Source organism: Lolium perenne, chromosome 5, assembly GCF_019359855.2.
Source record: "Lolium perenne isolate Kyuss_39 chromosome 5, Kyuss_2.0, whole genome shotgun sequence".
Lineage (NCBI taxonomy): Eukaryota > Viridiplantae > Streptophyta > Magnoliopsida > Poales > Poaceae > Lolium > Lolium perenne.
Window position 1 is genome coordinate 254,918,282 of NC_067248.2, and position 72,089 is coordinate 254,990,370.

A 72,089-nucleotide genomic window follows, 5' to 3' on the forward strand; every position below is an offset into this window, starting at 1 on the left:
GAGTCTTATAATGTTTACAATATGTCTTTTATGTGAGTTTTGCTGCACCGGTTCATCCTTGTGTTTGTTTCAAATAACCTTGCTAGCCTAAACCTTGTATCGAGAGGGAATACTTCTCATGCATCCAAAATCCTTGAGCCAACCACTATGCCATTTGTGTCCACCATACCTACCTACTACATGGTATTTCTCCGCCATTCCAAAGTAAATTGCTTGAGTGCTACCTTTAAATTCCATCATTCACCTTTACAATATATAGCTCATGGGACAAATAGCTTAAAAACTATTGTGGTATTGAATATGTACTTATGCACTTTATCTCTTATTAAGTTGCTTGTTGTGCGATGACCATGTTCACTGGGGACGCCATCAACTATTCTTTGTTGAATATCATGTGAGTTGCTATGCATGTTCGTCTTGTCTGAAGTAAGGGAGATCTACCACCTTATGGTTAAGCATGCATATTGTTAGAGAAGAACATTGGGCCGCTAACTAAAGCCATGATCCATGGTGGAAGTTTCAGTTTTGGACAATATCCTCAATCTCATATGAGAAAATTATTAATTGTTGTTACATGCTTATGCATAAAAGAGGAGTCCATTATCTCGTTGTCTATGTTGTCCCGTATGGATGTCTAAGTTGAGAATAATCAATAGCGAGAAATCCAATGCGAGCTTTCTCCTTAGACCTTTGTACAAAGTGCATAGAGGTACCCCTTTGTGACACTTGGTTAAAACATGTGCATTGCGATGATCCGGTAGTCCAAGCTAATTAGGACAAGGTGCGGGCACTATTAGTATACTATGCATGAGGCTTGCAACTTGTAAGATATAATTTACATGATACATATGCTTTATTACTACCGTTGACAAAATTGTTTCATGTTTTCAAAATCAAAGCTCTAGCACAAATATAGCAATCGATGCTTTTCCTCTATGGAGGACCATTCTTTTACTTTCATTGTTGAGTCAGTTCACCTATTTCTCTCCACCTCAAGAAGCAAACACTTGTGTGAACTGTGCATTGATTCCTACATACTTGCATATTGCACTTATTATATTACTCTATGTTGACAATATCCATGAGATATACATGTTACAAGTTGAAAGCAACCGCTGAAACTTAATCTTCCTTTGTGTTGCTTCAATACCTTTACTTTGATTTATTGCTTTATGAGTTAACTCTTATGCAAGACTTATTGATGCTTGTCTTGAAGTACTATTCATGAAAAGTCTTTGCTTTATGAGTCACTTGTTTACTCATGTCATATACATTGTTTTGATCGCTGCATTCATTACATATGCTTTACAAATAGTATGATCAAGGTTATGATGGCATGTCACTCCAGAAATTATCTTTGTTATCGTTTTACCTGCTCGGGACGAGCAGAACTAAGCTTGGGGATGCTGATACGTCTCCAACGTATCGATAATTTCTTGTGTTCCATGCCACATTATTGAAGTTATCTACATGTTTTATGCACACTTTATGGCATATTCGTGCATTTTCTGGAACTAACCTATTAACAAGATGCCGAAGTGCCAGTTGCTGTTTTCTGCTGTTTTTGGTTTCAGAAATCCTAGTAATGAAATATTCTCGGAATTGGACGAAATCAACGCCCAGGGTCCTATTTTGCCACGAAGCTTCCAGAAGACCGAAGAGGAGACGAAGTGGGGCCACGAGGTGGCCAGACTACAGGGCGGCGCGGCCCAAGCCCTGGCCGCGCCGGCCTATAGTGTGGGCCCCTCGTGCCGCCTCTTGACCTGCCCTTCCGCCTACTTAAAGCCTCCGTCGCGAAACCCCCAGTACCGAGAGCGACGATACGGAAAACCTTCCAGAGAAGCCGCCGCCGCCAATCCCATCTCGGGGGATTCAGGAGATCGCCTCCGGCACCCTGCCGGAGAGGGGAATCATCTCCCGGAGGACTCTACGCCGCCATGGTCGCCTCCGGAGTGATGTGTGAGTAGTCTACCCCTGGACTATGGGTCCATAGCAGTAGCTAGATGGTTGTCTTCTCCCCATTGTGCTTAATTGTCGGGTCTTGTGAGCTGCCTAACATGATCAAGATCATCTATCTGTAATTCTATATGTTGCGTTTGTTGGGATCCGATGAATAGAGAATACTTGTTATGTTGATTATCAAAGTTATGTCTATGTGTTGTTTATGATCTTGCATGCTCTCCGTTACTAGTAGATGCTCTGGCCAAGTAGATGCTTGTAACTCCAAGAGGGAGTATTTATGCTCGATAGTGGGTTCATGTCTCCGTGAATCTGGGGAAGTGACAGAAATCTCTAAGATTATGGATGTGCTGTTGCCACTAGGGATAAAACATTGATGCTATGTCCGAGGATGTAGTTATTGATTACATTACGCGCAATACTTAATGCAATTGTCTGTTGTTAGCAACTTAATACTGGAGGGGGTTCGGATGATAACCTGAAGGTGGACTTTTTAGGCATAGATGCATGCTGGATAGCGGTCTATGTACTTTGTCGTAATGCCCAATTAAATCTCACAATACTCATCATAATATGTATGTGCATGGTCATGCCCTCTTTATTTGTCAATTGCCCAACTGTAATTTGTTCACCCAACATGCTGTTTATCTTATGGGAGAGACACCTCTAGTGAACTGTGGACCCCGGTCCAATTCTCTATACTGAAATACAATCTACTGCAATACTGTTCTACTGTTTTCTGCAAACAATCATCATCCACACTATACATCTAATCCTTTGTTACAGCAAGCCGGTGAGATTGACAACCTCACTGTTTCGTTGGGGCAAAGTACTTTGGTTGTGTTGTGCAGGTTCCACGTTGGCGCCGGAATCCCTGGTGTTGCGCCGCACTACATCCCGCCGCCATCAACCTTCAACGTGCTTCTTGGCTCCTACTGGTTCGATAAACCTTGGTTTCATACTGAGGGAAAACTTGCCGCTGTACGCATCACACCTTCCTCTTGGGGTTCCCAACGGACGCGTGCTGTACGCGTATCAATCACCTTCGAGCTCATGTAAACAGTGCGTGCATGCATTGTATCCCTTGTTTGAGTGTCCTGAAATGTTACCAAGAGCAGGCCAGTCATTGATGGTTATGAAAAGCAGCGATCTTAGGTCAAATTCCTCCTGCTTGTGCTCGTCCCACACACGTACACCTGCTAGGGACCACAGCTGTAGAAGTTCTTCGACTAATGGCTTCAGGTACACATCAATGTCGTTCCCGGGTTGGTTCGGGCTTTGTATGAGCACTGGCATCATAATGAACTTCCGCTTCATGCACAACCAAGGAGGAAGGTTATATATACAAAGAGTCACAGGCCAGGTGCTATGGCTGCAGCTCTGCTCTCCAAAAGGATTCATGCCATCTGTACTTAGACCAAACCTTAAGTTCCTTGCATCCTGTGCAAAGTTTGGGAACTCTCTATCGATTTTTCTCCATTGGGAGCCATCAGCAGGGTGCCTCAACATCACGTCTTTCTTACGGTCTTCTTTGTGCCATCGCAACAACCTAGCATGCTCTTTATTTCTGAACAAGCGTTTCAGCCGTGGTATTATAGGAGCATACCACATAACCTTGGCAGGAACCCTCTTCCTGGGGCGCTCGCCCTCAACATCACCAGGGTCATCTCGTCTGATCTTATACCGCAATGCAGTGCACACCGGACATGCATCCAAATTCTCGTACTCACCGCGGTAGAGGATGCAGTCATTAATGCATGCATGTATCTTTTGCACATCTAATCCTAGAGGGCAGACAATCTTCTTCGCTTCGTACGTACTGGCGGGCAATTCGTTAGCCCTTGGAAGCTTCCTCTTAATTATTGTCAGCAACTTTCCAAATCCTGAGCCAGTGACACCGTTCTCTGCCTTCCATTGCAACAATTCCAGTGTGCTGCCTAGCTTTTTATGGCCATCTTCGCAAGTTGGGTATAACAATTTGTTGTGATCTTCTATCATCTTGTCGAAGGCCAACCTTTCGTTTTCAGTTTCACATTCTCTCCTTGCATCAGCAATGGCCCGACCAAGATCATCATCAACAGGCTCATCTGGTGCCTCTTGATCTTCCACTTCATTGTCTTCATTGCCTTCTGCAGTATCATCGTATTCAGGGAAATTGGGATAACCGTCATCATCCTCTTCCTCTTCTTCATTGTCTTCCATCATAACCCATCTTTCTCCGTGCTTGGTCCAACAATAGTAACTGGGCATGAAACCGGATCGCAGAAGGTGGCTGTGAATGAGACTCCAGTGAGCGTAATTTACGGTATTCTTGCAGTCCACACATGGACAATACATGAAGCCACCATGTTTGTTTGCCTCCGCCACGGCCATAAAATTATCCAGGCCCGAAGTGAACTCGTCAAACCGTCGGTCAATGTACATCCATTGTCGATTCATCTGCATGATATAATTAAGCTGATCAAAACCATTACAGAACATCACGATGTATATATACACATGCATTTTATCAATTGCAGATGAAAAGGATAAAGTTGTTAACCTCGATGAAGAAGAAAAAAACAAGTTAAGTGTGGCTTGATTTGTGTAAACTCAAGTAGCAAATCCTCTTAAGCATTTCATCGAACACCTCTTGTGCATGTGAAGAAGAGAGGAGAGCAATACACCCCTCTTGTGAAGAAAGTGAAAAAATGGCCAAGTGTGGCTCACACTTGGGCAGGGGCAAGGTTATATAGCCAGATTGGGGACTTTGTCCCGGTTTGTAATACAAACCGGGTCCAGAGGGTGGGCCTTTGGACCCGGTTTGTATTACAAACCGGGACTAAAGGGTTCCCACGCCTGACACGGCCTGCCACGCCCTGCCGCCGACCCTTTAGTCCCGGTTTTTGGTACAAACCGGGACCAAAGGCCACTAATGGACAGGCTCCAGCGAGTGGGTCGCCCTGGGCCAAACGAACCAGGACCAATGCCCTCCATTGGTCCCGGTTTGGTTCACTGGGACATTTGCTTGGGACCAAAGGCCTCTTCTCCACTAGTGATGGCAAGGTAGTGACGTAGTGTCCTAGCACGTCACGATTTATATATCTCCATGCTAGCACTAATACAAAACCCTAATTTGTGTGCACTCCACCTTAAGTACACGCATGAATATTATTCCACGCACGCCTATAACAATGTGGCACCAAATCAATGAAACCGGTCATACCTGACATGTGCTAATTAGCTACTGCGTTTAGCTGAGCGCTCTCTCTGAACAAAAGGGGGTGGGTTGATCTGAAATTTAACACACGACCACTCAGCACATATATACCTGTGTTTTCAGTGTTGAATCACGTCATCAGATTAATCCAGCCAGTTAACCAGGAAACGACGTCTGAACCATGGTCTTCCTGGAGTACAACCTGATATTATCTCTCCCCTTTGCGTCTGATTGGTGAAGAGTATGCAGCCAAGAGAAGTCGCTTGACCATCCATTTCTCTGAATCGGGCAGGTTATTACACCTAGCTAAAACCGACTGAACTTCATGTCAGAGATGACGGATCATAAATATAATCTTATCTTCAGCTGCGCCTGTCGTCATGATTATCCAAGAGATTGGTGCTAAACCGAGTCAAGAAAGTGTTGGTGTATTTTTGCTAAACAGACGCAAGACGTTGAAGCTGATGTTCCTGTTTTCGTATGTCGTTGTCTGTTAAACTAGAATTTTTTTTGTTTCCGACTGGAGTGCCAAAGAAACGTGCAAGAACAATTTGAAAGCAGAAAAAGGAGAGGTGGGTACGTCCCTGGTCTATCCTATAACCTTCATGTAGTACTCATACAGTGCTACTTCACTAGCAAACTGGTCTCCCATGGGAACGAGCAAGTTTGATCCTTCTAGGTTCTCTGAGCTTAATATTACACACCCTATGCACGATGAGAACATGCATGCCAGTGTCTAGCTTGTTTATTAGTAACATTGACTGATGCATGCAAAAAAGAGAAAGGAGAAAAGCCTTAGACCAACACAAATTGCTCACGGTATCACGTTCAATAAATAATTTCAAATTGCTCATTTATTCCTAAGCAGGAAAACCACTCTCAAACTTCAGTAGTGGGGTGAGCCATGATTCGAGTGGACACCCATAAGGTATGTGAGGACGACATCCACGAAAAAGAGAAGTTAAAGAAGCAATGCTCAAATGGAAGATGATAACACTAGATCAAGGTTCGGTGTATAAGGGGTTCACTACCAGAATCATTTAAAGACCTGTAGAGACCCGGCGGCACCGCACCCAGGTATAGCCGGCTGCTTCCACAATCTGATCGTGGCCCGAGATCATCTGCCACTCTACGAACAACTGAGTGATTGTGTTCTAATCCTAGTCAGATTAGAACTGACATAGGTTGGGTCCTCACCCACCTTTCTTGCCCTAGAAGAGGCACATGAGAATGAACAGTAATGATTTAAGCAAGAGCAGCTTGAGGGACTCGCGCCCATAGTACGCCTTAAGCATAAAGAGTTCGAGGCTGAGGGAGGAGTTTGAATGTACTTAGGTTTTGCACTAGTATGAGAATGGTGCTTGTTCGCCGGACCTCCCATGCATTCACCCTTTCTTTTATTTTATTTGCTTTAAGATAAGTATAAGAGGAGAATTTTTACATGCAAGGCTAGTCTACACTTGTACTTTGTCTCTCATTTTTATACACGGATTTAATTTCTAGTGTTGATTTTGAAAGAGCCATATTTACTGAAATATACATCCGGTTAACAATACATTTAAACATGTGTATTTATATCGATGATATCTTTAAAACAAGCCCAAAAAAATCACAAAAATTCAAAATTCGAACTCCGAAACACATTGAAACATGATTCTAAGCAAGAAAACATAATAAAATTAGCCACAAAAAATTATGTCTTTAAATTGGACTCTAAGACAATTGCCAAATACTATCCGAAACTGACTGAATGTTTCAAAGAAACGTTTCCCCAAGTTTCATGAAGTATTGTCATGCTTCACCAAGTTTTCAAATTTGATTTTCAAAAATTATTAAATATTGGGCTTATTTTCATGCTACATTCGCTAGGAACTCAAATATTAAAAGGGTTCACAAACTAAATTACCGGTTCAAAATATACATGGATTTTAAGTTCTACTGCTGCTGGTGTAGGCCGGTGGGAGGGAATCTGATTCATCATACAATAAAATACAGTAGAAAAGAAGAGAGGGGGTGGGCCGGTGGAGAGTTGGATTTCTCGCACTAGTACGGGCATGCTGTTCAATGGTACCGTTGAGACTTCTTACATTCCGCATGCATAGCAGAAAGTCTGTAACCAGTCAAATACTCGAGAGACGAGAGGAGGGCGGCCAGGTCAAATGTCAACAATATTTGCCCTGTCCTGTTTAAACTCACCTACCGTTTTCCCGCGCAACCGTATTGTCCTATATATATAGAGCGCAGCACGCGACCACCAAATCATACGCAGCACAAGGCCGCAAGAAACAGGGACGTACGAGCTAGCTAGAGCTTATCCTCTGTCTCATCGCTCTCTTGCTGTAAACTCCTCCGATCTCTCGCCGATCAAACTTTGATTAACGAAAGAGCAACTTCTTGTCCGATCCAAGCTTTTGTTATAGAGCAATGGAGGTGAAGGTGTTGAGCTCCAAGCTCGTGAAGCCTGCATTCAATGCCGGCGCTGCACCAGCCACTGAGTACATTCCTCTGTCCATGTTCGACAGGGTGACGTTCAGGATGCAGATGGCCATCATTTACGCCTTTGCCTCGCCGGCGCCCTCAACGGCCGCCATCGAGAAGGGACTGGCAGCAGTCCTCTCTCAGTACCGCGCCTTTTCTGGGCAGCTCGGCGTAAACCCCGACGATGGTACGCCGTCATTCATCCTCAACGACCGCGGTGCGCGTCTAGTGGAGGCGTCTGTGGACGCTGATATGGTGGACATGGCGCCGGCCAAGCCCACGCCGGACCTGCTGAAGCTGCACCCGGACCTGGAGGGGGAGCTCGAGGAGGTGGTGCTGCTGCAGCTCACCCGGTTCCGGTGCGGCTCCCTCGCCGTCGGATTCACCTCGAACCACGTTGTCGCCGACGGCCACGCCACCAGCAACTTCCTCGTCGCCTGGGGCCGGGCCACGAGGGGTCTCCCCATTGGTCCCCCGCCAGTGCACCACCACAAGGACCTCTTCAAGCCCCGGTCGTCGCCTCGCGTGGAGCATGACCACCGCAACAGGGAGTACTACCAGCCGTCTCCCAACGCCGTCGTCGGCCACCACGGCGACGGCGTCGACAACATCGTCATCCACAAGGCTCATTTCACCAAGGACTTCATTGCCGGGCTCCGTGCCAGCGCGTCGGAGGGGCGCGGCCGGCCATTCAGCCGGTTCGAGACCATCCTCGCCCACCTCTGGCGCACCATGACGCGCGCGCGCGACTTGAGCCCCGAAGAAACATCCAAAATTCGGCTGTCCGTGGATGGGCGTCACCGCCTGGGCAAGCCGGCGGAGTACTTCGGCAACATGGTGCTCTGGGCGTTCCCGCGCGCCACCGTAGGTGACCTCCTGAACCTTCCGCTGAAGCACGCCGCGCAGGTGATCCACGACGAGGTCGCCAGGGTAGACGGCTCCTACTTCCAGTCCTTCGTCGACTTCGCAACCTCCGGCGCCGCCGAGAAGGAAGGGCTAGCACCTAGTGCCGTTTGCAAAGACGCCATGTGCCCGGACGTGGAGGTGGACAGCTGGCTGACGTTCCCGTTCTACGAGCTGGACTTCGGCACGGGCAGCCCGAGCTACTTCATGCCGTCCTACTTCCCCACCGAGGGGATGCTCTTCCTCACGCCATCGTACATCGGCGACGGCAGCGTGGATGCCTTCGTACCCTTGTTCGAGCACAATCTCCAGGCCTTCAAAGAATGCTGCTACTCATCAGCGGAGTAGTTGACCAAACCATCGAACTGCATGCGACGCCGGCGCAGTTGTTGGATGTCGGGGTCAGTTTAGGTGATGGGTAGCCGATTATTTAGTTCTGACGCACTTTATGGTGTTGTCAATCAATTGATTTGATTATTTATACTACTTGAGATAATAAAGTTCACTCATTTTTGTTATCTTCCCTTTGGCTGGTTAATTTGTTTGATTGCAAGCATCTTGATCTCGGGTGTTTAATCTGTCAAGTGTTGGTCATCTGTGTAAATCCATATCAATATGAAATGTTCAGTTGGTAGGGATATGTTTTGTCCAAACTGTCCTAAATTGTTAGTACCCTATCATTTGTACGCAATCGAACGGCTAAAGTCGAGTATAGCTTTGTAATCATATTTATCATCTTATAATTATTTGTTATCTACATATGGACTCTCTTCTTCAACGAAAAAGCGTACTTTCCATTAGAAAGTTAAACTTTTCAAAGTTCGATCGTATGTATACGAAACTATACTAACATTTATGCCACCAAAACTATTATCATTAGGTTCAAGATGAAATCTATTTTCAACATATATCTATTTGGTATAATAAATAATATTATATTTATATTTAAACTCAATCGAAGTTTGAAATAATAGGACCTTCCAACAAAGATGTAAGTACACTATTTTGTGAACGGATGGAGGAGTACCTGGGAATTCTTCTTTCTTACTTCATATTTATTTTTATTAAGGATATTTCTTAATTAATTCTTATATCTTTTGTTTCAATATGTGTATATTATCTCACATTTTTCAAGATGTTATAGAATCATGCCATAATTAACGAATTCTGCATGATGATCTTGCAACGGCAACTGCATCTTCATTAACATAGGTAAAACAAGCATTGAAGAAAGCAAAACGAGAGACAAGTGTTTGGTAACTATGTTTTTGATGTTGTTAGTTGCATCTTCGAAATAATTAGAACGATGCACAACCATGATTTTCGAATCTTTGGTTGTAGCATGCTTCTAACTACATTGGCAACCAGACTACACTTACGGTAGAAGTGTCGCCATAGAGTCAGAATTGACATTAGTAGAAAATGGATCTTTCAATTATACTATCACCCAACAATCTCTACTAAGGAAAAGCAAGTACTCCCCCCGGTTCATATTAATTGACTCTAATATGGATGTATCTAGACACATTTCAAAAAAAAATCTAACTTAATTTTTTTTGCTTAAATATCATAAAAGTCCATGATGAATGGCATGTTCTAAAAATCCAGGGAGCACTACAAGAGATTCAACATGTTGCTATGAGCTGAAAGTCTCATGGAATAGCAGTGTATATGTCAAGGAATACCACTTTGTCATGGTTTCACATCGTACCCGGCATTGCAGTATCGACGGAGGGAGAAAGCGTTCTAGATTTTTGACCATTCGTGGCATTCATTTGGTATTTCTAAGGTGGCTGATAATGTCACCTTTCAGTTCAAATATGTCATTCTATAAATTACAAAATGTTTTCACTAATTTGTCGGCAAGTCGACACCTTGCACACTATGTCACAACTAGAAAATGTCACATATTTTGGCACAAACAAAGATGTAGCTAATCAAACAGTATTAAGCTAACCTCGGTGACAATAAATCCAATTTTCAAATTCAAATTACAATAAAATTTGAACTCAACTTTAAATGTCTGAAATTCATTTTGAATTAATATCAAAATCATGACATATACATCATAAATAAATCATATGAAAATGCATCTGATACATACACGGTCAAGTAATTTTGAATACATCATCTGAAAATGCATATAACATAGCACACACAGCATTAAGAATACAGCTTCCATTGTAAAAGGAAAAAAAGGCAGATAATTAACTTTTAAATAAAATCTCTAGACACATTAAACAAAATCTCTAGACATATTAACATCATCAGGTAGTCTTTGGATTCCTCTCATATTCCTGAACTTAGTGTATCTAAAGTTTCTCCACCCTTTCTTTTTTTCAACACCTAGAACACACGTCAAGTGCAAAGAGCACAACATAGAAACTAGTAATTTGCAAAACTTGATACATCGTAGAACATTTTATGAAACAAACGATTCATTAAAATAGATTGGATTAATTTTAATGTGGCATGCTAAATTCTAACTTTTTATGTACTTTTTTGTTTGCTAATTGTTAGTCACACAACATTTTCCTATTTCTAATTATTTAAGTCAACTCCAGGAAACGCCGATGTCTTCACATTGAGATTCGGGTTTGAGAGGAGGGAGTCGAGATTAGATTAGATAGGTAGCTCTATTGACTTAGATATCAGAAAATACGATATTAATTCTTACGGTTTTGCTACTTCTTAGTCAAGTGAGAAATAGCTCATTCTTAATCGACACCAAAACCATTGGATTGGTTCTTGAGTTGAAACAGTTTTTTTAGTTGCCCTTGCGGTTGTAAGTGATTCTACTACATACACATGAGTTATAACTAAAACAATAACTCCAGATCGCTAGATTGATTCGTAATGTGTGATAGTTATAGGTTGTAACATAAGTTGCAACTAAAATTCAACGACTTCACCCGCGGAAAGTTAAGCTAATTGTCATTCTGTTGAGAATTAGTCACTTGTACTTACATGGATGTCATGCATGTCTGGGTCGATAAAATGTATGGCTCCGGGTACTGATCACTTCAATTCTAATTGCTACTGAACACTTGAAAATACCGGTGAGCAAGAAAATTCTCCGCGTATAATTAATCTGTCAAGTGTCGGGCTAACCTCACAAGATGGAATTCGTCTCAAGGATGAGGGCTCCTTACCAAATTTTCTGTTCTGGATGAAGCTCTTGATGGATTTGGCAAGAAAGATGCCAAGACCTGGACCGACGATGAAAAGAGGAAAGACCATAAGGCTTTTTCATTAATTCAGCTTCATCTATCCAATAATATCTTGCAGGAAGTGCTGGCTGAGAAATCCGCAACGGCGCTGTGGTTGAAACTGAAATCGATCTGCATGCCCAAAGATCTAACCAGTAAGATGCACGTGAAGATGAAGTTGTTCTCGCACAAGCTGCAAGAAGGTGCGTCAATGATGAATCACCTATCGATCTTTAGAGAGAGCGTTTCTGATTTGCTGTCCATGGAGGTAAATTATGATGATGAGGATCTCGCTCTTATATTGTTAGTCTCGTTGCCTAATTCTTTTGTGTTATACAGCCGTGATGAACTAACCCTTGCCGAAGGTTATGAGGCCCTTCAGCAAAGGGAAAAGATGAAATCTATGGTGCATGCAGAGGGTTCGTCATCTAAGGCAGAAGCACTGCAGGTTCGAGGCAGGACCTAGAACAGAAACAACAACTACAACAACTACAACAGAGATAAGAGCAAGACCGACAGAGGTCGCTCAAAATCCAAGGGACGAGATGGTAAGTTCTGCAAGTATTGTAAGAAAACTAGCCACAATATTAATGATTGCTGGAAGTTGCAGAACAAAGAGAAAAGAAACGGTACTTACCAACCGAAAAACAAATCTGAGGGTGATGGTAAGGCTGCTGTTGTTTCCAGTGATAATTCTGATGGCGATTGCCTAGTTGTGTTTGCTGGTTGTGTTTCTGGTAATTATGAGTGGATCCTTGATTCTGCATGTTCGTTTCATATTTGCTGTAACAAATACTAGTTCAGTTCTTATGAGTTTGTGCAGAGTGGAGATGTGCATATGCAAGATAACAACCCACGTGAGATCGTGGGCATTGGCTCCGTTCAGATCAAGATGCATGATGGCATGACACACACTCTGACAGATGTGAGACACATAGCTGGCATGGCTAGAAATCTGATCTCTCTCAGTACCCTTGATGTTGATGGGTACAAACACTCCGGTTCTCGCGGAGTTATGAGGTTATCAAGCCTACCGACGACGGGCCTCGCTCCGCTCGTCAGAAGTTAGCCTCCCTTTAGTATATGAATTTGGATCACAATATAATAAGTCATAATGCTTTCCATATGAGAATTGCTTCGATGCCCCCCCCCCCCCCCCCCCACCAAAATTTGAAGGGTAAGTTTTTTCCGGTGCCTTCTTGTTTTAGCCCGCAAAAATCCATATCAATCCCTATATACCCTCATATAAATATACTAGGTGTACTTAATGTTTCTACAGGTCGATGTGGCCAACGAAATATTTTATCCACGAAAGTTTCAGTTTTCAGCATACACCGTTATCTGCGCGTTTGACTACTGAACAATATAGACTCACATGGATCGTACGAGTTACTCTAGGACTTGTATTTATTTATTTTTATTCACTTTTAATTAGTGCGCCTCTAATTACGAAGAAGTATGAAGAGATCTTGGCCATATATGTGATTCAGTTCACCAAAGTTTGAACCAAGGGAGGGACACCGAAGCAAAAGTGTTTCCATATACCGTGAATGTAAACGTACGTATGTGATGTAGTACTCTACTGGGTGTGTTTGCCCACTCTATCTTTCTGTAACCATGACTCATTCTGCGGTACACTCACATGTCACGAGTCACACATGCACACCTAACCATCGACCGATCGATCGATCCTCGTCAATACTAACATCCATCCGCATGCACCAGCCACCGGCTGTCTTGTGGCTCGGATGAGGCTGATCGTGACGCCGGCCGCCCGGCCAATCAATCAATCACGCCTCGTGGCAAACTTACACGTTAACCTACGGCCGGGGTCCCTGCTGGCTCTAGCGTGACACACGTACTCAGGACATAGTAAGGCTGCGTGCACGACTGGGAGCATCATCAGTCACATCCCCATAACCCTTCTCAAAGTACTAGGGCTACTAGAAGGACCTGACATGTCTTGCCGCGTCGTTCTCTAATTTTCTCGTTTAAATTTTCCGTGTCATATGTATACCTTTAGTTGCACGTGTGATATTAGTAGATATATTTGTAGGCTAACCTCACTAAGCGGTCACCACTCCCATGGAGATTTATTACACACCAAACTAAACAGGGAATGTGTATACAGAGCTAAACCATGATAAACAAATGTCTTAGAAGAACAACAACATATATAACAAACACTAACATAAAAAAACAAAGCTAACAATGGACAAACTCTTGAAAAAGCTATATGTAAAGTTCTTGACACATAATTTGCTAAATACCAATAAAATGTATATAAATTTTCTCAAACTTGTTTTCAAAAGCAGTGTGGATTCAACAGGGCATAAAACAAGACCCAAGACCTCCACATGAATTATTTTATCTAGAAGGCAAGTCGAGCTGAGATAACTGAAATCCATGATGTATGTTCAGAAATTTCATAGAGAGACATCTTGTGCAGGGAAAGTCCACATATGTATGCCAGCAGAAAGGAAACATAATAACTCCCACATTTTTATGCTGCTATTTATTTACTGGTGATTATATCTTATATGTCTCAGCTACAACCTACACCTTGTCTATTATCACATCATCTTTTTCGTCTCTCTTATATGCATTAGAATAAAAGAATTGTAAATTTGTATGGTACATGAGGAGAGAAAAAGATAGATTAAGCACAAACGGACAAGCTGATCTTTCAACTACAACCACGACAAGAGTTCAGCATTATCGATGGATGGCTCTCCACTGGTGGTACACCTATAGTTGAATCCTTGCTCGCTCCAATATCTGCACACACGCTGAAACAATGTCCAACAACGTATACAAAACAAATAACAGTGAACTCTGTTAGATGAGAAATCATCTTGCAAAAGGCTGCATCGTTTATTGAATAACTATATTATTTCTCGAACAGACATCCTATTGTGTAACACAAAGCAGCAGAACTCCTAAGTTAAATTTCTCGACACAAAACAAAAAAATCCCAATATAAATTGCACGAAACCCAGGAGACACGCCCACACTTACCAAGTCAGAGTCTGCAAAGACTTCAGATTTGACCCAAACTCTTCAAGTGACATGTTGTATAGAGAAGCAGATTATCATATAAATCAGTGATCTAATGTAACCTTTTATACATTAAAATTACAAATCTGAAGATCTATGCAGCCACAAACAGTGAACAACAATTTTTTGCTACATGGCTTGAATTCTTAGTTTTATTCCTTGTTGTGTCAAAAAGACCCTAAAACATAAGTTATAGGATAACCACTACAATTATAAAAAAATAAGATCAGAGCCAACAAAAATGGTTACCTGTAAGGAATCAAAACTTCACCATGCATGCTTCCTTTAAATCAAACCAACTCAAGCCTTATGTTCACGGAAACACGTGTATTGCAAAACATAGAAATCATGTGATGACTAAAATACATGAACACTTGTACCACTCGTAAGGATATATCCGATTTCACAAAGTAAAGAAATTTTTTTCCTATTTGAAACATCAAGATTATTGTTACCTTTTAAAAGTTGCAGGGTCTAATATTTGTCGATACATGCTTATAGAATATTTTAGTCTTAGGTATGAGCAAAGGTTTTTCCTCTTTCATACAAATATGAAAGCAGGAATATATAATTTAGAATATGTTTACCCATTTAGCCGCATTTAAACTAATTATTTTCTTGTGTAAACATCATACGAAGAATATACCTACTTATTGTACCCAAATTTTCTTGATTCTGCAAAGTACAAACACATCTGGCTCTTGTTCAGTAATCTGAGTATCAGCTGTAATATGCATGCAGGTTGCATGCGTAAACATGGTCTACAACTTTAGGCAACATCTTGCAACACGGTGTGTTGTTCACATTCAATAAGCAATGATACAAATTTTATTGTAGCGGCGGATCCACAGACGAAAAAAGGCAAACAACCATATAATACTGAAAATAAAACACCCCATCTATAGAATTTATCACGGAACAGTTGAGATCATCTGTCAATTCTTTTCTTATACCCAACAACAATTTAGATTGCACCATACTACACAACTCCAGAGGCCTCTTACATGATCTTCTTATGTTTTGTTGTTGCTTTTACTTAGCCTAACCGGTGCACCCCATTCAAAAAACCATCAAATAAAAGAAAAGTTGCTAGCCTGATGAACTCGTTATGTTATAACTGGAGTCTAATACAATAATAATAACCTATTTTCTTACTAACAGAAAAATTAAACTTGTAAACAGCCTGTTGTTTACTGACATTCCCTACAGCAGAATAATAAAACATAACATATTTAATAACCAGGAGGAAACATCGAACATCACAATAGTAACATGTTGACTTATGAACATTATGTAGGAAAATAGAGTATCTGCTATTGTTGCTTGTGGATAGAATGAGTGCAAAGTCATGTATGCTTACTGAGCCCATGAATAAACTAACTTGCTCCTAGGGAGCAAACGCTGCAAACCTGACCTTCTGTAATCACTTGTAGTTTGCAGAAAACACATGCATAAATAAAAAGGCAAACTATACAAACCTAAGAAAACAGTGCATCATATTTAGCAGCCATGATTGATTTACAAAGGTGGAGGCCTGCGTGTAGATATCTACTAACTCAATTAGTGTCATGCTTGTACAGGGCTGTGGGAAAATTTAATGGATTGGATTAGGATACAATATAAGAGCTTAAGTTGTTGTCACCAAACAAATACTGACCTAGTATGATTTTCCTTCTTAGTTCGTTGTCAATAATTGTTCATGTCACTTTTTTCACCATTGCCGACTTCTTCACTTGGAATGGGGCTGACGGAGCATGGTTTCCATGTAGAGATGATCAATTGTGCAGAATAGCATGATTGGGCTTTTGTATGATGCTGCTAATAGAGTCCTATCATAGTTAATACATATCCACATTTTAGTTTCAGTTCAGTTTGCAATGGTCAATATGCGTTTGAACAGAGCCACCAAATTTTCTGTTAGGACAATGAATGATCTGACTTGCCCGTGCTCTATGACATATCAGATACATAAATTTGTGGCAATGTTAGGGAGCAAAGATGCAGTACCAGTTGATGGTATAATTTCTACTTCCATGTCCATGTAATGGAAAACTGAGTCAATGTGCTAACATAAAATTTGCTATGAAGTACAAATTTATGGAACTTTTTTATCGATTAGTCAAACCAGGAGAAAATTCCATAGATCAAACATCGTTTTTTCTTACCTGGGGAAGATTAACTGCTCCTTGCATATGAACCAAATCTTGCATGCCGATCAGGCCTCTCCATTATTGGCTGCTGTCCAGCACGTATGACTGTCCAATTTTCTGAAAACAAAAACAAAAATATATACTTATGTATACTGATGCGCTTAGAGCTTCCAACAGAAATATTGAGCATGTCTAGACATATCCCAGGCACACCCTGACGCCCAACAATCCCTGAGCCTGAGAGCACCATCTGCGCCAAGCGGCTTGTTGGATCAAAGAAGTCGACTGGAAACCGTACAACTCCACGTTTCTAGAACAGGCTCCTGTCCCTGGAGAGAAGCCCCAATAGGATTTGGCAACCTCGGATCCTAACCCATCCGCCACACAATTCATGCTCCTACGATCACCGGCATCACCGCATCGAAGTAGTCCAGTAGCCACCCCTCCACCTACCCCCTGCACAGCGAGACCAAGTGGTCAGGTTAAATCGAGCCAGCCCAATCCCCAAAAAAATTCGCCAAATTCTGAATGGCGTGCGCCAGCATACTTGGGGGAAGGGGATAAGTCTGAGGCGGCGATGATGGTGGGGCAGACGGGGTCGGAGGTGGAGGCACGCTTGCGGTCGGGGTCGGAGTAGAAGCCGGGAAGCCGGAGGGTGAAGGCGGTGTCCTTGAAGCCGAGGCCCGGAGGCGGCAGAGGACTCCGTGGAGATCTGCTCGTCTCCACCAACACGGGCAGCAACTGCGGGTGAACAGGGTTGCGTTGGGATGGGAATAGGCGGATGAGAAGCTGGACGCAGTGCGACCTCATGGTGAGGCGCGGGTGAAGAAGGTCGGCGTTTGGGCGGGGACACGCGGAGAAGCCAGGCTGGGATCATCAGAACAAACGGGCCAGCGAGAAGAAACAACCGCCACGGAGAAGACGGGCGGCCACCGCGACGCCATCCAAGCCCGCACGCAACGCCGCAGCTCAGACACCACCGCAACGCCACCCAAACCAGGACGCACCGCCGCATATCTCATGGCCCCGCAACCAAAAGAACACACAAGGAAGAGGAAGACCGAAGCCGAGTCAAAAGAATCTCGAACCGACTCCACGAGTACTCTCCTCGCTAACACGTTGCACATGCGACCGCCGACCCTGAAACGCAGTGACACGAAGCAGTGCGAGGTGGGGTCCGTGAAAAGGACGCGCAGCTCAACCAGGGACGCGCCCAACCCTGGGAGCTTAGTGCTCTTTAGGGATTGGGACTTCAGATTTTTAAAAAAATGTTCAGTTTTGATTCTAAAGTTGGTTCGACGTGGTCTAAAAATCTGTTCAGCATCTTCAGGCCAACCCTAACCTATTAGGCACCGTCTAGAGTTGCACATACCTCTTATGTTACTGACAAACGTATGCCATCACCTAGCGATTCAACCCATTTTCCCCTGCCACATTGCTTCTCTCCAATTTGAGGCTTCTTCCACCCCTGCTAAAACTCCATTGCCGCTACCCACCCCTTCCCGCTCCTCCCTCTTGACATCGATAGTTCAACGGCGCCTACACCAAACCATAGCCATCGACCATCGGAATGCATGGCTGCCCCTCTCGTTGCTCCTCTCACCGGCGCTGTTGAATCATGGGGACCTCGCACCTAGCTATGCTTGCACGCAAGTTGTTTGCTCGTTTGCCTCGGTAGGTTTCATTTTTGGATTTTGTTGTTCTCGCTGACATTTGGTCGACTGAATAATCCGTTGTTTCATTCATAAGCTATGGAAAGCAAGGACGAGTTGATGATGCATCATTTTTGGAACATGAAGCCAATGTCGCCGCCCATGAAGATGAGTACTTAAGGATCTTTGCTTGTCTTCTACAATTGCTTGCGGATGAGCCGAATCATATCAGCATGCCATGCTCTATGCCGACTATTTTGCCAACCACCCAACACATAGTTGAAAGGAGTTTCCACACCGACTTTGGATGAACGAGGAGATGTTCAAGAGTAGATGTGGGAGATGATGCGTGTTGTGTGATCATGTTGTACATGATCATCGAGAGTGAGCATGGAAATCCTACATCAAGGGATGATCATCCGTATGACAATGAGGGACTAGGGGTCAATGTGTTTCTCACGAGCTGCAAAATAATCAGGTAGAGCACATGTGGGCAATCAAAGGATGCCACCACCTGAGACTCACTCTAGTTGAACTATATTTTTTAGAATTATATGATTTTTTTATTTCTAGTATAATTATTCTATAACCTTTTTACTTTTCTATGTGTTGAAACTTAGCAAAACAATTTGAAATTTGGTTTAATATGATTTCTTCGGGCCATATCCACCTTTTGGGCTTGTATATTGAGCGTGTGGCTGACAAAGCCAGCCCATACACTCGACCGTTAGTGCCGGTGCTCTCCATACGGACAATTCGGCACTAGACGTTGTATGGGACGTCGGACTGAAGATATTTAATGAACTTAATATCTTGTAATATATTTGCAGGCTGCAAAATATCTCCACTACTAATAAAAGAGCAAACATAAACTTTCTTACGTACACCCCGCTAATTGTCCACAGACCAAACATCACCGCATAATCAGGCCCACATCTCTCAAACTGACATACATGCCCGGTGTGCACTTACGAATTAACAATGACGGACCATGCTTCACCAATCACCAACATAGCAAAATAGGAATCCCACGCAAAATAGGAATCCCACGTCCACATCCCTCTAATCACGCAGTTTCATTCCAAAACTTAAAAATTAATTACCGCGGATCTCCTGTCCAGAACAGCAACCGCCTCCTGCCTTGCCTAGCCACCGCGCCATACGCTGCCGAGCAGCCCGCCGCCTGCCTTGCCTGGCCACCGCGCCATACGCTGCCGAGCAGCCCGCCGCCTGCCTTGCCTGGCCACCGCGCCATAAGCTTCACAGCAGCCCGCCGCCTGCCTTGCCTGGCCACCGCGCCATAGGCTGACCACCAGCCCGTCGTCTCCCTGCACGGCAACCTCGCAGTCCTGCACAGCCCGTCTTCTCCCTCCACGGCGAACTTGAATACCTGCACAGCTCCGTCCACTCCATGCAAGGTGACCTCGCAAACCTTCATCGCTCCTCCTTCATCTCCCCACTGACGACAAATTGGATTGGATTCTCAACTAGGTGACCTCGCAAACCTGCATCGCTCCTCCTACATCTCCCCACTGACGAAATTTGGATTGGATTCTCAAGTACCTGACAGTCCCATCTAATCATTCAGGTATGAAACGCCCTCAAAATTTGATTCGTGCTACAAGCCATAACTGTGTTTGGGAGTACTATCACTATGCATAAACAATAACCAATCATCACGAACCTTCTGATGGATGTCTTCAACCCCACCCATGTCCTCACTCTCCATTCCCTGGTACGGATCTGGATACAACAACATTCTGGATTGTCATGCCTAACATCAACCTTTAAGACCTATAAGTTCAGAAAAAAATGATTTCAATTGTAAATTGCAAAAGAAAAATACTCATGCTTCAGCCTATGAAAATGATTAATCTCGGCATTGTTTGCATCATAAATTTAAATTGTTTCGGATACATACAAATATATAATTGGACGGGTTTGTAATTCTTCTAATGGCAAACCCTCTTCTAATATAGTACATTGGATTACTTACAGACATCCACGGTATGCCATCTTCCAATCGAGCGGAGGATCGCACTCCATTTCAGGATATAAGCAACACCCACTCCTTGGGTAACTATCAGCACCATATTGCACTGTATTGTTTCTTTTACGATAATAATGAACACTACGAGGTGCTAACTTTCTCTATGTATCTATACAGACCCTAAAGAATTGAAGAGGCGGAGGGATAGAGAATATTATGCCCGCAATAAAGATGAAATTCAGAAAAGACGTCGTCAAGCCCGTCAAAATAAGCAGGCTTCAACATCACTTCTTAATGACATGCAAAATGTGGAGCATACACCCCTGCCCATGTCCCCAAGTAATGATGACATGATACTACATGCTTACATGTCGTATAATTTGTGGTTACATCATACTTTTATGATTTCCATGGTGATTAAATATGACACATGTTCATACAGTTCAATCTCATGATGTTACGATGTCTGCCGCTCCCACTGGGAAGTGTACTACAATTGAGGACATCAGCAACACCCACTGCTCAAGTAATTGTCAAAAATACTGCCTATTAGACAGGTAAATGATGTGACACTTATTTGTAACTACAACATATCATATATGCAGGCCCTACAGAACTGAAGAGGCAACTAGAGAGGCTCAGGTATTCACAGAATAGGGACAATATATTAAAGAGACACCGTCAAATAAAAATTGATGTGGGTAAAGTTGATGTGGGTAAAGCCGACAGCAATGGCCATGAAGATGATACACACACACCTGTGTCCATAACCATTGGTAATGACATTCAACAATTAGACAGCATACATCCCTAATTTATTAAGATACTAATATGTTTTCTGCAAAATAGGAATCCCACGTCCACATCCCTCTAATCACGCAGTTTCATTCCAAAACTTAAAAATTAATTACCGCGGATCTCCTGTCCAGAACAGCAACCGCCTCCTGCCTTGCCTAGCCACCGCGCCATACGCTGCCGAGCAGCCCGCCGCCTGCCTTGCCTGGCCACCGCGCCATACGCTGCCGAGCAGCCCGCCGCCTGCCTTGCCTGGCCACCGCGCCATAAGCTTCACAGCAGCCCGCCGCCTGCCTTGCCTGGCCACCGCGCCATAGGCTGACCACCAGCCCGTCGTCTCCCTGCACGGCAACCTCGCAGTCCTGCACAGCCCGTCTTCTCCCTCCACGGCGAACTTGAATACCTGCACAGCTCCGTCCACTCCATGCAAGGTGACCTCGCAAACCTTCATCGCTCCTCCTTCATCTCCCCACTGACGACAAATTGGATTGGATTCTCAACTAGGTGACCTCGCAAACCTGCATCGCTCCTCCTACATCTCCCCACTGACGAAATTTGGATTGGATTCTCAAGTACCTGACAGTCCCATCTAATCATTCAGGTATGAAACGCCCTCAAAATTTGATTCGTGCTACAAGCCATAACTGTGTTTGGGAGTACTATCACTATGCATAAACAATAACCAATCATCACGAACCTTCTGATGGATGTCTTCAACCCCACCCATGTCCTCACTCTCCATTCCCTGGTACGGATCTGGATACAACAACATTCTGGATTGTCATGCCTAACATCAACCTTTAAGACCTATAAGTTCAGAAAAAAATGATTTCAATTGTAAATTGCAAAAGAAAAATACTCATGCTTCAGCCTATGAAAATGATTAATCTCGGCATTGTTTGCATCATAAATTTAAATTGTTTCAGATACATACAAATATATAATTGGACGGGTTTGTAATTCTTCTAATGGCAAACCCTCTTCTAATATAGTACATTGGATTACTTACAGACATCCACGGTATGCCATCTTCCAATCGAGCGGAGGATCGCACTCCATTTCAGGATATAAGCAACACCCACTCCTTGGGTAACTATCAGCACCATATTGCACTGTATTGTTTCTTTTACGATAATAATGAACACTACGAGGTGCTAACTTTCTCTATGTATCTATACAGACCCTAAAGAATTGAAGAGGCGGAGGGATAGAGAATATTATGCCCGCAATAAAGATGAAATTCAGAAAAGACGTCGTCAAGCCCGTCAAAATAAGCAGGCTTCAACATCACTTCTTAATGACATGCAAAATGTGGAGCATACACCCCTGCCCATGTCCCCAAGTAATGATGACATGATACTACATGCTTACATGTCGTATAATTTGTGGTTACATCATACTTTTATGATTTCCATGGTGATTAAATATGACACATGTTCATACAGTTCAATCTCATGATGTTACGATGTCTGCCGCTCCCACTGGGAAGTGTACTACAATTGAGGACATCAGCAACACCCACTGCTCAAGTAATTGTCAAAAATACTGCCTATTAGACAGGTAAATGATGTGACACTTATTTGTAACTACAACATATCATATATGCAGGCCCTACAGAACTGAAGAGGCAACTAGAGAGGCTCAGGTATTCACAGAATAGGGACAATATATTAAAGAGACACCGTCAAATAAAAATTGATGTGGGTAAAGTTGATGTGGGTAAAGCCGACAGCAATGGCCATGAAGATGATACACACACACCTGTGTCCATAACCATTGGTAATGACATTCAACAATTAGACAGCATACATCCCTAATTTATTAAGATACTAATATGTTTTCTCATATATGCAGACCCTAAAGAGATAAGGAGGCAAAGGGACAAAGAGCGGTATGCACAAAATAGGGATGAAATATAAAAACGGCAACGCCAATCCCGTGAACAGAAAAAAGCTGTTGCTTCCCTCCTCAACAACGATGGCACTGCTACACACACGCCAGCTACAGCACAATCGGCTGTCACCCAACTACAAAAAGTAGCACGTGCAGGTTATGAAGCATGTCATAATTTTTTTATTGTTTTTTCCTAACTTGCATATTGATGCAATAATATGTACTGAAATGGTATCTGCAATGTTGTTGCAGATATATCAATTATGCCAAATTCATGTCAATCACATGGAGGCATCTCTTGTGACAAGGAGAATAATCTAGCATACGATGATGAATCCAATTGGTTGCACAGGAATGATGCGTATCAGGTGCAACATATTGCTGGACGAAAGAGAGCTGTTGCTATGCCTCATGTCCGTACTACAAGGCAAACAATTTCCAACATCACAAAGGATGATGCCCAAGGTATTGCCATTCAGCGTTCGTACATACGTGCTCTAAATAATAATATAACTATAATCAGCTTTCCTCTGGATCTTACATAGGCAATACAGGGCCCCTCACACAGCTGTCAGGGATTGAGATACCCATAGTCGGTACAGTTGACAACCTACCTAACCCAGAAAGCACAAATGAAGATGCTGGTTAGTCCATATGTTTTATTTATAATGCTAAATAATGGAGGGAGGCGTTTTGGCTCCCGGGAGCATTTGCTCCCGGTTTTTCCGAAAAATTAAAACAAATCGAAAACTTGTCAAAAAATTCCGGAAAACATCATGCATGTACCTGACCATGGCACGCACCACCGTGTAAAAGTTCGTTGCAAAATGTCATTGTATGCGCCCTGGACAAAAATGACAAATTTCTGACATGAAATGAGATCCAAAAATATGAATCTCAGATCTGGAAATTTGTCATTTTTGCCCAGGACGCATACGATGACATTTCGCAGCGACATTTCACAAGGTGGTGCGTGCCATGGTCAGGTACGTGCATGATTTTTTTCAGAATTTTTTGAAAAGTTTTGAAAAACAAAATTTGCTCCCCAAAAATCCGGGAGCAAATGCTCCCGGGAGCCAAGATGAATTTCCGTAAATAATGGAGGTTCTTTACCGTAATTCTCTTTCGTACATTCATTCAGGCATAGAGCTTCTAAGTGGCTCCAATCAACCTCATATTATACCATCTAATGATGACAACCGAGAGATTGAAACAGACCCAGATGCTGGTCAAACCACTCAAACTGTGCCAACTACTATTGGCAGCCCTGTGTCTACTAAAACACGTATAGTAGGCAACGACCAAATGATGATCCATATGGAATATTTGAGCCCATTGTTCATGAAACCAATTTATACGGTACATTTATATTCTTTCGTTCACACTTCAACTTCTTCTCCAAACCAATTATGTTTGACCAATTTATTACCTTCTAGATTGCTTTGGGACGGTGCAACGTGGAGAACCAACAGACCATCATGAGCCTGACGAAGAAGCTAGAATGTTTACTGAAAAAGGTATTTCATTGCTGTATTTTCCACTTTAGCACACTCAAATGCACATTCTAGAATGAGCCTGATTTATACAAAAAAAAACTTTTGTGCTAGATGTTCCTTTTGAATCGTATCAAAAGGAAAGTCATCCTTCACGAGCAATACCGAAAGCAAATACTGAGGAATTCATATACCGGAACCTACCTGAAAAGCATCATGTCCTAAGAAAGGTACCGGACTGCCAACATTGTGGAGCATTACGGTTTCCGTATGAGGGGCCTGCATTTTGCTGCAGAAAGGGAAGAGTATCAATTGTTACTCCAGAGGTTCCAGAAGAGTTGAAACGATTATTCACAAGTCAAGAGGACGATGATGCTAAATATTTTCGAGAAAATATTCGGTATTTCAACTCGCACTTCTCATTCACAAGTCTAGGAGTCACCCTTGATCGTCGAGTCAGCACGGCTGCAAGAACTGTCGTATATACATTTCGGGTATCTCAAGGGTTGTACCATGCTCTTGATAATCTGGTGGCAGCTGATAATGGCCCTCGACATTTGCAGCTCTATATTTATGATACAGATGAAAACTTGGTTCACAGGGTTAAGAGGTCTCCAGATCTTAATATAGATGTTATACGAACGATTTTGGAAATACTAGAGCGGAACCCTTATGCACAGGTTTTCAAGAGCCTTGGGTCTGTTCCGAATCTAGATGAATATAGGATCTCAATAAACACAGATATCAAACTGGATCAACGAAGGTACAATGCCCCAACGACTTCTCAGGTGGCAGCAATATGGGTTGCTTTGACAGGAGTGTTGTCGTGCATGGAAAAGGAGACCGTCCCTTGTATATTAGAGCATACTATGGGTGTTACGACCCATTGTCATATCCTCTATTCTTCCCACGTGGGGAGACTGGTTGGAATCGTTGGATGCCATTTGTTGCGCCACCTGATAACACGACCCAACATTCAACAGTTGAACAACTAAAACAAGTCTTTGAGTTACCTACAGGTATGATGTTCATTATTAATTTCCGTACTTACACTTATGAATGATATGGATGAAAGCTTATGTTTTCTTCCGTCTAGGAGATGATGACTTGATTAGACAAGAACAATTTGTGAATTTTGCACCACATGAAGACAATGACACTGATTTACCTTCAGGTATTGGCCACCATTTCTTATTTTAATATTATATTCTTATGTGTCTAATGTTAGAATACTAATGCTGTCAAGCAATATTTAGATGATAACACGATGCAAGAAACAGTGTGTAACGACGCACCGCATGAAGACCATGCCACTAATTTACCTGAAGGTTTGATCATAATTGCTAGCTTTAAATGAGAAGTGTGTCCGAAACAATTTACAAATATATCTGTTTACAATTTTTTAGATGACGAGGATAACCCAGATGAGGATTTTGGTGATAATGAGGAAAATGCAACAAAACCCAGGAAATTTGTTAGTGCGAGGGAATACTACTGCTTCAAACTGCAGGTCAGGAAGAAGCTTTTTAACATAATCTTGTTCGGGGGGCGCCTTTTCCAACAGTGGGCTGTTGACATGTATATAAAAATCGAGACTATGAGGCTTGACTGGTACTCAAAGCCGGCAAATCAGAAGGTTTTACGCGCTGACCTCTACCAGGTAACATGCTTGTGTTTATTATGATGCATAATATAGATGTTGTATGCTTTTCTATAACCTTAAATACTTTCATTATAGGGTCTTGTTGACACCGTCGTTGCTGGTGAGTCACGCGGTGATCGGATTGGCAAGAGAATTGTGCTTCCACGTACATTTCCTGGCGGGGACCGTGATATGCAGCGAAGGTTCCTAGATGCGATGGCAATAGTTCAGCGGTGGGGTAAACCGGACTATTTTATCACGATGACTTGCAATCCGTATTGGGAGGAGATAACCGAGAAATTGTTTCCTGGACAATTGCCACAAGACCGTCCAGACCTTGTGGCAAGAGTATTCAAAGCGAAACAGCGAGATTTGATGAACTTGCTGACTAAGGGTAAGCACGTCGGAGAAGTCGCAGCTTATGTACATGTCACTGAGTTTCAGAAACGAGGCCTCCCGCATGAACATATACTTCTAATCATGAAAGCAAAAAACAAGTTAGCGACCCCACATGACTATGATCGGGTGATATCTGCAGAGATACCCGACAAAGAGAAATACCCTGTTCTGCATGATTTGGTCATCAAACACATGCTGCACGGACCCTGTGGTGAGTTGAAGAAAAGCTATCCTTGCATGATTGACGGCCAATGCCGGTTTCATTATCCAAGAGAATTTTGCGCTGCCACACAGCAAGGGAAAGACTCATATCCCATCTATAGAAGAAGGGACAACGGGCGTGGAGTCAGGATTAGAGGAGCAGATTTGGATAACAGATGGGTCGTCCCTTACAACCCCTTTCTGCTTATGCGATACAACTGCCACATTAATGTCGAAGCATGCTCGAGTATCAAGGCAGTCAAGTACTTGTTCAAGTACATCTACAAAGGTCATGACAAAGCATCCTTTGCATGCGAGCAGGATATCATCAATAGTGGTGGAATCATCAATGAAATCCGACAATATAGAGATGCACGCTTTGTATCTCCTCCAGATGCAATGTACCGGATTTATGGTTATAAATTATTTGGTGTAAGTCCATCAGTGCTGCAACTCCAACTTCATTTGCCAAACATGAATCCAGTCGCATTTAATGCCTATGAAAATCTGGAAGATGTTGTTGCTCGACCATCTTCTTCCAAGTCCATGCTTACCGAGTACTTTGAGATGAACCGAAAGTTTCCGGCAGCACGGAAATGGTTGTACAGAGAGTTTCCAGAACATTACAGATGGATTGCTGGAAATAAGAAATGGCAGAATAGAAGAAATAAGAGATCGCAAATTGGAAGACTTGTGTATGCACACCCTGCTGAAGGAGATAGGTACTACTTGCGTGTGCTCCTAAGTCATGTCCGAGGAGCCACTTCATTTGACGGTTTAAAAACTGTAAATGGCAAGCTATGCAATTCCTTTAGGCAGGCATGTGAGCACTTAGGCCTAATTGAGCACGATAGGACCATTGATGATTGCATGACGGAGGCAGCCACATTTCAGATGCCTTGTGCCCTAAGAAGGTTGTTTGCGACTATACTTGTATTCTGCGAGGCAACAAAAATCCGACAGATGTGGGACAAACATCTAGCATCAATGTCCGAGGATTACCGTCTTAATCAATCAAATGAGGCAGCAATAGAGCAAATGGTCCTTAGAGATATCAGGGATATGTTACAATCCATGGGAAAGGATATTACAAGCTTTGGACTTCCAGATCTGGTTGATACCAATGGTTCCTATGACGCGGAGTATAGAGAGGTAGTAGAGGAGAGGCAATTAACCGCAGACAACGAACATCTAAATCTACTTCACAGTTTGAACAGTGAACAACTGATTGGTTTCAATGATATAATGGATCATGTGATGAACAAAAAAGGCCAGATATTCTTCGTTGATGGTCCAGGAGGCACTGGCAAGACATACTTATACAAGGCATTGCTTGCGAAGGTGCGCTCCATGGGCCTAATAGCGATCGCAACTGCTACATCAGGTATAGCAGCGTCGATAATGCCTGGAGGCCGTACTGCGCACTCTAGGTTCAAAATTCCAATCAAGCTCAAAGATAACAGCATGTGTAGTTTCACAAAGCAAAGTGGTACGGTGGAGTTGCTAAAACAGGCGTCCTTGATAATTTGGGACGAAGTTGCTATGACCAAACGTCAAGCAGTTGAGACACTTGATAGATCGCTCCAAGATATAATGGAATGTCCCTTGCCGTTTGGGGGGAAGGTTGTCGTCTTTGGTGGGGATTTCAGGCAGGTCCTTCCTGTTGTGACACGTGGGACAAGAGCACAGATCACGGATGCAACACTTCTGAGATCCTATCTGTGGGAGAAGACACGTAAGATACGCCTCACGCGGAATATGCGGGCACAAGCTGATCCTTGGTTCTCCGAATATCTCCTGAAGATCGGCAATGGAACAGAAGAGACAATTGGCGATGACTATGTGCGTCTCCCTGACGACATTGTGATCAGATATACCGAGGATGAAAAAGCTATAAACACGCTCATCGAAAATGTCTTCCCGTCTCTGCATGCCAATGCTAGATCAAGAGAATACATGAGTGCACGTGCAATCCTTTCGACCAAGAACGAGCATGTGGATGACCTAAATGACAAGATGATTTCTAGGTTTCCTGGCAAAGAAAGGTTATATCATAGCTTCGACTCAACCGAGGATGACTTCCAGAATAATTACACTATTGACTTTTTGAACTCGATCACACCAAATGGCTTGCCCCCGCATGTTTTGAGATTAAAGGTCAACTGCCCGGTCATTCTGCTCCGAAACCTTGACCCTCATAATGGCCTGTGCAATGGAACACGGCTTATGATCAGAGCCTTCCAGGATAATGCAATCGACGCTGAGATTGTTGGTGGTCAGCATGCTGGAAAGAGGGTATTCATTCCTAGGATCCCTATGTCGCCCTCGGATGACATCTCACTTCCCTTCAAACTAAAGAGAAAACAGTTCCCCGTCCGCCTAAGTTTTGCGATGACCATTAACAAGGCACAGGGTCAGACCATACCAAATGTCGGTATTTACCTTCCCGAGCCTGTATTCTCACATGGACAGCTATATGTTGCACTGTCAAGGGGAGTGTCAAGAAAGACGACACGGATTTTGGCCAAGCCGAACAATGAGGTTGATAAATCCGGGAAAAGCACCAAAAACATTGTCTATCGTGATGTTTTAGAGGAATGAAGCAGGTGCGTTATTCTAAAGTTTATTTTCATCTATGTTGTTGTATCTAGAACAACTTTTTAAAATCCAACATTTTTTTTATTTGCAGGTTTTAATGAGGCTGAACCATATAGATCATCTTTACTTTGCTGTTCAAAGCTGATTGTTTAATTCGGATGTGAGGTGCGCACGTTCAGCTAATTGATCCGTCTTTTCTCTTCATTTTATAACTAATGCTACTGCTATCTATTTATATTATTTTGTATTTTTTTTGTTGATCGACTACTTTTTCACCAGGATACGTTGGTGTTTGCTGCTACTGTTGTAATTATCGTTGGCTCATACTCGGACTTAGGGGATGCTGAACCACAACGTAAAATTGTATTACTGTCATATGTTTGTCAGCCAAAAGATGGCATCCAGTTGTATACACAGTTTAGAACTATGGATCAACATCCATGAAGGGTTATGAATGTTATTAGCCTGAATTTGTGTTTTTTTGTTTTATGTGTTCTAAAAAGTTGTAATACCTGATGGCTTGCTTATTACATGCCACCCGTTTTCTAGCAATTTGTCAGTAATAATTGGACTGTCTTGCTGGGGTTGGCTCTAAATTCCTAACATGTTTACTAAGAATCTGACAATGTTTTCAAAAAATATTAACAGTTCATGTAAGTTACCTGCATCTTGTTTGAAAACAACTTATAATAATCATCAGGCCTGAAGCTCATAGAAGTCATCATCTTCCTCTGCATGAATCATGCTTTCATGTCAGAACACTCTGCCTGTCTACCAATGTGGAGAAGCATTAGCTGCTGCTTCTTCCATTACCTCATATGCAATTCAGAACATAAATGAGCAAGCAACGATTTACCTCAAATTCAAATGCTAGCGAAAGCCAGTCAAGTAAATCCTGGATACATTTTCTTTCTCTGTACGTTGAAGACCATCTATGTTTCATATTGCATCAATAGCACTTTTTATCTACATCATTTACAGCGAAGATATTAACAGTTCATGTAAGTTACCTTGCTGTGGATTTTCACAAAGGGTAGAAACAGTGGGAGCACACAAAATATAACTAACCTTCGGGGTTCCAGAACAGCTTCAGAAGAACTAGAAAAATTGTTGAATCTCCTTTGCATCATTTACTAGAAACAGTGTGGCATCCTATCAAATAGATTAGAACCACTTATGAAGATACCACAATGTGCTGATTCACTTATTCAGTTGCGCACGCACGCCACCTGCGTACCTGGGTGAGGGAGAAGAAGAAGAGCCCGAGGCCGTTGTGGTGGGCGACGGACTCGAACGGGAATGGCAGCCCGGCTAGGGGGCCCTCTTCCTGCGCCCCCGGCGACGCGCAGACCTGCACTAGATGGCACACCGCCGTCCTATGCGGCGTAAGCTCCAGAAGCGCCTGGCCTCCTGCAGATCCCGCCTCCTTCGACCCCGCCCCCGCTCCGCGAACACGAGCGGCGAACAAGTTCATGGCGCCGCCGCCGGCGAGGACGACGTCGTCGCCGGAAATTGAAATTGTTTCGGCCTCCCCTCCGTCGGCGCCTAGCGTTGGGTTGCCCCCGGGCATGCCAGCTCGAGCGCCTCCTTGGGCACTCTGGCGGCTGGATTGGACGAGGACGGGTGGTGGGGAGGTCGGTGACGGTGGCGGCTTGACGAAAGAGACTGGACAGTGAGTGTGGGCTTATCCGTATTTTCCTTTTTTTTCTGAGCTGGGCATTGTCCATTCAGATGTGCATTGAGTAGCGAGCTAAAATGATGTACTTGGTGTGTAGCACACAATCGAGCTGCGGTTTTAGTCGGCAATGCGTTGTAATTTCCATTCAAACAAAATAAGCTTGCACATAAATTTTTATTATTTGTACCATTAAAAATTGTAATCATACATGTTATTTTGTGGATTATTGTTAAATTTTATGGAGTATTTCACGAGAGATATTTTATCCACCATTTCTAAACAAGTATATTTTGCTATGTATTGTGATACTTATTTCGTGGTATTTCATTATATGAAAACTAACTCCTATTTGATAGCTTCATACGACACACTAAAAGAAAAACAAGTTATCATTTATGTGTATTTGGAATTGATAGATATTCTATTATAAATTATGAAACGTGCATTGCACGTGCATGCTTACTAGTAAATAGAAATAAGACAATGTAACTCAGGTGCGACGCCAGCTGCGTGTTCAGAATTGCAGACTCACTGTGCACGTTCGCATAAATGCATGCTGAAACAGGCAACCCTCGAAATAGTTAATTACACCTCCTTAACGTGTATATCTCGGTGAGCAAACCGGCTGGAGCATTTGACATGTTCCGTTCCAGATTGGAACGCGCATACGTAGAAAAGGTACGTCCGTACGTGTGCTGCACATAGAGTAATTAATATATTCAGCAAGACATTGGAGGTACAACTCCCCTACCCAGCATCGATCTTCAACTGCGACTTGGCGGAACGAACCGAGATACACTACTACACAACAAAGCCGCCGTCACCAACCCAACCCTGCAGCTTCGAATTGAGTTTCCACAAAACCAGCCTAGCTCGTCGCCACAACCAGAGTATTTTTCTTCTTCCATTCTGTAATCCCCGTCGCCTGTCGGTTGAAAAGGTCAATTAATTGTATTTCCACACAAGAGGGAATATATATGCAACGAGTAGCAAGAGTACAAATGGCTTCAGTCTGGTGGATTACGTAAAGTTCTCCTGTGTGTCGGTTAGATGTACTGTAGATTCTTTTCCGGGAGGTTGGTGTAGACTTTTCTTGTGTTCTGGGTCGCTACGGATTCTCAGCTCCCGTGTGAATATCAACACAAAGAATTGAACGTCCATGACTCATGACTGAAGTTGTTTATCTCCACTACCTCACCTATATGAGTCAGGAAATTCTAGTAGGAAACTCCAGAACCTCATGAACAAGAGTAAAATACACCACAAGTTCTAAACTATTTGAGGGCAGTCGTATTAGTCCTACTAGTATGAAAATGCATATCTAAGTCCTAAAAAGTTTACAAAGTGTGTCACCTAAGGTCGATGCCACATCAGCTTCTAGGTGCTCTTGTAGCATGGGCATGTTGACTACTGCCAAATGGCAATTTTTACATAAAACTCCTTACAAAGATATTTCTTCTATTTTGTGCCCTTCCTGATTATGTGCTCTTTTCGGCCTTCGTGTCCATATCTGTCTCTATGGGCTGCAGCCTTGTCCCGCACGCCATATGTAGCACAAAGTGACGGGCTCTCCCGTGAGGACTGTTGTTGCAGCAGCTCACCTCCTCCTGTATCATTCATGCTTTTATAGAATTGGCACATGGACATGGTCAACCTATCATACAAGCAAGTCAAAGCTTATACGGTGCCAATAGGTGCTTCCATGACACACTTAGCAAATTTTGGACTTGGATCTGCTTTTTCGTATTAATAGGACTGAGTTGGCACCCCTCAAATAGTTTTAGAACTTGTTGTGTATTGTAATCCATAAACGATGAAAATATTCATAGAATTACAAAAATAAACAATGAACACATTCAAAGATAAAAACCTAAACAATAAAAATCTCATGAATGATAATATCCGGTTTCCCCATTTGAAATGTCTCCCCACATGCTGCATCTTTAAAGAGGGCCAAAAAATTGGAGAATGTATACAATGAAAACCACTTTGCAGTAAACATATGGAAGCTTTCATGCTAAGATATAGACTTTTGGGTTTATAATGTTTGGCATATATCCCAATTCCATCCCTTGCGGAGCCGTGGTCATCCACATATTCGGGAAAAAAATCACAGCTATATGGCTTGCACAACTTCTATTGAAAGCCCCTATCTCAATATTTTTACACCAATATCTTGTTTAGGTATCGATTAATTGATCGAAAAATAAGGAGTGGAATAACATAAACCTGAATGACATAGCGAAACCATAGCAGAACTCGTTCAAAGCCACATCAAACCTACATTAATAACTCAAGTGAATCTCCAAGCCTCTAACCAATAGGAAATCAACAAAAGATGTATGCAACATACATGAACCATGAAATAATGCCAAAGTTCATTCAAAGTCGTATGAAACTCTTATCAGTAAACAAGGAAGCTTAAGAGAGTTTTCATCAATGTTTCAATAGAGATTAAAAACTAATAATATTTAAAATTTATAAAAAATAATTAAAATTTGTCTTGTTAAAAAGATATCTTCAATATGAAGATGATGGTGAAAAGGATCCTAAATTGGACATATAATTCAAATTCTATAGCCCTTTTATGGTTTGAACAGAAAACTAGTGTTCAAAATATGCCCTATATAAACAAGGTTGACTTTTTTCTGAGACTATGCATGTGTTTGATGCTTATTCTAATCGTATATGTGCATCTAGTCGGTAATGATATGCAGTTACATATCTTAATGCTATTTTTTGATGACCATGTTTTGCACATCATTGGAACATACATGCTAACCAATATTACATGCCCATGGCGAAAGATCACGGATTCATACATACCTAATTCAAGAAGTAACGAGATATGTCATATGTTTATTTCAAATTTAATGTTTGTATCGTGTCTTAACGTTTAGTCTGTTGAATGTTATGGAGATGAAAATTAATATCAAACGCTACTCGATAACTAAGTAGATATATGTATAGGCATATTTTGATCTTGTTCTAAGGCATGACACAGTTGGAGAGATACCTCTAGATATTATTGGCTAAAAAAACATCTCCATGTAAGTAGAGCTAAGAGTTAACATGACTTTGGTATTTGTGTCATGATTTCAAGAAGAGAGGTCAACAAGGATGACATGCACACTCGGCTTGGGCTACAAACCATATATCTTGAGGAAAAGGATTATTGCCTATGACACATTGTCAAGGTTTGTCAAAGTTACTTTCTGAGCACCTAGGGGTTAACATGTCTTGTTACGGACGCTACCAGCTATAAATGAGTATGATTAGTAGATTTTTTAATACTATACTTGTGTCCCGAGATGGGAGGTTGGTGTTTGCTCGGGTCATGGGATAGCGGTGATGAACCTAAAAGATCACACACTTAAGGAGTTGGAACACAATTGGACTAGATCCGAGTGGATATGTGTGTGGATTCATAATTTCCCATGAGTGTGGACAACCTTTTGAGGATGCCACATATGTTGAGGTGTAGAAAAATAATTTGGGTTGACCAAATTGTTTGAGGTTATACAAAACGCTAATAATCACAACCAACACTTAAAAGTTAGGTGATCACACCGAGCAATCAGTGTTGTTTGACCTTATGTTTTGTACGCCTGGATACCTTGTAGGTGTTGCACGTATGGTCCTAGGACAAACCATACAAGGGAATCACATTTGGAGTAGAAGGTAGTACAAATACAACTGACTTGTTGCATTGGATCTACTTCTGCGAGGATTCTAGGCATCTAGTGGTAATCCAATGATCTAAAAAAATTAAAATTATAACATTTTGTTTACAAGGTATAAACAAATGTTATGTACGTGCTACTATATATAGCCTACACATTCCCGATAAATAACTGCATGGTTTTATGGTTCGAAAAGATGCAGTTTTGTGGGCTGATTTTAATAAATTAAAACAACCTATATGCAAGATATATGACTTTTTTGGTTTCCTTATCTGAACAAACATGTTTGGGTCCTACAGTTCATCTCATAGTTCCACTATTTTCATTTAATGTAGGGTTTCATTAGATTTTTATTCTTGAATATAATGGTGGACAATAATATTTTCATAGAGAAATTATGTGTATTTTTACATCAATATCACAGTCTAAATCCAATACCCAGTCATCTATGATCCATTTGGGAAATTTGCAACAAGCATAACAAGATTTTAGTCCAGGAGAAATTAGTCCCAGGCTTATTTAGTAGTGTATTCTATGAATAAGACTTTGATTTTTATGAGGAGATGAGAGTGTTAAAGCCTTATTTTATTGTTCATTTTTGTTGTTAATGGTTAATTGCTGCTTATTTTTTGATAATTATCTTGTATAATATACTATGTGATCTTGTATGTGATCTTTTTTTGACAAAGATATTGGCTTCAAGGGCTTGATAAAGGGTAAACTCACACTAGCTCTTGTATGTGATCTTTTTTTGTTCTTTTATACTGATGTAACTTTTCATAATAAACTTCTCACTTTTGTTCCAGCTTAGTCTATTGTTTTTAATTACTCAACTAAAACTTTGTGTCAACACCCGGATTTTTAAGTCCAGATGCCTATTATGTCATACATCGCAATCCCAGTAAGATTGTTTTTGCGAGACATAATAAGTTCATATCACAGCACATCATTCATTACAACATCATAATAGTCTTACAACAAAAGGATCACATGATACAGTCTCATTACAACACTTGATCTAATGATCAATTACATAACACATAGCGGGAATACGTAGTAGAGGTCCATCTGTTCCACAGGAAACTGTTGACGTCAGGAGTAGTCCTAGTTATCATAGACGTCCTGATATCCGTCTTCCTGATAGTAGTGCTCCTCTTCACAGTCTGGCCATTTGAATAGCCAGGGACAAAGCCATGAGTACTTTAAAGTACTCACAAACTAATACTAATGTAAGCACTATCAACTATATCAATGGAATTTTAAGCTCTAGGTTTATTTGCATAAAGCCATTTTATTTCATAAGCATTTAGTAACCAAAGTTTCATTTGCCTAACTTAACTCAAGTGGGAACATTAGTGTCATTCCCACAACTCTGTTGGGATTCCAGTCAAAGTCACCTTTCAAGTTCAAGTCACCAGTCACATGTAACATTTTCGAAAAGTTCTGATGACGGAACAGTATGGCCTTTCCAACTGTCCATGACCGCGGACGCGGCTATTCGAATAGGTTTACATTCTGCAGAGGTTGTACACTTGTGCCACAATAATTGCAGTAATCAGTCAGGGGTAACTGGCCCTGATTTATCACACTCAGTGCGCGGACTACCAATCATAACCTTTCATTTACATACCCTAGTACAGACACCTCTCCCCATGAGCTTGGCCTCCCAGTGAAGACAAACCGTCAGCCTGGGAACTGCACAGGGCTTGGGTCTGACATTCACCTCATTTCACTTTCAACGGAGGCAGCCTCAGCATAACCCCTATGACACTTGTTCAGAGGGAACCCATACTAAAATACATAAGTTTCCAGTTAAGCCTTACCCAGATTCAGGTATTGTGGGGGTACTTGAAATTGGAATGGTATCGCATCCGAACCCAACCATCAGTTTTTGTAAAGTTCACCATTTCATTCAAGTCACATTCACCTTCAAAATCTTTCAATAGAATGACTCATCATTCCAAGGTTTTCAAAATCAAAAGTTTCACATGTTCCCAGCTAGAGTAGTCAACTTTAATTTTAGCACTAGCAACTAGTCATGAGGGGTGCTAACTAGCTTGTAGCTTTCTAGGCTAATTTTTATGTTCTTGCACTACTCCTTATCTAGACTCAAGTTAACTACAAAAGTAAGACTTGGAAAATCAAAGTAAAAGCTTTGAGAGGTAAAAAATGGGACTTGTAAGGTAAAACACAAAGTAATATGGCATTAGTGCCTTGCTCAAGTAGAGCTTGCACTAGGGTAACTTGCAAGAGTATAGCTTGCCTTGATTGGTACAGTTGTCAAAGTGTTCTTCTTCTTCTTCTTCCTCGTAGAATACCTCCTCCTCCTGGTAATCCTCAGTACTAGCGTGTATAAACAAATACAAAGATACAATCACCAAGCAATACTTAAGTAGACTAATTAGCCTTAATGGCTCACACAAAATGATATAGCATCATCACAATCATCACTCAACATCATACTAGGGTTTTCTTCTTTAGTGTTTGGAAAAAACTTCCTCTTATGGATTACAGTTTCTATTTATTTCCTTTGGAGAAATAATTTTCTCTCATTGAATTTTATTAAGATTTAATCTCCTCAGCTAATAAGTGTGAGATCATGTTGACCAAGGTCAATACTTCACATTTATCATTTGAGAGAAAAGTGATTTAAATGAGGTACTACACCTCATGCAATTTAAACACTACTACTGCAACAATTTAATATCTCAAATTCATCAAGTATGAGGTTCTATAGCTAAGATCATTTCCTCATATTGAATCACTTGAGACAAAGATTTAAATGAGAGAGAACCTCTCATAACATTTAATAACTAAATTTGGATAATTTAAATGGACTAGAAATGGCCACATAGCCATTATTTTTCTCTAGCCCATGATCATGCAAACAACTATGCTATGTTTTTACATAAACAAATAGGTTACTTGTGTGAATTATAAGAGGTGGAATCACCTCAAAATCACTTATGGTTGATTTTTAATAACTGTTTGAACTTTGAAATGTTCCCGCCTTGTCATTTTTGATACTTTAATTCTGCAATAGAACTAGTGTTGAAACCAGTGGGGTTGGATAGAGATTTTTATAGGCTTTCCAACCATATAAAGTTCACCAAATTTGGCTCAGTAGATCTTCCTATTTTTAAAATTGAAGTTTGTATCAGTATTGAATTTGATTCAGAAATATAAATCTGAGTTTGAATTATGGGCTGTGCGGGAAACGAAGTTCGGCCTGGAGAGGGAAAACGAGTTGGGCCAGCCCGGCTACGCCCACGATGCACGCGGGCCAACTGACAGTAGACCCCACCTGTTAGTGGGTCTTTAAACCCGAAGCGGTATGCGTGCGTGCGGTGCGTTGGATTAGAAATGGATCGGACGGCTCACAGGCATCGTCATCTCCGGCGAGAGGGTTACTGGCAGCGGCGAGGGTTGGGGTCCGGCGAGCTCACCGGTGGCCGGCGGTCGTCGGCGAGGGTGCACGGCGGCGTTGTCGAGGGTGGCGAAGCAGGTTGTGGTCGCAGGTGGTGCTGAGGTGGTCGCAATCTCCGTCTCGATCTGGCCACGGGAGCGGCGGTCCGGCTAAATTCCAGCGAGCTGGTGGTTAATTGAAGAGGGGAAGGGGTCGAGGAGGACTATAGGTGAGAGGGTCGCAAGATAGTGTGCAGAATGGAGGCCGGGGCGCTCTCCTTTTATAGCGGCGAGAGGGTGTTGTGGGGGTGCGAAGCAGGTCATGGTGGCGATGGCGCTACAGGCGGCGAAGGGGCAAGGTAAGGGGCGCGTCGTGTTGGCAATGTCGCCGCAGACCTAACGCGCGTCATGGCGAGGACGGGGGTGGACGGAGTGGCTCGGGCGACGTCGTGTACTCGCGCGGGTACCGACGGAGGTCGTCGACAATGTCGTCGTCTACAGGGCGAGCGCGGCCCAATGGTTATGTCTCCTGGTGGTGTGGTGAGTGAGCAGGTGAGAGGAGAGGGCGAGAGATGGTCAGGTACGGTGGGGCGACGACGCGCACGATCGTGTCCAGTGACGCGTCCTGGCGCGCTCTGGGCGTCACTGGGCGCGCGCGTTCTGGGCAATGCCGACGTCTCCTGTGTCCTTGTCGTGTACCAGCATGATCAGTGAGGTAAGGGTGATCCAGTAGACATGGTGAGCGTGATCAGAGAGGGTAGGGGAGTAGGGTTCGCATGGTGATGTCAAGTTGAGTGGCATGGTCATGTTCTGGTCAAGATGGTACTAGGAATAGTGGTGCCAAGTGCAAGGTTTGGTCCAGGGGACTAAGGAGAGTAGAAAAGATGACCTGAGCAAGATGGTTGAGGCTAAAACCCAGCAGTTCTTAGTGTGTGTGGAGTTAGTGGATCAATGCACACAAGGTGTTTGTGTTAAAGGCCGCAAGAAAATAATTTTGGAATTTTGCAAACCTTTTTGGTGGAATTGATTCAAATAATGTTTGGAACACAAAGGTGGTGTGGTGGTGTGCAAAATTGAGTTGGTTTGTGAAATTTGAAAAAGTATAGAATCTAGAATCTGTTTCAAAGTTGCCACTTTGTACTCTTATACTAAGCAATAGGAAAGGAACTAGTCAAAGTGGTCAACATCAAAAGTGTTCACCTTGATGAGGTCTTGGATTAGGTGCAAAGAGTTGATAGGCTTTGGTCTAGAAATCTCTTACTACAGAGGCTCAAAGTGGGTAAGATGATGTGAAAGTCAAAAATGACCATTATCACATGTGTCAAGGTTTTTTATTTTTCTTTGATTTGATTTTGGTTTCTTTGATGCAAAAGGGATTCTTTTGAGTTTAAAAGAGTTTCCAAACCATTGACACAAATTTATATGGCCTAGGTTCAAGGTTTTCAAAAATGGCCAAAGGCTCATATGTGGGGTTTTTGCAATTTCTCTTTCTTTTTTTCTTTTTTTCTCTTGATCCAAAGGATCAAGGTTTTGGGTTCTTTTGATGTTGGTTGGGTTGATGGAGGGTTGCACCCTTTGGGTAGAGTAAATAGAGCATAGGCCATTACTGGAGAAATAGCCATAAGCCCACATATGCCTCACCCCTTTTATTTTATTTTCTTTTTCAAAGTTCCTCTTTGGTTTTGAGAAGGGTAGGGTTTAGGGTTTTGAGAGATGTTCATACTTCAAACAAACTAACATGGCAAAGATCACTACATACTTGTATGAGCACTATGCACATCAAGTGTTTTAAATAAAGTTTTTGTTGGCTCCAATTTTTGGGAACAAGGAAAGTTTATTTTCTTCTTGGTTTGAAAATTTGGGATGTTACACTTTGTATGAAACCAATCGTGTCATTTATTTTAATTTGCAGATGAACATTTTAAAAACGTGAAACTAATTAGTATTATTGCAATGTACCTCGTGGTACTTAAATATGCAATAATTTGTAAACTTTATTTAATTGGTTGCACATTTTACATTATGTTTCATATATTTTCCTGCATTTTATATCTTTCACCTTTTTTGGTCCACTCAAATGTGTCTTCCAATGTGGTAATTTTGGTTATGTCGATTTATTTTCGGTTTTTCCCAACAAGAATGTAGAAAGTTCTACTCATTAAAATTTTAATCGATAGTTTTACTCTTGCATCATTGCAACGTGTGTGTACATATGTAGGGTTCTTCCTTATACAATACTCACGAAAAAATCAATTATTTTCACCTAATGAATTAACATCCTGTTCCTTCGACCAGTTGCTAGTTAGGCTAATACCCCACATGGCCACCTACTCCGTGGAGTAGCAGCATTCTTTGAACGCTTGCAGGTTGTGCTCGAAGACAGGGACGAATGCGTCGACGCTGCCATCGCCAATGTAGGACGGCGTGAGGAAGAGCATCCCCTCCGTAGGGAAGTAGGACGGCATGAAGTAGCTCGGGCTCCCGGTTCCGAAGTCCAGTTCGTAGAACGGGAAGGTGAGCCAGCTGTCCACCTCGACGTCCGGGCACATCACGTCCTTGCACACGGCGCTCCGCGCGAGCCCTTCCTTCTCGGCAGCGCCGGAGGTCGCGAAATCGACGAAGGACTGGAAGTAGCCGCCGTCCACCCTGGCCACCTCGTCGTGGATCACCTGCGCGGCGTGCTTCAGAGGCCGGGTCAGGAGGTCACCTACCGTGGCGCGCGGGAACGCCCAGAGCACCATGTTGCCAAAGTACTCTGCTGGTTTGCCGAGCCGGTGGCGCCCGTCGACGGACAGGCGTATGGTCGTCGTCTCTTCTGGGCTCAGGTCGCGCGCCCGCGTCATGGTGCGCCAGAGGTGGGCGAGGATGGTCTCGAACCGGCTGAACGGCCGGCCGCGCCCCTCCGACGCGCTGCCACGGAGCCCGGCAATGAAGTCCTTGGTGAAGTGCGCCTTGTGGATGACGATGTTGTCGGCGACGTCGCCGTGGTGGCTCTCGACGTTGGTGGGAGATGGAAGGTAATACTCTCTGTTGCGGTGGTCATGCTCCACGCGAGGCGATGATCGGGGCTTGAAGAGGTCCTTGTGGTGGTGCACTGGCGGGGCACCCATGGGGAGCCCTCTGGTGGCACGTCCCCATGCAACCAGGAAGTTGCTGGTAGCGTGGCCGTCGGCGACAACGTGGTTGGAGGTGAACCCAACGGCGAGGGAGCCGCACCTGAACCGGGTGAGCTGCAGCAGCACCACCTCCTCTAGCTCCCCCTCCAGGTCCGGGTGCAGCTTCAGCAGCTCCGGCGTGGGCTTTGCCGGTGCCATGTCGATGAGGTCGGCATCCACGGAGGCCTCCACGAGGCGGGCGCCACGGTCATTGAGAATGAAGGAGGGCGCGCCGTCATCAGGGTTGACGCCGAGCTGGCCGGCGAAGACGCGGTACTGGGCGAGCACCGCTGCCAGGCCCTTCTCGATGGCTGCCGTGGAAGGAGCCGGCGAGGCGAAGGCGTAGATGATTGCCATCTGCATGTCGAACGTCACCCTGTCGAAGATGGACAGAGGGATGTACTCGGTGGCTGGTGCCGCGCCGGCATTGTAGGCAGGCTTAACGAGCTTGGAGCTCAACACCTTAACCTCCATTGCAAAATGCCGAGGTTCGTCGCAAGGAGTTGTTACAGTAAGAAATGGAGAGAGCAAGCGATGGAAGCTAGGCTAGCTCGTTTGTGCTGGTTTGGTACATCGAATTTAGTTGTAGGAGTGATTTGCACATTTCGTTGTGCCAGTGGGGATATACAGTATATAGGAACTGGATGGCGAGAAAAAGTTGGTGAAGTCCGACTAATTAGGACAAGATCAATCTCTAGCTACTCTAACAAGTGTGGTTCAGATTTTGACCTGGCCGCCTCTGCGCATCAACCTATTGATGTGTTTGACTGCTTTTATATCGTCCACAGCTACGTGCGAACCTGCTGAACGTAAGAATTCCCTATGCTCAAGTCATGTTTGAACTCACCAAAACATCTCCATTAACCTTTGCGGCACAGAAACCACCTATTTTCTTTGCTCGCTAAAGAAAGTAAACCATTGGGGGCTATTCAGCGTTTTCGATTAGCGCGTCAAGCGTAATTTATCATGAGATCTATTGACTACGGTGATTGAAACCTTTTATACTACGAGCCATCAAGAAAATATTAAAACACATAATTAATTAGACATTGAGATACTACTACGTACGTTCACGGTTGTACTCCCTTCTATCAGAATTAAATAATGAGCTAATAATGAGCTTTGTCTCGATACAAATGTATCCGGACACATTTCGCTGTGTAGATACATCCATATCTGAACAAAGTTGAGTTATTTATTTCGAACAGAGGTTTTAGGTGGAAGCACTTGTTCGAAACTAGGATTGATTAAACAAACCAAGCACGTTCAATAACATATCTATGTTGATTATCAAACAAATAAAATTCTCGGTTTACATGTCAGGCGTGAACATATAACCTAATATTATTGTATTAATTAATATTGTTATAGTAACATATTTCACCGAACACGTTTTCTGTGTCTAGAGTGACATGTTTTGGGTCGGTTTAGAAGAAATGGTTATGTGCATCAATATATATTGTTCTTTTTCTTTGCAAATTTAAAAATTAAAATATCAATTCATATAGTAGCATTATTTTGCAAATCACGACAATTTGCATAAATTGTAATATCTTCTAGTCTTCTACGATGCCGAAAGCCAAGATTTCCGAGCCAAATTTATTTTTGAAGAAAGACACAAAGTTTATGCTAATATGTGCAGCATAATAAACTTATTTATTCGTATGCACAATAAATTGTATTCTAATTTTGGCATGATTGTCAAATTCAATGCATACTTTGGGCACAATAGAGGACAACCATATGATTTTAAATAAATTAATTTATATTATTATTTTTACTTTCTCATGTGATACATTATCCTTAGGTAATCAATATACTACAGCTTTATATTGGTTATAACTAGCAAGATTAGCAGTGAAAAAAATATGTGAAATATTTTCTCATAAAATTATAGTGCTAAACTGTAGTTGTATTTTCGATGAATTATTTTTATTTACTTTGTTTTTCCAGGAAATCTTTTTTCAGTGGAATTCAACATAAACATGGTAAGACAACATTTTCACATTATTTAACTAGTTAGCTTATGCCCTTGGTGTATTATAATGTGTTTTCTATGTATCCTTTCTCTATAGTGTTAGTAAATATGTGCGTAACTTGGTCACTTATTTTTAGAGTATGCAAGCAGATATACTCAGTAGAAGGCGTAAGCTCATGGTATACTATATTTTGAGAAGTAACCTTGGTGAGATATCTTGATAGAAGAATTTAGAGTTAAGTTTGGTAAACTATGAATAGACAATTCTAGAGCCTATAAAGTGCGAACTAATACAATATTTGTACAAAGGATTGAAGTGAATTCAGTAGTCCAATCATTCCAATCTTCGGTATTCATCAAATTTCAGCATGCAAAGTGTCAACTAGAGTTATGTGTTGTGACGTGAGTGTGGCCCCCTATTTTTCTCAGTGCCGAACTTTTTGTATAATAAGAAGCAGATGATTTAACTCTTTATTATGGTTGTCCTATTCAAAGTTTGACAAGGTTGTTTCACATTAACTAATAAATCTGGAGGGTATAAAAACATAAATAAAAATATGAAACTTGACCAGGTGCATGAAAATCCTGATAACTGGCAAAATAACACTAATCAAAAACTCAAAATACATTTTACCGCTTCTATGAAGTTTAACTAGATCTCACTATTTCGTTCAGCGCCAGGTGTTGAGGTAAGATAGCTCATCATCACAATGAATGGTGTTGCCGTGAAGTGTCATGCTAGCGCTTGGTATATGTGACATGCTTACCTACATAGTTTCAATGTCGTACGCAATGTGTTTTTAAGCTTGTGACAGGAATCATTTCATAATTTTACAGAAAAGACTCGTCAAAATTCATGCTCGGCTTTTTCTGGACTTTAAGATGCTTTCATCCTTCAGTGGACTCTACATACCTTTTGGGGCAGCCAGCAAATGCAAACTCCATAGGAACTCTCACGAGATACCAAACAAGTTCCGGATCGTGTGTTTTCCGCAAAAGAAAGTATCAGAATCAGTGTGATGTGATGTTTTCCCAACCTACATCTCTGGAGAATCGAAGGTCTCTATTTGAGGCATGAGGGTAGGAAAGTGCAAGTAAAGCACACCCATTGATCAATATATATGTCTTTCTCTACTCCACAATTCCGGACATAGAAGCAGACTAGGAAAGATAAAAGGCAATAGTTGGGCTCGATCAGGTGCTAGATTTTACCAAGCACACTAACCAGTACCGAGGTCGAAGATATTGCCTTTGCTGCTTAGTTAGGAGGAAAATAGATAATGAATACTTCTGCATGGGGCACTGTGATGATCTGTAGAGACTTGACATCATCACATAAGCATGATCATGTTAGAGGCGGCTGGCAGCCGGCGGAAGCTCGATCTGTCGAAACTGATGGGAAAGTATGCCCGCACTACAGCACTGGAAAATTACTATTAGTGATCGCGATGAATGCATCTGTTCGTCGATAGGAAAAAATGTTTTCAAGCCGCCTCAGAGATTATGTTAGTGAATTGTGCTCACTGATCCATGTGCCTTTTGTGTTCGCTTTTTCATTGATCCATGTGCTATAACCAGTGGCATGTATAGTAAAGTACTCCTAAAAGAATCTAGAATGCTCCTTTTTAAACATAGGGAGCACGCTGCCTTTGGCAAGTTCCTCCGGAACTACGTCAAGACTGGCCTCATCCCGCTCATCGGTCCAGCTGTTGGCTCTCATGTTCTCCATTAAATTTAGTTTCTGTTAAGTTGTTACCCTGAAGGTCCATGGTTAAACTATGTCATGTTTAAAGACTATGTTCTACTTTTGTTATTTGGAATCTAGGCAATCATACCCAGTTGTATAAGACTATGTCATGTTTATATGCTGTTTGTTGTTGCATTAGCATTACTGCTGCACATGTTATCTCTTTTTTCATGTTGATGCACGCTGCATTTGTGTAGATGCTTTAATCTGTAGCTAAGCAAGTTTCAATGTAATTTCAACTACCAAAAGTATTTTTAAAAACACTTTTGTTTAATGTTGCTGTTTGGCCACACCAGAGTTGTCTAGATTACATATCAGTATGTCTGACAGAATTTTTTTGTTAAGTTTTATAAGTATAAGATTTAATATAGCTAATTATTTGGTTGTAATGATAATCATAGTAGAGATTGAACAGAAAATGGATTTGGAAGTTTAGATTGTAACAATCATAGTAGAGTTTTGTAAGTATGACGGAGGTGGGTGACAAGATGTTGTTCTTGCTCTACCTGGGGACTGAAGGGCTTTACTTGTTTACTTCATTACTAATGTGCCTATAATATAAAACTTGAACGTTATTCTCAAGGGAAGAACATATTATTTACAAGGAAAATGGGCTGTGAAGAAAAATTGTACAATCTTTTGGCCCAAACTGTGGGTGCGGGGATGGGCCGTGCGAAAGGGCTAAATCCATGGGGTTTGTTCCCAAAAATACGTAGCTCCGTCAGGTCACCTCCAAACTTCCCTGCCCCCAACACGACGTTGACTCCCTCTTCGCCCTCAGACAGCATCGCTGTCCTATCGGCCCTGCGCGAGCGACCAATCGGCCACTACGACCTCGCCGCCATCCGAGCTGGTTTAGCATTAACGGTGGAACTTCCACCCACGCTGCCCCGCGGACTGTATTCAACCAACCTCTGCTGCCTCCACCGCTCGTCAAAGGAAATTACAAGGTTTGTACCAATACACAGATGAATTTGACTGATAAAATCATTGCTTTCCATCCTTACGGTTCGATGAAGTCAATGGCGCTTGCAATTGTTGTCAGACAGTCTATCTGCTTAGGTTCACATATGAGTGTCAGTTTCGTCAGTTTCAGGTGTGAAGTGTCAGTTTCAGTTTCATAGCACTTTCAGTGTTTTATCCAAGTTTAAGTTCTTATAATTATCATGATTAATGTAATCCCTTGCAATTATTACTGATGTATCTGTTGATTCCAAATACTTACTTGTAAACTAATGTTGCTCGTATTATTTTTTTTATTAACAAGACCGGCTTTACGGAGATAAGGCACAATGTCACAAGATAAGAGCTGGATGGGAAAGGATAGAGATACTGTGGAGTGGCAAAGTGGCATGAAGAATTTCTTGGATTTTTTTTTCGATGGTCCTTACCCAAAGTCAAGTATCCCTTGCACGTGTACGAAATGTCTGAATAATGCTCATAGAAAGAGAAGGGATGTCCATATGCACTTGCTTCAGAATGGGATGGATCCGACGTACACTAACTGGATATACCATGGTGAACAACCCGATGAGGATAACATGGATGAAGATTCTGAGGTGAAGAGGCTGCAGATGATGGTGTTGGGATATGTGACATGCTCCAAACTCTCATAAGGGGCACAAAACTGGGAAGTAATGCAGGAGACACCAGTGGTGATGGAATGAAACATGAGCCAAATGCATCAGCCAAGGCGTTCTTCGAACTATTGGAAGAGGGAAAAACAGCGTTGTACCCAGGTTGCGAGGATGTCACAAAGCTATCTTTCATTGTGAAGCTTTACCAAATCAAGTGTGTGTCTAGGATGACCAATAGAGCATGTGACTTAATACTGCAGATGTTCACAGAGGTGCTGCCAAAGGTTTACTGCATTCCAAGAAGATACACGCATGCATTAATGATTGTGTGCTATTCCGTAATGAGCATGTTGAAGCCCAAGAATGCCCTATCTGTCATGCGTCTCGATGGAAATCTAGTCCTACCGTAGACAAAGATGATTCATCGAGCCGTAAAACAAAGAAGCCAGTGCCACATAAAGTTCTATGGTATTTCCCACTAATTAAAAGACTGCAAAGGTTGTACATGAAAGAAGATATGTCAGCTGATATGAAATGGTATAAGGAGAAACGTAAAGATGATGGCGTAATGAGGCATCCTGCCGATTCCAAGGCCTGGAAACACCTTGATGAAAAATATAGTGATAAAGAATTCACAAAAGATGCTCGCAGTGTTTGGCTTGGCCTTGCTTCAGACGGATTCAACCCCTTTGGGCTCATGAGTATATCACACACTACATGGTCTGTCACTGAGGAAATAACATTGATGTGTACTTGTAGCCTTTGATTGGTGAACTGTTAGTTCTATGGGAAGATGGTGCTGAAGCATGTGATGCTGCAACTAAACAAAATTCCATGTTGTATGCATGTGTGTTGTGGACCATGAATGACTACCCGGTTATGCAATGTTGAGTGGTTGGAGCACAAAAGGTAAGCTAGCAAGACCTTACTGGCACGCGCATACATATTTTTTATGGCTCAATTATGGTAGAAAGCATTGCTACATGGGACACCGACGTTTTCTGAGGAAACCACACAAATGGCGTCGAAGCAAGTGTATGTTCAACAACAAGACAGATACTAGAGATCCCTCGGAGCCACTTACAGGCATACAAGTTCTAAAGCAGCTTGAGAGCATTCAACATGCACCACTTGGGCGGTCAAATAAGAGAAAGCGTCCGGAAACTAATAACTGGCAGAATTGGCGGAAGAAAAGTGTGTTTTTCCAGCTCCCGTATTGGAAACACTTGCTCGTTAGGCACAATTTGGATATTATGCGCATCGAGAATAACATTTGTGACAGCATTGTGGGGACTTTTCTTGAGATGGATGGAAAATCAAAGGATGGTCCGAAGGCTCGTCTTGATTTGGAGGACTTGAAAAATAGGAAGGATCAGCATGCAACACCCGCCAGTAAGGATAAGTACACAATGAAGAAAGGATTGTATGCTTTAAAAAAGGAAGAGAAGATGATGCTCCTCAGGTTTCTGCAGAGCATACGGATGCCTGATGGCTATGCTTCACACTTTAAGCGATGTGTGGTCCTCGAGCAATGCAAGGTTACAGGACTGAAGACTCATGACTGCCGTGTTATATTACAGAAACTTCTTCCTATTGCGTCGCACAAGCTTCTGCCAGAGAATGTCTTTATCCCATTGCTTCAGCTCAGTAAATTCTTTTCTGATTTATGCTCCAAGGAGTTATAGGATGAAGATTTGGAGAATTTGGCCAAGCAAATTCCAGAAATTCTATGTCAGCTAGAGTTGATCTATCCACCATCTTTCTTTGATATTATGATGCATCTACCAATTCATCTAGCTCGAGAAGCATGGTACGCAGGGCCTGTACAGTACAGATGGATGTATCCTGTTGAACAATACCTACGTACGCTGAAGGGTTATGTGCGTAACAAGGCTCACCCAGAAGGTTTGATTGCAGAGGGGTACATAATTGAAGAGTGCATGAAGTTTTGCAGTCGATTCGTTCAAGGCATGCCTACAAAAATAAGTCAGTCCGAACGGCATGAAGATGGAGGTACAGATAAACCACCAACAGAGATTTGCATACTCAGTACAATTGATTACACTAAGAAAGGTTTTGCCCGTGAATCACTTTCTTTGGATGATATTAATCAAGTGAGGCACTACATAATAACAAACTGCGAGTAAACCGAGCCATGGGTTGAGTAAGGATACTTATGTATTTGTTTTATAGCATGATATTCATTAATCCTTTCGCAATAAAGTAACCACCATTTCTTTTTTAAGTGCACATATGCAGGAGCTCAAAACGAACAACTGTCCTAATCCAAGTAAGAAACACAAGGAAGAGTTTGTTGGCTGGTTCGAGAGACGGGTAAGTTACTTTAACATTTTCACAAATGTTCCTTTATAAAAAAACAATGGTGTACATTGCACTCACACATATTCTATTCCATGAAACAGACCACACAAGTCCATAAAGATGGGAAGGTCAGCAATCTGTTGTATTCACTAGCTAAAGGGCCTGCTCAGATTGCTCGTGTGTATAACTATACAGTACTGAATGGATATTACTTTCGGAATTCCTATATAGAGCATGACTTGAGTACCCAAAATATATAGTGGCATGGTAGTCAATATGCAAGAAAGCAATGGAAGTACTGATTTTTATGGGGTGATAAAGAAAATCATATTTATTGACTTTCCTCCTGATAAGGAGGTTGTTCTATTGCAGTGTGACTGGTTCGACGTGCCTTGTGCCAACAGAAATTAGAGTAAGGGGTATAAGAAGGAAATATATGGAACTATTAACCTTGACACTACTATACTCCGATTCAAGGCGGACCCTTACATTCTAGGCATCCAAGCTGAACAGGTTTTCTACGTGAGAGATGTGAAGAACCCTAATTGTGCAAGTGTTATTAAAATGACTCCATGCAATGTGTTTTCTCCTTCTGTTTTAAATGGTGCAAACCTTGATGATGATGCAGAAGGCCATGAACGTGGTGACGCAGATGTACAGGATGTCGCTGATGCAGGAATGACAGTCCAAAATTTGATGCACCTGACGAGATCACTAGTTGGTACAGAAATGATGATGAAGGAACGCACGTTGATGTTTCAGTCTTTAAAAGTCTAAGACATGCTGAATTCGACGAAGATCAAGTCGAATATGATGCTGATACGGATGATGATGAGGCTTACGTAAATGATGGCCATGTTGCTCCTTTGGGACAAGATGAATTGGATGATGACCCAGGATTCTTTGTGTAGGCTGTCTCTACACTGTTTGGCTTCAATGTTTTGTCATGATCATGGACACGTTTATGTGTTTCAAAGATTGTGTAGCAATATAATTTGAGTTTAAATGCTCCAAAGTTTCAGTGTTTAGTAGTGTTTAGTATGTATGAATTTCAATGCTAAATGTACTAGTGAAATTGCGTCTTATATGAGTTCTTGATTGAATATTCAGTACTGTCATTTGTTGCAACATTAGTAAATGGGAAGAGGTTCAGCTTGTGGATATACCAAAGAGGTAATTGCACCAGAGGTACAACAACTTGTCCTCAATGTGCATTTTCATACAAGATATCTCAAAGTGTGTTGTTCCTCTGGTATAAAACGTTGTCCAGGACGTGCACCGTTGGTACAAGTAGTCTCCGCAGCTGACACGTGTTATTCGATCCCTCGTTCGCACCCGTTCTCCTCTTCCCCTCTGAACCCTAGCGGCGGCGATGACCTGGCGATTGATGGCGAAGGAGGGAAGCTTGGACAGCACGGGCAGGACGCCGCCGCCAGGGTTTGCCCGTGCTCGCGGAGGGTCGCGGTGGAGGGGCAGGCCCGTGCTCCCAGAATAATTTGTCAAGAAAAACGGTGACAAAAGTGAAGATACTTGACCATATATGAACATATCTCCTAAATAATTTTCAATTATGGTCTGGTGCCAAGCCCAGGAGGTCTGTTTTTAAGGTTTATGCTTGCAAAATACTTGCAAAAAAGGCTCACGGAACTGAGATACTGATGGCGTGTAACTCACACGTTCGTTGGGAACCCCAAGAGGAAGGTATGATGCGCACAGCAGCAAGTTTTCCCTCAGAAAGAAACCAAGGTTTATCGAACCAGGAGGAGCCAAGAAGCACGTTGAAGGTTGATGGCGGCGGGATGTAGTGCGGCGCAACACCAGGGATTCCGGCGCCAACGTGGAACCTGCACAACACAACCAAAGTACTTTGCCCCAACAAAACAGTGAGGTTGTCAATCTCACCGGCTTGCTGTAACAAAGGGTTAACCGTATTGTGTGGAAGATGATTGTTTGCAGAAAACAGTAGAACAAGTATTGCAGTAGATTGTATTTCAGTATAGAGAATTGGACCGGGGTCCACAGTTCACTAGAGGTGTCTCTCCCATAAAATAAACAGCATGTTGGGTGAACAAATTACAGTTGGGCAATTGACAAATAAAGAGGGCATGACCATGCACATACATATTATGATGAGTATAGTGAGATTTAATTGGGCATTACGACAAAGTACATAGACCGCCATCCAACTGCATCTATGCCTAAAAAGTCCACCTTCAGGTTATCATCCGAACCCCCTCCAGTATTAAGTTGCAAAGCAACAGACAATTGCATTAAGTATGGTGCGTAATGTAATCAACAACTACATCCTTAGACATAGCATCAATGTTTTATCCCTAGTGGCAACAGCACAACACAACCTTAGAACTTTCTCACATCGTCCCAGGTGTCAATGCAGGCATGAACCCACTATCGAGCATAAATACTCCCTCTTGGAGTTACAAGCATCTACTTGGCCAGAGCATCTACTAGTAACGGAGAGCATGCAAGATCATAAACAACACATAGACATAACTTTGATAATCAACATAACAAGTATTCTCTAATCATCGGATCCCAACAAACGCAACATATAGAATTACAGATAGATGATCTTGATCATGTTAGGCAGCTCACAAGATCCGACAATGAAGCACAATGGGGAGAAGACAACCATCTAGCTACTGCTATGGACCCATAGTCCAGGGGTAGACTACTCACACATCACTCCGGAGGCGACCATGGCGGCGTAGAGTCCTCCGGGGAGATGATTCCCCTCTCCGGCTGGGTGCCGGAGGCGATCTCTGGATCCCGAGATGGGATCGGCGGCGGCGGCGTCTCTGGAAGGTTTTCCGTATCGTGGCTCTCGGTACTGGGGGTTTCGCAACGGAGGCTTTAAGTAGGCGGAAGGGCAGGTCAAGAGGCGGCACGAGGGCCCCACACCACAGGGCCGCGCGGCCAAGGGGGGGCCGCGCCGCCCTAGGGTGTGGCCCCCTCGTGGCCCCACTTCGTCTCCTCTTCGGACTTCTGGAAGCTTCGTGGCAAAATAGGACCCTGGGCGTTGATTTCGTCCAATTCCGAGAATATTTCCTTACTAGGATTTCTGAAACCAAAAACAGCAAAAACAAAGAATCGGCACTTCGGCATCTTGTTAATAGGTTAGTTCCAGAAAATGCACGAATATGACATAAAGTGTGCATAAAACATGTAGATAACATCAACAATGTGGCATGGAACATAAGAAATTATCGATACGTCGGAGACGTATCAGCATCCCCAAGCTTAGTTCTGCTCGTCCCGAGCAGGTAAAACGATAACACAGATAATTTCTGGAGTGACATGCCATCATAACCTTGATCATACTATTTGTAAAGCATATGTAGTGAATGCAGCGATCAAAACAATGTATATGACATGAGTAAACAAGTGAATCATATAGCAAAGACTTTTCATGAATAGCACTTCAAGACAAGCATCAATAAGTCTTGCATAAGAGTTAACTCATAAAGCAATAATTCAAAGTAAAAGCATTGAAGCAACACAAAGGAAGATTAAGTTTCAGCGGTTGCTTTCAACTTATAACATGTATATCTCATGGATATTGTCAACATAGAGTAATATAATAAGTGCAATAAGCAAGTATGTAGGAATCAATGCATAGTTCACACAAGTGTTTGCTTCTTGAGGTGGAGAGAAATAGGTGAACTGACTCAACATTGAAACTAAAAGAATGGTCCTCCATAGAGGAAAAGCATCGATTGCTATATTTGTGCTAGAGCTTTGATTTTGAAAACATGAAACAATTTTGTCAACGGTAGTAATAAAGCATATGTATCATGTAAATTATATCTTACAAGTTGCAAGCCTCATGCATAGTGTACTAATAGTGCCCGCACCTTGTCCTAATTAGCTTGGACTACCGGATCATCGCAATGCACATGTTTTAACCAAGTGTCACAAAGGGGTACCTCTATGCCGCCTGTACAAAGGTCTAAGGAGAAAGCTCTCATTGGATTTCTCGCTATTGATTATTCTCAACTTAGACATCCATACCGGGACAACATAGACAACAGATAATGGACTCCTCTTTTATGCATAAGCATGTAACAACAATTAATAATTTTCTCATATGAGATTGAGGATATTTGTCCAAAACTGAAACTTCCACCATGGATCATGGCTTTAGTTAGCGGCCCAATGTTCTTCTCTAACAATATGCATGCTTAACCATAAGGTGGTAGATCTCTCTTACTTCAGACAAGACGAACATGCATAGCAACTCACATGAAATTCAACAAAGAGTAGTTGATGGCGTCCCCAGTAAACATGGTTATCGCACAACAAGCAACTTAATAAGAGATAAAGTGCATAAGTACATATTCAATACCACAATAGTTTTTAAGCTATTTGTCCCATGAGCTATATATTGCAAAGGTGAATAATGGAATTTTAAAGGTAGCACTCAAGCAATTTACTTTGGAATGGCGGAAAATACCATGTAGTAGGTAGGTATGGTGGACACAAATGGCATAGTGGTTGGCTCAAGTATTTTGGATGCATGAGAAGTATTCCCTCTCGATACAAGGTTTAGGCTAGCAAGGCTTATTTGAAACAAACACAAGGATGAACCAGTGCAGCAAAACTCACATAAAAGACATATTGAAAACATTATAAGACTCTACACCGTCTTCCTTGTTGTTCAAACTCAATACTAGAAATTATCTAGACCTTAGAGAAACCAAATATGCAAACCAAATTTTAGCATGCTCTATGTATTTCTTCATTAATGGGTGCAAAGCATATGATGCAAGAGCTTAAACATGAGCACAACAATTGCCAAGTATCACATTACCCAAGACATTTATAGCAATTACTACATGTATCATTTTCCAATTCCAACCATATAACAATTTAACGAAGAAGAAACTTCGCCATGAATACTATGAGTAGAAACTAAGGACATACTTATCCATATGCTACAGCGGAGCGTGTCTCTCTCCCATAAAGTGAATGCTAGGATCCATTTTATTCAAACAAAACAAAAAAAAAACAAAAACAAACCGACGCTCCAAGAAAAGCACATAAGATGTGATGGAATAAAAATATAGTTTCAGAGGAGGAACCTGATAATGTTGTCGATGAAGAAGGGGATGCCTTGGGCATCCCCAAGCTTAGACGCTTGAGTCTTCTTAGAATATGCAGGGGTGAACCACCGGGGCATCCCCAAGCTTAGATCTTTCACTCTCCTTGATCATGTTGCATCATACTCCTCTCTTGATCCTTGAAAACTTCCTCCACACCAAACTTAGAACAACTCATTAGAGGGTTAGCGACAATAAAAATTAACATGTTCAGAGGTGACACAATCATTCTTAACACTTCTGGACATTGCATAAAGCTACTGGACATTAATGGATCAAAGAAATTCATCCAACATAGCAAAAGAGGCAATGCGAAATAAAAGGCAGAATCTGTCAAAACAGAACAGTTCGTATTGACGAATTTTATCGAGGCACCAGACTTGCTCAAATGAAAATTCTCAAATTGAATGAAAGTTGCGTACATGTCTGAGGATTACTCACGTAAATTGGCATAATTTTCTGAGTTACGTACAGGGAAAACAGCCCAGATTCGCGACAGCAAAGAAATCTGTTTCTGTGCAGTAATCCAAATCTAGTATGAACTTTTCTATCAACGACTTTACTTGGCACAACAAAACACTAAACTAAGATAAGGAGAGGTTGCTACAGTAGTAAACAACTTCCAAGACACAAAAATAAAAACAAAGTGCTGTAGGTAAAAACATGGGTTGTCTCCCATAAGCGCTTTTCTTTAACGCCTTTCAGCTAGGCGCAGAAAGTGTGTATCAAGTATTATCGAGAGATGGTGTATCGTTATCACAAGCTCCCCCATCCATGGTGGTACTAAGGGCTTTATCAATTTTAGGCCTATAGTAATATTTCTTTGGTTTAGGCACTTTAGAGACATACATAAACTTTTGCTCCTTACCCACATAAGCTTTCTCCTAATATTTAAGAGAAGAAAATGTTGAACCCAAGGTTCCCATAGCTTTTTCAAGTTCATCAATCCTATTAATTTGATCATCATGGACAACACAAGTTCCTAGGACACTAATTCTTTCATCAATTCCTCCTAAGGATTTATCAAGTTCATCAGTTTTATCAAGTAACATTTCCAATTTAGTTTCAACACTTGGAAAAATTTTCTCTATGGTTTCCAATTTTTTTATAACATCTTCAAGAGAGATTTCAGTTTTAACTTCATCAACAGGGGGTATTCCAAATAGACTTTCAATAATGCAGCTAGCTTCTAATGCAGGAGTACTTAAGAAGTTACCTCCTGCGAGACAATCAAGAACATACCTATTCCAGCTAGAGATACCAACATAAAAATTCCTGAGTAAAATAGTGGTGGAGTGTTTCTTAGTGCACCTATTATGGGCATTACTAATTCTATACCAAGCATCTCTTAAACATTCTCCCCCTTGTTGCTTAAACGAACGAACTTCAACTTCAAGATTACTCATTTTAGCAATAGTAGATAAAGCAAACTAGATAAAGTAAATGCAAGTAACTAATTTTTTTGTGTTTTTGATATAGCAAACAAGATAGCAAATAAAGTAAAACTAGCAACTAATTTTTTTGTATTTTGATTTAGTGCAGCAAACAAAGTAGTAAATAAAACTAAGCAAGACAAAAACAAAGTAAAGAGATTGAGAAGTGGAGACTCCCCTTGCAGCGTGTCTTGATCTCCCCGGCAACGGCGCCAGAAAAAGAGCTTGATGGCGTGTAACTCACACGTTCGTTGGGAACCCCAAGAGGAAGGTATGATGCGCACAGCAGCAAGTTTTCCCTCAGAAAGAAACCAAGGTTTATCGAACCAGGAGGAGCCAAGAAGCACGTTGAAGGTTGATGGCGGCGGGATGTAGTGCGGCGCAACACCAGGGATTCCGGCGCCAACGTGGAACCTGCACAACACAACCAAAGTACTTTGCCCCAACGAAACAGTGAGGTTGTCAATCTCACCGGCTTGCTGTAACAAAGGGTTAACCGTATTGTGTGGAAGATGATTGTTTGCAGAAAACAGTAGAACAAGTATTGCAGTAGATTGTATTTCAGTATAGAGAATTGGACCGGGGTCCACAGTTCACTAGAGGTGTCTCTCCCATAAAATAAACAGCATGTTGGGTGAACAAATTACAGTCGGGCAATTGACAAATAAAGAGGGCATGACCATGCACATACATATTATGATGAGTATAGTGAGATTTAATTGGGCATTACGACAAAGTACATAGACCGCCATCCAACTGCATCTATGCCTAAAAAGTCCACCTTCAGGTTATCATCCGAACCCCCTCCAGTATTAAGTTGCAAAGCAACAGACAATTGCATTAAGTATGGTGCGTAATGTAATCAACAAATACATCCTTAGACATAGCATCAATGTTTTATCCCTAGTGGCAACAGCACAACACAACCTTAGAACTTTCTCATCCTTTGTCCCAGGTGTCAATGCAGGCATGAACCCACTATCGAGCATAAATACTCCCTCTTGGAGTTACAAGCATCTACTAGTAACGGAGAGCATGCAAGATCATAAACAACACATAGACATAACTTTGATAATCAACATAACAAGTATTCTCTATTCATCGGATCCCAACAAACGCAACATATAGAATTACAGATAGATGATCTTGATCATGTTAGGCAGCTCACAAGATCCGACAATGAAGCACAATGGGGAGAAGACAACCATCTAGCTACTGCTATGGACCCATAGTCCAGGGGTAGACTACTCACACATCACTCCGGAGGCGACCATGGCAGCGTAGAGTCCTCCGGGAGATGATTCCCCTCTCCGGCAGGGTGCCGGAGGCGATCTCCTGGATCCCCCGAGATGGGATCGGTGGCGGCGGCGTCTCTGGAAGGTTTTCCGTATCGTGGCTCTCGGTACTGGGGGTTTCGCAACGGAGGCTTTAAGTAGGCAGAAGGGCAGGTCAAGAGGCGGCACGAGGGCCCCACACCACAGGGCCGCGCGGCCAAGGGGGGGGGCCACGCCGCCCTAGGGTGTGGCCCCCTCGTGGCCCCACTTCGTCTCCTCTTCGGACTTCTGGAAGCTTCGTGGCAAAATAGGACCCTGGGCGTTGATTTCGTCCAATTCCGAGAATATTTCCTTACTAGGATTTCTGAAACCAAAAACAGCGTAAAACAAAGAATCGGCACTTCGGCATCTTGTTAATAGGTTAGTTCCAGAAAATGCACGAATATGACATAAGGTGTGCATAAAACATGTAGATAACATCAATAATGTGGCATGGAACATAAGAAATTATCGATACGTCGGAGACGTATCAAATACCGGACCATACATGAATTGTTGTCCTATGAAAATTGCAATATTGATATAGGGCCACGCCCAGGATGCCTGTTAAGCTATGCTGTGAACTTTTTCGTTGCAAAACATTTATTATTTTCGCATCAGCAGCTGATTGTTGCAGTATGGTAAGCCTATTACCATACGACTCAACTTGTCGCAGTAAACAATAGTTATTGCCGCATGACACAACTGAGGCAAACAATTATTTTTTTGGTTGTAACACCTAGCCCTAAGGCAACAGAATGGTTACCTCGCGATTGTATTCCAACCACGATAGACTTTGTTGCAATAGGAGTCCTCTACTGCAACAAAATGAAAATTTATCGCGACCAAAAAGAGTCGTGGAAATATGGGCGTCCTACTACCACGACCGGAGAGTTCGTGGTAAAATTGGAATATATTCCCACGAAAAATAGACGTAGCGACAAATTTTGTGGCAATAGACCGGATTTCCTGTAGTGCTAGTAGGGTGGCCCAACAGTGAATGCAAATGGACCGCGCCCCATGGGGTGGATTTTCTGTCAGGGGACATGCCAAAAGTCTGCATCGCACGAGTACTTGTCTGACCCGGGATTGCCAGCCAGCCACACTTCTCTCTCCCTACTCACTTCGAGCCTCCACCGTCGCCCGTGAAGTAGCTCCATCCATGGATACTACAGTGCCCTCGCCCCATCCCCCTCGCCCTCCCACCCCCCACGCCCCTTTTCCCAAGACCATAATGGAGGGGCCTCTCCTTGGATCTAGCCATGGGTACTGCAACAGGGAGGAAGGGGTGGTCTCCGGCAAAGAAGATCGTCAGGGTCGGAGCGGTACCACCGCAGGAAGGAGGAAGTGCTCATGTCAGCCCTGCGGAATGGGCTCGACCCGTGGTGCTTGGGGTCGATTCGGGGTAGGCCTGACCTGGATGATGTCCGGAACGGAGGGGAGGGGATGGGTTTGCTGTGTCGGCCGGGAACGACGGAGGCTGCCGGTGGAGAGCGAGCGCGGTCGATTGGAGGTCTGGCAAGGAGGTGTGGCTTGAGTCTCCGTCATCTGACGGGGACGAGGTCGACCCAGCCTACTCTCCTCAACGATGGGAACGGGGACGACGCGTGTAGGGGATGGCGATACTGGCGCTAGCGACAGGGAAGGGTGGCGGCGGTGAACCCTAACCCTAGCTAACCATGGAAAAGGGTCGTGAGGGGGAGAGAGGTTGGGGATTCGGGGAAGGGGTGTCGGCTGGGGGTGTGTTCACGTGGTTGGTTCGGTGGTAGTTTTTTTCGTTATTCATCCGAAGTTAGGAGGGCATTTTCGTCTGGTTCATTTCGGGAATCTTGGGAAGAAGGGAAAAGCACCCCCGGCCCTGCTTTCGCTCGGAGACGCTCGCGCAGTTCATTTCTAAACCCAGCTTCTCACATGCGCTTTTCAACTCTCCGGTGTTTGTTTCGGTTACTGCTTTTAGACCTAAATGTAGAAATAGAAGCTCAAACAAATAGAGCCTTAAGCATTCAGGGGCATTCTAGATATTTCTGTTAAAATCAATAACAATAGCTATAAAAAGCACTTCAACCAAACATCAAATCTTTACTTCTAACAACTACTTCTCGCAACTTCTTTTTCACCGTCCACCAACCACAACTGCTTTTTCACTGACCACCAGCCACAGCTGCTTCTTGAAAGTTGTAGCCCAAACAAACAAACCCTCATGGTAATACATGGTATACAGTGCAACTAACCCATATTTTGACTAAGAAAAAAGCGTGAAAACCATCTACCAAATTCAAGACATTAGCATATTATATCTTTTTGTTGTCGCGAAATTTGAAATCTAAATTTTGTCCACATACATGCTATATGATGGGACTGTTGGATAATATTATGAAAAATCATAAAAAATACTATCTAAGAAATTCATAACATCAACATAATACATATGTGGTGCCGTGAAGTTTGAAATCAAAGTTCAGTCCACATAATTCTATAATGTGTGACTATTGCATGATTGGATTATGAAAAAATGCAAAAAAAAGAACTATCAAAGAAATTCACAAAATCAACATAACATAAATTCACAAAATCAACATAACATACATGTGTCGTGCGGCTCGTGCCGCAGTATGAAATCTAAATTCAATTCACATATCATGAAAAGAAAATCCAACCATATGATTAGAACTTAGCTAATGCAATTTGATGGAAATAGGAAACTAGGTTTCCATACATGCTAGAATATATCCTTTTGTTTCTGCACGGTTATTTAGAATTTAGTTTTAAAATATTACACCCAAATTTATAACATCAAAAAAATCCGAATCTTTTCATTAATTCCCAAATCTAAACAAGCAGCCGCGCCCGCTAATCTTTTCATCCTCACCGCCAGCTGCTAAACAGCAGGCAGAAATATGGCAAGCCATTAATGCATTCCTCTTCTCCCCCGCGAAAATCCAAAGGCTTCGTCGCGAAAATCTTTCCGTACGTTACACAGACACAAGGGATCCCCTCACCCACCAACCCCTAGATCTGTTCAGATCGAGTCCTCCTCACAGCCTCCTCCAATCCATACTCATGGGCATGGTATCATCCCTCGTATAATCCAATATCTGTCCTACCATGGCGGCGCAGCTTCGTCGGAGAAGCCAAAGGCTGCTGGACCAGAAGCTGGACTGGAGCACCGTTCTGCCACACGAGCTCTGGGAGAAAATCGGCAAGGGGCTCCATTCCGGCCGGGACGCCGCCAGCTTCCGGTGCATGTGCAGGCTCTGGCGCGCCGCGCTGCCCTTCACGGAGTTCGCGCCGGCGCTGATGATGCCCTTCGACCCGGAGTCAACCGACGGCACCATCACCTTCTACAGGCCGACGGACGGGAAGACCTACACGAAGGATCTTCCGGTGCTCCAAGGTAAGCTGGTGTGTGGGTCGTCGCACGGCTGGCTGGCCCTCGTCGACGAGGCCGCGTGCCTGACCCTTCTGAACCCATTCACCCGGGCCACGATCGCGCTCCCGCCCACCGACGCGCACTTCGCCATCGACTTCTCGAGACCCGCCGTCTTTCTCGACGGCCGGTGGTTCCACCGCCCATCTTTCTCCGATGGCATGCTACGCGAACTTAAGCTACATGAGATGCCCGACGTGTTCTTCAGCGAGGTTGTGCTATCCTCGCCTGCCGACTCGGGTGACTGTACTGCGGTGGCGCTACTCAACGAGTCGTCCGATGTCGCCTTCTGCCGCGTCGGGGACGACGGCTCCTGGAGGTTGCTCAGAACCGGACTGACACATGAAATCAGCTGCGTTGTCCACTGCCGCAACAGGTTCCTAGCAATCACCTACGACGGACAGATCTCCATCTGCAACCTCGTGGGTGCAATTCCGACGGCGAGGCCGATGCAATCGTTGGAGCTGCCCAAACAAGTCTCCCCATTATCATATCTGCAGCTGAATGGCGAGCTGCACCTGGTGGGCACCCTTGGCTCCACACACTGCACCCGGCTCTACAAGTGCAATGTCTTTGCCCGGAAACCCGTGTGGTCCATGGTGACGAATGCCGGTGATCTGACAGTGCTCACGTCACATTATATCGCGGCCGCCAGCCGTGCCGGAGGAAGCGTTTCTGGGCTCGAGAAGAATTCGATCTACTACTCCGGGCATCTCGGTAGGTGTGTATATCGCGACAAGCATACCCGGAACCTTGTGTTAGAGATCATCAACATTTCAACTGGCAATTCAGACTGGCTTCCTTACCACCAATACACTGGCTCTCCAGAGGCTCTTTGTTGGATCGTTCCGCATCCGTGGACTCAAAGGTTTGTATCCTGTCATCCCTTGTTGTTTTTCTCTATATATGTCTAGGGTTTATAGGTTCGAGAAATCATGCAGCACCTATGCGGCTCATTGTTCGTAGATGGGGATAAAATATTATCTATTTTATATTTCACAGGTAGATGGCTAATTCATTCCATGCTGCTTTTGTGTGGTGTGTAGGGTTTATAGATCATGTGTTTTATTCGGTTTCAAACCATGGTTGTAGTTTCTTCTCGCCCTCCCGTGATTATCTAGAAGTACATGTCTAGCTAGCTACTGACGACCAGCAAGGATTTTCCATTTACATTCTCCTCTAGTAATGCCAATATGGTATGTTTATGGCCGCATATATATGGCATATGGCGGGGAAGTTAGGTAGGCCAAACTTCGCGCACACGTACACTGTTATTGTTTCTTTTGACATCAACCTGAACTTTTTGCGTCCATGATCATGTCCACATGACGACAAAATATAGATATGTCTTATTTAGCAGGGAGATATTTGGTTGTTTAGGAGTATATTGAATTAGATCAGATGTCTAGTGAACCATGTATTTTGTGTTGTTGCGGTTTTGTCTAAGTTTTCTTTTTGGAGAATACATCGACTTCATTAACTCTTCGCATCTATACAATCAGCATTATGGCTGTTTTGAATAAACACTAGGCTCTCCCTGACCCAATCCTCAAACACATTATTCAGACACTTGTGCCAAGGCATTGGTCAGTCTACGAGAGAAAGACTCAAAACCTACACAAATACACTAATATCTTCGAGAAGGGGGTCTAAGTTTGTTTTTGTTGGGATTCGCCCACGGATCGATCACATCAAACTAGATGAACACACGCACGCGAAAAAGCTCGTGGCCAGGGGCACGTATCGTGCCCTCCTTTTTCTGTTTATTCCTCAATTTCTAATCTGCAGTACAACTTAACCAGCACCCCCGTGTATATATACACGGCCGACACAACCGACTCAACACCTAAACCTAGTCTGACACGAACTAGTCTAGTACTAAGACGGATCTAACTCAGCTAACTAGAACTCACGTGAGGCAACTAGCTAGTACATTGAATCCTACAGGGACTACAACTTCTTGTTGCATGTCCAAACCGGACAATGACTAACTAATCAACCTAGCTATGAACCAAACTAGACTCTTTAACCCTTTAATCAAGATTAACTCTAACTAAGGAAATTCTAATCAAGATTAGTGCTAACAATCTCTCCCTAATCTTGATCATCATCTCCACAACTTGACTCAGACTTGCTGTCTCCTTGTACTCCTTCTGGTCTTGACTCCTTGCAGATTCGCGGCTCGTCGACTCAACTCCAACGCATGATCCGGACTACCAGCCCACACGGTCGCATCTACGCGTGCAACGTGCAAGACTTGACACACAGACAGTCTTCACGTCGAACCAATTTAACCGGTCACTGTCCCACTACACGCCAAGCTTGATCTCCTCGCCAAGACACGCAGATGGCCTCCTCACCATCTTGTCTTCGCCCACGTCGATCCTTGCTCCCGGGCAACTCCTCGAACGTGACGCGCTTCAACTGCAACGGACCCTCACAGAGACGAGCACTTGGACACAACGTCGACTCACACAGACGATGACAACGACGACCGCACGTATAGACGTGCACACACTTGACTCTTTGACTCATCGGACTCCTCCGAAGACGACCTTGACGAAACTCACGGATGATGATCTTGATGAGACTCCCGTACCACACCTCGGCACCACCTCTCCCATCAACGATCATCCACCTCCGCCTCGCCGACAACAACACCCCGCCGTCCCTTCCGTGTCGCTCCGCTGAGCAACGATCGCCCGCCGCCATACTGACGACAGCTTGGTCGCCGTCTCCACCCGGCCGCTCCACCGAGCGACGGTCGCCCGCCCCGAGGCGCTAGTAGGGTCGCCTCCCCGGGGCAAGCGCAACTTCTTCGACCTTGCTCTGATACCAAATGTTGGGATTCGCCCACGGATCGATCACATCAAACTAGATGAACACACGCACGCGAAAAAGCTCGTGGCCAGGGGCACGTATCGTGCCCTCCTTTTTCTGTTTATTCCTCAATTTCTAATCTGCAGTACAACTTAACCAGCACCCCCGTGTATATATACACGGCCGACACAACCGACTCAACACCTAAACCTAGTCTGACACGAACTAGTCTAGTACTAAGACGGATCTAACTCAGCTAACTAGAACTCACGTGAGGCAACTAGCTAGTACATTGAATCCTACAGGGACTACAACTTCTTGTTGCATGTCCAAACCGGACAATGACTAACTAATCAACCTAGCTATGAACCAAACTAGACTCTTTAACCCTTTAATCAAGATTAACTCTAACTAAGGAAATTCTAATCAAGATTAGTGCTAACAGTTTTTACAAGAGAAAATCGGAAAATTATATACGGCATATTTTTGAAAAGAAAAACAATTATTTGTTTGACATAACGCAATAGGTAATAGGTAGACCATGACCACCTATCCTATGAAAAAATAGCTAAATATTGCGAAGTTTCGGTGTGTGATCTGACAAGCTGTAGTCTCAACCCTCAGCTCACAAGAGTTCAACTCTTACGATCCATTTTGTTAGAGAACTTGGCATGAATTCTATCAAGACATAAAATTTCACAGTGCTGGTCCTTATTTTAATTTAGGATAAAGAACCCAGCTTGCAATAGCAGACCATTGCGATAGAAATTTCCAGCCCTTTTCTATTTTGTGTACATTGTTACTTTCATATTCTTTATCCATTATTTTTGTGTGTGCAAGTTAACAACAACTAGTTTTGCGGACTGATTTTTATCTGGAATTTAATGATTGTTTCCAGGAAGGCATGTTGAAGTGGTGAAAGATGACAAGGGAAGCACCAAGCCTGTTCTGTGATGCAATCGTGGGTCAGACACAAAGATCATTGACGCTCAATTTGTTTATTCCAATTAAGATTTATTCAGAACTACATATCTATTTTTCTGGACCAGCTTTACATTTATTGGAATTTTAGTCTAGGCAGTAAAGAACTGAAAATTTAGAATTGCACGGAAATTGTTGTTATGTACTCGATACAGAAACTAAAATATATGTGTGTCGCTTGCAGTGGTAGCATTATGCGAGACTTCTTTTTGTAAGACTGTGTTGCAATTTTATTTTCTAAAATATCAAAAGCTGCCAGTATTCGTGACAAATGGCCTGAAATGTTGATGCACATGCATGTTCTACCTTTCTATCCAGTTGATGCACATGTGAAATTTTGGTTCTGTGAGTTTTGCAGGAATTTCGTAACTAACAGTTCTCTAATAGAGATGAGTTACTGATGTATATATTTTAATTTGGGGCTTGAATGACAGTAGCCCGGCATATAGTACATCTGGCTAGACTGAGTGAGACTATATGGTTGGATTTAACATTACAATGGATTATGTATGATTACATAGATAGAAATTCTGACGGAGTCTGTTGGCCATGAGCCACTTTTGTGGAGAGATGTTAGAGGGACACCACGGGACATTCTGGGTAATTGTGCCATACTCCGACGATGAGGAAGGTGAATCATCGCCGGCACTCCCCTTCAGTGCTTCGAAAACGTTCACCAGATCGGCTTCTTACTTGTGTTCGATGTCAGACTCGGTGGAGCGTGATCTGACTCCAATGTCATCAAATGCGGTGCTGTGGAGAGAAAGGAAGAAGAAGATGCAGAGGGAGATCGCGATGGTATTCCATCAAGGTATGAGTCCAAATTGTCCTAAATTCTCTTTGATTTCTCCATGTGCATGTAGATTGTCTCGGAGGAAGACCATGCTAGTAATGTAACCATCAACTTTTCTCTTGGAATCCCTCGATGCGACATAATGGATCATGGTTCAACAGATAAGGAGGAAGATGATCGTCACCTAGACTGGTCGGCTCTCTACTGGCTGGAGAGGACGGTGATCTGTGTCATGACCGGTGAGCGTTTCTTTCTCTCAACGGGAGTAAACAAGCGGATCAAAAATTCATTCTAATTACATGGTCCATGTGGGATGCACGCTGAAATCTCCTCGGGGATCTTTTATTGGAAATGCAGTAGACGATTTAACCATCCAGAAATGCACTAGACGATTTACGATCCTATCTCTCACCTGCACCCTGCTAGACGGAAATCCACTAGACGATTTACGTCGGAAAGAAAATTAACAATGTTGTATGAAGGGACCCGTCAAAACACCTTCCTGTGGAGAGAAAGACGGGTGTGCATCTTGTGATCGCAAAGACTCTAGACAAAGATATTAACTTTTGTGGCGGGGAAACCGATCCAACTAAGATGTGAACATGGAGCCCACCACCCAAGCTCTTTAACATGGCATAAACTGAACCCATGCAGATCTTGGAGGAGGCACCCAAGCAAGGAAGCGTTCGTCGCATCTGAAGATGTTATGCCCTAGAGGCAATAATAATAAGTGTTATTTATTATATATATACCTCCATATTTTCTATTAAGTTTATTCTTTATGCTATAAATATTATGTTCCTTATATATGTGGTTTTAAGAAAAGCTCAAAAGCACGTGTAAGGAGCTCACAAGCTAGAGGTTATACTTTGATATTATGAACCATCACTTCCGTAACCGGGTGACATAAAAGTTAAGGTTCCGGTATACCAAAAGTTATAGTTCAAGAATGAGATTTGTTCCACCTAATGAAGGAGAGATATGATGCCCCCCCCTCCCCTGGTATTGTGATGAAAACTAATCGTTGCTTATACGTGATAATGATTGCATGACATCATCAATATATATCAAAAGGGAAAAAAGATTTATGTAGGGTCGAGGTTAACTGGTAATGTGATGTGATCAGAGAGTTGATTCATGGGAATACACCCTTCAGCGGACCATGTCGTGTATGATATACCTTTGAAAACCTTTTCCCCTCCATCTTCATACAGATGCCAAATGAACTTTCAAACTATGTGACTCACAAAGAGGCGTCGTATCCCTATGAATCCACTACCGTTGGTGCATCCCTGCATCCTTTCCTTGCTAGCGATCTGATCTGAATCCCACATCCAGAATGCATATGTGGCAATTTTGCAAATGCACGCCCGCCTCTATTATTAGCTAGGCCATCTAGTTACAAACTCCCCCCAAGTTAGATTGCTGATTTTACAGAACTTTTTCTCGTGAGTCACGACACGCCATCATGGCAGCCGCCTGCTGGGCAGTTACAGACGGAACGGCCAAACTTCTTGATAGCGGCAGAGAAATCCTTGTTGGTCTTTGATGGCGTGTATTTCACACGTTCGTTGGGCAACCCCAAGAGGAAGGTATGATGCGCACAGCAGCAAGTTTTCCCTCAGAAAGAAACCAAGGTTTATCGAACCAGGAGGAGCCAAGAAGCACGTTGAAGGTTGATGGCGGCGGGATGTAGTGCGGCGCAACACCAGAGATTCCGGCGCCAACGTGGAACCTGCACAACACAACCAAAGTACTTTGCCCCAACGAAACAGTGAGGTTGTCAATCTCACCGGCTTGCTGTAACAAAGGATTAACCGTATTGTGTGGAAGATGATTGTTTGCAGAAAACAGTAGAACAAGTATTGCAGTAGATTGTATTTCAGTAAAGAGAATTAGACCGGGGTCCACAGTTCACTAGAGGTGTCTCTCCCATAAGACGAACAGCATGTTGGGTGAACAAATTACAGTTGGGCAATTTACAAATAAAGAGAGCATGACCATGCACATACATATCATGATGAGTATAGTGAGATTTAATTGGGCATTACGACAAAGTACATAGACCGCCATCCAACTGCATCTATGCCTAAAAAGTCCACCTTCAGGTTATCATCCGAACCCCCTCCAGTATTAAGTTGCAAAGCAACAGACAATTGCATTAAGTATGGTGCGTAATGTAATCAACAACTACATCCTTAGACATAGCATCAATGTTTTATCCCTAGTGGCAACAGCACAACACAACCTTAGAACTTTCACATCGTCCTGTGTGTCAATGCAGGCATGAACCCACTATCGAGCATAAATACTCCCTCTTGGAGTTACAAGCATCTACTTGGCCAGAGCATCTACTAGTAACGGAGAGCATGCAAGATCATAAACAACACATAGCATAACTTTGATAATCAACATAACAAGTATTCTCTATTCATCGGATCCCAACAAACGCAACATATAGAATTACAGATAGATGATCTTGATCATGTTAGGCAGCTCACAAGATCCGACAATGATAGCACAATGGGGAGAAGACAACCATCTAGCTACTGCTATGGACCCATAGTCCAGGGGTAGACTACTCACTCATCACACCGGAGGCTACCATGGCGGCGTAGAGTCCTCCGGGAGATGATTCCCCTCTCCGGCAGGGTGCCGGAGGCGATCTCCTGGATCCCCCGAGATGGGATCGGCGGCGGCGGCGTCTCTGGAAGGTTTTCCGTATCGTGGTTCTCGGTACTGGGGTTTTTGTCACGAAGACTTTTTATAGGCGAAAGGGCAGGTCAAGAGGCGGCACGGGGGCCCCACACCACAGGGCCGCGCGGCCAAGGGGGGGGGCGCGCCGCCCTATAGTGTGGCCCCTCCGTGGCCCCTCTTCGTCTCTCCTTCGGACTTCTGGAAGCTTCGTGAGAAAATAGGCCCCTGGGCTTTGATTTCGTCCAATTCCGAGAATATTTCCTTACTAGGATTTCTGAAACCAAAAACAACAGAAAACAAAGAATCGGCACTTCGGCATCTTGTTAATAGGTTAGTTCCAGAAAATGCACGAATATGACATAAAGTGTGCATAAAACATGTAGATAACATCAATAATGTGGCATGGAACATAAGAAATTATCGATACGTCGGAGACGTATCAGCATCCCCAAGCTTAGTTCTGCTCGTCCCGAGCAGGTAAAACGATAACACAGATAATTTCTGGAGTGACATGCCATCATAATCTTGATCATACTATTTGTAAAGCATATGTAGTGAATGCAGCGATCAAAACAATGTATATGACATGAGTAAACAAGTGAATCATATAGCAAAGACTTTTCATGAATAGCACTTCAAGACAAGCATCAATAAGTCTTGCATAAGAGTTAACTCATAAAGCAATAATTCAAAGTAAAGGTATTGAAGCAACACAAAAGAAGATTAAGTTTCAGCGGTTGCTTTCAACTTGTAACATGTATATTTCATGGATATTGTCAACATAGAGTAATATAATAAGTGCAATAAGCAAGTATGTAGGAATCAATGCATAGTTCACACAAGTGTTTGCTTCTTGAGGTGGAGAGAAATAGGTGAACTGACTCAACATTGAAAGTAAAAGAATGGTCCTCCATAGAGGAAAGCATCGATTGCTATATTTGTGCTAGAGCTTTGATTTTGAAAACATAAAGAGAGCATAAAAATAAAGTTTTGAGAGGTGTATGTTGTTGTCAACGAATGGTAGCGGGTACTCTAACCCCCTTGCCAGACAAACCTTCAAAGAGCGGCTCCCATTTTATTTTATTTTGGGTGGCACTCCTTCCAACCTTTCTTTTACAAACCATGGCTAACCGAATCCTCGGGTGCCTGCCAACAATCTCATACCATGAAGGAGTGCCTTTTTATTTTAGTTTTATTATGATGACACTCCTCCCAGCCTTTGCTTACACAAGCCATGGCTAACCGAATCCTTCGGGTGCCGTCCAACAATCACATACCATGGAGGAGTGTCTATTTTTGTTAATTAATTTGGGACTGGGAATCCCATTGCCAGCTCTTTTTGCAAAATTATTGGATAAGCGGATGAAGCCACTAGTCCATTGGTGAAAGTTGCCCAACAAGATTGAAAGATAAACACCACATACTTCCTCATGAGCTATAAAACATTGACACAAATCAGAGGTGATAAATTTTGAATTGTTTAAAGGTAGCACTCAAGCAATTTACTTTGGAATGGCGGAAAATACCATGTAGTATAGGTAGGTATGGTGGACACAAATGGCATAGTGGTTGGCTCAAGTATTTTGGATGCATGAGAAGTATTCCCTCTCGATACAAGGTTTAGGCTAGCAAGGCTTATTTGAAACAAACACAAGGATGAACCGGTGCAGCAAAACTCACATAAAAGACATATTGAAAATATTATAAGACTCTACACCGTCTTCCTTGTTGTTCAAACTCAGTACTAGAAATTATCTAGACCTTAGAGAAACCAAATATGCAAACCAAATTTTAGCATGCTCTATGTATTTCTTCATTAATGGGTGCAAAGCATATGATGCAAGAGCTTAATCATGAGCACAACAATTGCCAAGTATCACATTACCCAAGACATTTATAGCAATTACTACATGTATCATTTTCCAATTCCAACCATATAACAATTTAACGAAGGAGAAACTTCGCCATGAATACTATGAGTAGAAACCAAGGACATACTTGTCCATATGCTACAGCGGAGCGTGTCTCTCTCCCATAGAGTGAATGCTAGGATCCATTTTATTCAAACAAAACAAAAAACAAAAACAAACCGACGCTCCAAGAAAAAGCACATAAGATGTGATGGAATAAAAATATAGTTTCAGGGGAGGAACCTGATAATGTTGTCGATGAAGAAGGGGATGCCTTGGGCATCCCCAAGCTTAGACGCTTGAGTCTTCTTGATATATGCAGGGGTGAACCACCGGGTGCATCCCCAAGCTTAGAGCTTTCACTCTCCTTGATCATGTTGCATCATACTCCTCTCTTGATCCTTGAAAACTTCCTCCACACCAAACTCGAAACAACTCATTAGAGGGTTAGTGCACATTATAAATTGACATATTCAGAGGTGACACAATCATTCTTAACACTTCTGGACATTGCATAATGCTACTGGACATTAGTGGATCAAAGAAATTCATCCAACATAGCGAAAGAGGCAATGCGAAATAAAAGGCAGAATCTGTCAAAACAGAACAGTTCGTATTGACGAATTTTAAAATGGCACCAGACTTGCTCAAATGAAAATGCTCAAATTGAATGAAAGTTGCGTACATATCTGAGGATCATGCACGTAAATTGGCTTAATTTTCTGAGTTACCTACAGGGAGGTGGACCCAGATTCGTGACAGCAAAGAAATCTGGAACTGTGCAGTAATCCAAATCTAGTACTTGCTTTTCTATCAACGGCTTAACTTGGCACAACAAAACACAAAACTAAGATAAGGAGAGGTTGCTACAGTAGTAAACAACTTCCAAGACACAAAATAAAAACAAAGTACTGTAGGTAAAAACATATGGGTTGTCTCCCATAAGCGCTTTTCTTTAACGCCTTTCAGCTAGGCGCAGAAAGTGTGTATCAAGTATTATCAAGAGATGGTACTTCTACAGCGGGGTGTGGAGTTTTCTCAACTAGGCATAGTATATTGGATACATAAGTTTCAGCATCTCCCTTTTCATTAGTCTTAGGCGTGCTATTCTCATCAAACAAATTTTCAGGAACTAGCCAAGCATAGTTACTTTCTAGTGCATCATTCATAGCTAGGAGCTTACATGGTATTGGTGCTTTGATCTCCCCTCCATCATCAATATTATTAGTGTATCTTATTCTATCCATATCCATCTTTTCGAGGAGACTAACAAAATTAGTAGGAGAACCAAGCATATTGAATTTAGCAAACACCTTTCTAGCTTCTCTTGCTAGACCACCAAATTCTCTAAGAAGGGTTTCTAATACAAAATCTTTCTTTTCCCCCTCTTCCATATCACCAAGTGTGAAAAACATGTGTTGGATTATAGGATTAAGATTAACAAATTTAGTTTCCAACAAAGTAACTAAATGTGCAGCAGCAATTTCATAAGTAGGCGCAAGGTCTACCAAGTGTCTATCTTCAAAATTTTCAATAGTACTAACATGATTGAAAAATTCTTCTATATTATTTCTCCCAACTATAGACCCACGTCCTACCGGTATGTCTTTTGTGGTAAAATTAAAAGGAAACATGATGAATAAAGTAAAGTAAATGCAAGTAAACTAATTTTTTTTGTGTTTTTGATATAGCAAACAAGATAGCAAATAAAGTAAAACTAGCAACTAATTTTTTTTGTATTTTGATTTAGTGCAGCAAACAAAGTAGTAAATAAAACTAAGCAAGACAAAAACAAAGTAGAGAGATTGAGAAGTGGAGACTCCCCTTGCAGCGTGTCTTGATCTCCCCGGCAACGGCGCCAGAAAATATGCTTGATGGCGTGTATTTCACACGTTCGTTGGGCAACCCCAAGAGGAAGGTATGATGCGCACAGCAGCAAGTTTTCCTCAGAAAGAAACCAAGGTTTATCGAACCAGGAGGAGCCAAGAAGCACGTTGAAGGTTGATGGCGGCGGGATGTAGTGCGGCGCAACACCAGAGATTCCGGCGCCAACGTGGAACCTGCACAACACAACCAAAGTACTTTGCCCCAACGAAACAGTGAGGTTGTCAATCTCACCGGCTTGCTGTAACAAAGGATTAACCGTATTGTGTGGAAGATGATTGTTTGCAGAAAACAGTAGAACAAGTATTGCAGTAGATTGTATTTCAGTAAAGAGAATTAGACCGGGGTCCACAGTTCACTAGAGGTGTCTCTCCCATAAGACGAACAGCATGTTGGGTGAACAAATTACAGTTGGGCAATTGACAAATAAAGAGAGCATGACCATGCACATACATATCATGATGAGTATAGTGAGATTTAATTGGGCATTACGACAAAGTACATAGACCGCCATCCAACTGCATCTATGCCTAAAAAGTCCACCTTCAGGT

General features: G+C 42.7%; 4 protein-coding genes across 5 annotated transcripts; 2 read left to right on the plus strand and 2 right to left on the minus strand.

Annotated features, from left to right (window-relative positions):
• The first annotated feature begins 7,435 nt into the window (after positions 1 to 7,435).
• LOC127302770 (putrescine hydroxycinnamoyltransferase 3-like) lies at positions 7,436 to 9,115 on the plus strand. Its single transcript, XM_051333342.2, has one exon. The coding sequence runs from the start codon at positions 7,583 to 7,585 to the stop codon at positions 8,885 to 8,887; it is 1,305 nt and encodes a 434-aa protein (XP_051189302.1). The 5' UTR covers positions 7,436 to 7,582; the 3' UTR covers positions 8,888 to 9,115.
• A 10,333-nt stretch (positions 9,116 to 19,448) lies between these two features.
• On the minus strand, positions 19,449 to 31,311 carry LOC127302772 (uncharacterized). Of its 2 annotated transcripts, XR_011745792.1 has the most exons (7): positions 30,856 to 31,311; positions 30,687 to 30,770; positions 30,475 to 30,584; positions 30,281 to 30,349; positions 22,090 to 22,199; positions 20,292 to 21,968; positions 19,449 to 20,170 (listed from the first exon to the last, which is right to left on the minus strand). XR_011745792.1 is itself a non-coding variant. In XM_051333344.2 (2 exons), the coding sequence occupies exons 1-2, from the start codon at positions 31,186 to 31,188 to the stop codon at positions 30,717 to 30,719; spliced, it is 387 nt and encodes a 128-aa protein (XP_051189304.1). In that variant the 5' UTR covers positions 31,189 to 31,311; the 3' UTR covers positions 30,687 to 30,716. The 2 variants fall into 2 exon arrangements, 1 of the variants encoding a protein (XP_051189304.1); XM_051333344.2 differs by lacking the exons at positions 19,449 to 20,170; positions 20,292 to 21,968; positions 22,090 to 22,199; positions 30,281 to 30,349; positions 30,475 to 30,584.
• A 9,357-nt stretch (positions 31,312 to 40,668) lies between these two features.
• Positions 40,669 to 42,013, minus strand: LOC127298366 (putrescine hydroxycinnamoyltransferase 3-like). Its single transcript, XM_051328244.2, has one exon. It carries the CDS (start codon positions 42,011 to 42,013, stop codon positions 40,712 to 40,714), a length of 1,302 nt encoding a protein of 433 aa, XP_051184204.1. The 3' UTR covers positions 40,669 to 40,711.
• An 18,118-nt stretch (positions 42,014 to 60,131) lies between these two features.
• On the plus strand, positions 60,132 to 64,227 carry LOC127304352 (putative F-box protein At2g33190). The gene is made up of 2 exons (XM_051335039.1): positions 60,132 to 61,170; positions 64,172 to 64,227. The coding sequence occupies exons 1-2, from the start codon at positions 60,132 to 60,134 to the stop codon at positions 64,225 to 64,227; spliced, it is 1,095 nt and encodes a 364-aa protein (XP_051190999.1).
• Positions 64,228 to 72,089: the final 7,862 nt, after the last annotated feature.

Bases quoted from the DNA above. Each gene is read 5' to 3' on its own strand.
- LOC127298366 (XM_051328244.2), bottom strand. From the start codon at position 42,013: ATGGAGGTTAAGGTGTTGAGCTCCAAGCTCGTTAAGCCTGCCTACAAT.
- LOC127304352 (XM_051335039.1), top strand. From the start codon at position 60,132: ATGGCGGCGCAGCTTCGTCGGAGAAGCCAAAGGCTGCTGGACCAGAAG. The intron at 61,171-64,171 runs GTAGGTGTGTAT...GATTGTTTCCAG, and splicing joins CTACTACTCCGGGCATCTCG to GAAGGCATGTTGAAGTGGTG.
- LOC127302770 (XM_051333342.2), top strand. From the start codon at position 7,583: ATGGAGGTGAAGGTGTTGAGCTCCAAGCTCGTGAAGCCTGCATTCAAT.
- LOC127302772 (XM_051333344.2), bottom strand. From the start codon at position 31,188: ATGCCCGGGGGCAACCCAACGCTAGGCGCCGACGGAGGGGAGGCCGAA. The intron at 30,771-30,855 runs GTACGCAGGTGG...TCTATTTGATAG, and splicing joins TCTTCTTCTCCCTCACCCAG to GATGCCACACTGTTTCTAGT.